The 72,089-nt window shown below is 43.4% G+C and overlaps 1 protein-coding gene and 1 long non-coding RNA gene across 2 annotated transcripts; both read right to left on the minus strand.

Moving 5' to 3' along the window:
* Window positions 1–33,919: 33,919 nt before the first annotated feature.
* On the minus strand, window positions 33,920–38,606 carry LOC123043778 (probable GTP-binding protein OBGC1, chloroplastic). Its single transcript, XM_044466355.1, has 7 exons — window positions 37,176–38,606; window positions 36,010–36,283; window positions 35,466–35,757; window positions 35,205–35,364; window positions 34,526–34,634; window positions 34,305–34,430; window positions 33,920–34,228 (listed from the first exon to the last, which is right to left on the minus strand). Exons 1-6 carry the CDS (start codon window positions 38,537–38,539, stop codon window positions 34,335–34,337), a joined length of 2,295 nt encoding a protein of 764 aa, XP_044322290.1. The 5' UTR covers window positions 38,540–38,606; the 3' UTR covers window positions 33,920–34,228; window positions 34,305–34,334.
* A 12,499-nt stretch (window positions 38,607–51,105) lies between these two features.
* LOC123040699 (uncharacterized) lies at window positions 51,106–53,749 on the minus strand. Its single transcript, XR_006418228.1, has 2 exons — window positions 53,500–53,749; window positions 51,106–51,831 (listed from the first exon to the last, which is right to left on the minus strand). It is a non-coding gene; the product is annotated as an uncharacterized lncRNA (long non-coding RNA).
* Between the last annotated feature and the right edge of the window lie 18,340 nt (window positions 53,750–72,089).

Raw genomic sequence — 72,089 nt, forward strand, 5'->3', positions numbered from 1 at the left:
ATGATGATACACTTAAGTGATATACATATTATTATTCATGTCAGTATTTTTTTTATGTTGTACTAATTTCGTTTACTCTTTGTCATGGCAGGCGTTGAAAGATGGTGGGCGCTGGTCGGGAGTGCTCCGAGGACCCTTCTTCGTCGGCACGTGGTGCGAGGTATTCTATTCCACACGCACCACTCCGCCGAGCGTTGTTGGACAGTATGGCAACACCGCCGGGCCCTTCTACGTCGACCGCGGTGCCGAGCAGGGGATGAGGTAAGAAGAAGAGAGGAGCTGGAGCACGTGGTCGCGGGAGAGGAGGTAGGGTGACTGCCAGGGCGCCTTCCTCGCCACCACCCCCAGCTGTTTCACCCGAGCACGTGACTGCTAGGGTGGACTCGTCTGAGGAGGAGGCTACATGGACTCCGGTCCACGAGCCTTCGGTCCACGGGCCTTCGGCCCACGAGCCTCGGGTTGACGGGCCTTCGAGCCACGAGAGTTCGGCCCACGAGACACCGGAGGAACACACGTCTAGATGGGGTACCTAGACGGATCAGCCTGAGGGGCCGAGTGGCCATGCTGATGATGGCGGGGAGCCGACTGATATTAAGGAGGAGGGGGGCACCATCTACCAGCGTGGTTGTACACGGCTCCCGGACGTGTCGACGACCCGCTAGCAGAGGTGGTTGATTTTCCCTGATGGGGAGAGGTAAGTGCATTTAATATTTTTGTACCCTTCTGCATTCACATTTCTTCATATATCTAATGCGTTGGCCTTGTCATGCTGCAGGGGTTGGGACCACCATCATAGTGTCCGCCGGCCCAACTCCGTCCTTGGAGTTCTTTGTCGGCAAAACTTCCCGGGGTTTGTCACGTTGCCTGGTGAGGGTCGGCTTCCAGAGCTTGGATTGAGTTGGGAGCACTACTTGGCTGCCTCGGCCCCGCCGGGTGAGATTATCGACGGTGTCTTGTGCAAGACAAGGGCAGACGTGGTGATTAGAAAGTTTTGGGTAATTTCTCCTTTACACAATTAAAAATCTTCAACTAGCTAGTTATTAATTGTACTAATCAATATTGTCTCATTTGATTGCAGACATTCTACAGGTGTGAGGAGGGATATGAGGAGGAGGCGGCAAATGTTATCGATAACGTCTGCAAGCGCCTACTACAGAACTTATGGCATGAGGCTCGGGTGCAGGCTGTTCGAGACTACTACGCCTCGCGTGGTATCAAGAAGACCAAGCCGGCGTGCCGCAAGAAGTTCTTGAGTAAGGAGGAGTACATGAAGGTAATTCTTAAGGCCTTGTACTTTACTTCCTTCATTTAGTAATTCATAGCCGTAGCGCTCAAGTTTCTATTTCCTAACTTAGGCCCCTCCGAGATAGTGTGCGGATCGGATGGATTGTTGGGAGGTGTTGGTCAATGGGTGGTGCTCAAAAGAATGGCTAGCCCTCCACAACGAGGCCAAGGACAAACATGCCCAAATGGAAGGTGTGCCACACCATCAAGGCAACTCCAACTTATATCAGTACGGGCGGAACTGGGTATGTGGTTTGCTTCATGTTCATGCAATTCGTTCATCATGCTAGCTTCAGCCCTTTAATTACTAATTTACTTTGTTTCTCTCTTTCAGACACGCTACAGTAAGGTGGATAAGGTGCCATAGGTGTACGGCCTGTATGCCATGGCCCACACTGGCTCTTACAAGAAAGTCAAGGCATTCTCTGCGTATGACCTCGATGATCCAAAAAACTTCACCAACATCTCCTCCCACGACAAGCTCGTGAAATATAGAGATGAGGGGAAGGCGAGGAAAGGGGAGGACTTTAACCCGAGCCAAGGTCCCATTGATACAGAGCTGCTGATGATATCTGGTGGCGGGAGGTCACATGGCTCCATAGCCATGGGAGATGGACTTATCCGTTGTCCTAGCACTCTCCCGGAGATCAAGACGCGTCAGTCGAGCTCCGCTCCTGAGATAAGGCCTCGTGAACGGCCAGTCTAACTCCCTTCAAGGTTAGTTATACGTACTCAACTATCTTTCTCCATTACATTGTGTGCACTTCCATCAATGATTACAAATGGTAACGAGGAGTGGTGTTGTAGGCTGCTATACAGAGTGAGAGAGATAGAACGAAGAAACTTCTGGCGGAGGCGGCGGAGAGGCAGCGGGAGCTGGAGGAGAGGACGACAAAGATGTTGGAGGAGGAGAGGGCACGGAATGACATGCAAGCAAGGGCCATGTACGAGCTCCTTGTGGTAAGTTTTTTATACACATTAGCCAAAACATTCATGTAGTGTTTATCTCATTATTAACTAGTATGACTGAGTCGTCAAAACCAAATGTGCAGTCTGTGTGCGAGAAGTCCGGTCAGACCGCTCCGCCGATGCCAGTGATTGCTCCTGGGACCACGGTGAGTTTAATTTGAATGGACATTACTTGCTAGTCTTAACATTTGAGTGTCATCATGCTAACGAGACATTGGAAATGATCTTTTGTGCAGCGTAACTCCAGACAAGCATCGCACGATCCTTCTCCAGCTACCGGCACGAGCCACCCTGCTACTACACCTCCATGATCACGGTAAGTGTCTCTAGTGTTTTGATTAACAAATGCATAAAGACCTCGACTTAACTTTATTTCCTCCAATGCTTACCATAATGACTTATAGTTAGCTTCTTTTCCTCCAAAATGACTTAATAAGCTTACTGACCTCCAAAACCATCCATTCTACCTATGTTAGCTGTAAAATGATCTGTACTTAGCTTACTTATGTAAGAAAATGGCATAATTAGCTTAGTTAGCTCATAAACGGTCCCATTTTACCTAAGTTAGTTCTAAAATGACTCATTTTACCTTACTTAGCTTATAAATGATCCATTTTACCCAAGTGAGCTCTAAAATGACATATTTTAACTAGATTAGCTCCTAAATGATCCATTTTACCTACGTTAGCTCTAAAATGACCCATTTTACCTAGGTTAGCTCCAAAATGACCCATCTTATCTAGGTTAGCTCTAAAATGATGCATTTTACCCAAGTTGGCTCTAAAGCGACCCATTTTACCTAGATTAGCTCATAAATGATCCATTTCACCTAAGTTAGCTCACAAACGATCCATTTTACGTAGGTTAGCTCCAAAATGACCCATCACACCTAGGTTAGCTCTAAATAATGCTTTCTACCTAAGTTAGCTCATAAACGATCCATTTCACCTAGGTTAGCTCCAAAATGACCCATCTTACCTAGGTTAGCTCCAAAATGACCCATCACACCTAGGTTAGCTCTAAAATGATTCTTTTTACCTAAGTTAGCTCATAAACGATCCATTTCACCTAGGTCAGCTCCAAAATGACCCATCTTACCTAGGTTAGCTCCAAAATGACCCATCACACCTAGGTTAGCTCTAAAATGATGATTTTTACTAAGTTAGCTCATAAACGATCCTTTTCAACTAAGTTAGCTCATAAACGTTCCATTTCACCGAAGTTAGCTAAAAAACGATCCATTTCACCTAAATTAGCTCATAAATGATCCATTTCACCTAAGTTAGCTCATAAATGACATATACTTCTTGTTCTACTCTTCTTCTTGTAGTCACATTTTTCTAACTTTCTTATTTGCCATTTTGCAGATTTCATTCACTTCACGGAAGCTAGCTTGCTATGATGGAGTGCTTGTTTTTTCTTTCATTCTCTTCAAGTATTCTTCTAGCTTGCTATCTTGATGAAACTTTGCATTGTAATATGTATGGATGGAACAATGTGTATGTGCTACTTGGCATGTACGAATGGATGGAACTATATATGTATGTACGATGAAACTTATGTGCTAGATATGTCATATGTTTGTTGTTAAATAGCCCTGTGAAATATATTTTTATGTCATATATATTTGCTATGAAAATTGTTGGATTTAAAAAACAGAAAAAAAGAGGCAATGTAGGATCTTTGCCGTCAGCCACTGATGGCAAAGCCACCTTTGCCGACAGCCGCGGACGGCAAAGAAGCCACGCGGCGGCCACCTGTGCTTCCTGGTAGGCTGACCCATTTGGTCAGTTTGCCTACAGCAGCGGACGGCAAAGGATTTGCCTACAACGGCGGACGGCAAAGGCTGCCGTTAGCCACCTAACGGACTAACAGCATATTTATTGTCGTCTACTTTCTTTGTCGTCCGCTGCTGATGGCAAAGGCCTCTTTGCCGTTAGCCTCAGAAAGCGGACGGCAAATTATCTCTTTGCCGATTCTTACTTTGCCGGAGCCTTTTGCCGTCTGCGGCAGACGGCAAAGACCTTTGCTGTCCGTCGTTCCTACCTTTGCCGTCTGCCATGGCTGACGGCAAAGTAGCTGATTCCTGTAGTGTAGGAGGAAGAAGTACGTCGATGGACGCTCGAGGGGCCCATGAGGGTGGGGGGCGCGCCACCTATAGGGGCCGTGCCGGGCACCCTCGTGGCCGCCTCGATTGTTTCTTGACTTGCACTCCAAGTCCGATGGATCACATTTGTTCCAAAAAGATCGCTCCCGAAGGTTTCATTCTGTTTGGACTCCGTTTAATATTCCTTTTCTTCGAAACACTGAAATAGGCAAAAAAAAATAGCAATTCGGGATGTGCCTCTGGTTAGTAGGTTAGTCCCAAAAATGATATAAAAGTATAAAGTAAAGCCCATAAACATCCAAAACGGGTAATATAATAGCATGGAACAATCAAAAATTATAGATACGTTGGAGACGTATCAAGCATCCCCAAGCTTAATTCCTACTCGTCCTCGAGTAGGTAAATGATAAAAACAAAAATTTTGATGTGGAATGCTACCTAGAATATTTCTCAATGTATTTCTCTTTATTGTGGCATGAATGTTCAGATCCAAATGATTCAAAATAAAAGTTGATATTGACATAAAAATAGTAATACTTCAAGCATATTGATAAAGCAATCATGTCTTCTCAAAATAACATGGCTAAAGAAATTTATCCCTACAAAATCATATAGTCTGGCTGTTGCTCTATCTTCATCACACAAAGTATTTAATCATGCACAATCCCAATGACAAGCCAAGCAATTGTTTCATACTTTAGTAATCTCAAACTTTTTCAATTTTCACGCAATACATGAGCATGAGCCATGGACATAGCACTATATGTGGAATAGAAGGGTGGTTGTGGAGAAGACAAAAAGGAGAAGATAGTCTCACATCAACTAGGCGTATCAACGGGATATGGAGATGCCCATTAATAGATATCAATGTGAGTGAGTAGGGATTGCCATGCAACGGATGCACTAGAGCTATAAATGTATGAAAGCTCAACGAATACCTAGGGCATTTTGAGGAAGCCCATCATTGGAATATACAAGCCAAATTCTATAATGAAAAATTCCCACTAGTATATGAAAGTGACAACATAGGAGACTCTCTATCATGAAGATCATGGTGCTACTTTGAAGCACAAGTGTGGAAAAAGGATAGTAGCATTGTCACTTCTCTCTTTTTCTCTCATTTTTTTCTTTCTCTTTTTTTTATTTTTTTATTTGGCCTTTTTTTCATTTGGCCTTTCTCTTTTTTTTATTTGAAGTCCGAAATCTCATCCCAACTTGTGGGGGAATCATAGTCTCCATCATCCTTTCCTCACTGGGACAATGCTCTAATAATGAAGATCATCACACTTTTATTTATTTACAACTCAAGATTACAACTCGATACTTAGAACAAGATATGACTCTATATAAATGCCTCCGGTGGTGTACTGGGATATGCAATGAATCAAGAGTGACATGTATGAAAAATTATGAGGTGGCTTTGCCACAAATACGATGTCAACTACATGATCATGCAAAGAGCAATATGACAATGATGATGTGTGTCATAATAAATGGAACGGTGGAAAGTTGCATGGCAATATATCTCAAAATGGCTATGGAAATGCCATAATAGGTAGGTATGGTGGCTGTTTTGAGGAAGGAATATGGTGGGTGTATGGTACCGGCGAAAGTTGCACAGCACAAGAGAGGCTAGCAATGGTGGAAGGATGAGAGTGCGTATAATCCATGGACTCAACATTAGTGATAAAGAACTCATATACTTATTGCAAAAATCTACCAAGCAATTGAAAACAAAGTACTACGCGCATGCTCCTAGGGGGATAGATTGGTAGGAAAGACCATCGCTCATCCCCGACCGCCACTCATATGGAAGACAATCAATAAATAAAATTATGCTCCAACTTCATCACAAAGCGGTTCACCATATGTACATGCTACGGGAATCACAAACTTCAACACAAGTATTCTTTAAATTCACAAGTATCCAACTAGCATGACTCTAATATCACCACCTCTATATCTCAAAACAATTAACAAGTATCAAATTGATCATAGCATCCAATTCACTTTCTATGATAGTTTTTATTATGCCCAACTTGGATGCCCATCATTCTAGGACCAATTTTATAACCACTAGATTACCGATGGCGCGTGTTGCCGCGCCCGTCTCTTTTTCAGTATAATGGTAGGAAATTTGATAAATATATGATGGCATGGGAATATTGATGTTAAATATGGAATAAGTTTCTTAGAATTTAAGGACAATGAACTTAATATTTTGGACTAGCAAAAGGGAGCATGAAGTGTAATCTGTGTACTGTAGTTGTAAGACCGATCTCTAAAATCTGATTCTGAAAACATCATATTGTACAGTAAAATGACAGCTCTAAAATATTATAAATCAGCCTTAAAATATCCCCCTTGGCATTGAAATCAAAAAAACACACATTAACTTGTTTGATCTTGGTTTTCCTTATTTAAAATTTATGGCTGCTCATTGTTCTTGCCCATCGTAAGCCACACTTGTTCTTGATTTTACCGCATTGACATCTCATTGGCAATTTATCAATCGATCATTTTGTAAACTTTGGCCCTCGCTCATTAACTGATTTGACCTATTTCAGAATTGATGATAAATACGTGTTTTAAAAGGATGGTAAATTGATGAAAGTAATGTTATTTTATTTATTTAATACCAGAAAATTATACTGAGCACCAAACCATTGCAAACCATTATATTGAGCAACTAAAACCCCTTTGTTTTAAAAGTTTATTAATAAAACTATCAACCAAAAAGCATCTAATTATGAAATGCATATTAGCAACAAGTGCTTATTATAAGAACTATAAGAGAAGTATATGCAAAGAAAGAAGGAAAAAAGCTCAATGCTTTCGAAATTTGACAAAATAGGTTGGTTTTTCCAATTGTGTAAGTTCATAAGAGAGAGAGATAGAGAGAAAGAGAGAGAACATAATCAAAGGGATCATCACATTACTTCACAGTAGCTAGGAAGGTCATTCTTAGCCATCTTGAGAAATCTTAAATTAACCTTCGCTATTTTAGGATAAAACCTTCAGTGCATAATCTCAATTAGATCAGTATGGGTCTGTTTTATTATCATGTACTTTGCATAATCTGTCCAACTAAAATATTGTATTTATGTGACCTTGTAAAATTAGCAGGGATATTATTGATAATGTTATTTCACAAAAATTAGGAGACATAATTAGGTTAATACAAGAAGTGAAAAAAAGGTGAGCCATCAAATGGTATTTTACTTTATAACTTGAACGCCACAAAGGAAACTTCTGACACAAGTTCCTAAACCACCTAAAAATGCTTGCCGTTGTACAACTGTCATAGAAATACTTCATATCTGCATTCATGTTTAACTTCAAAAGATTGGTGTAAAAGGAATATTATAAAATCATAATGCATAATGCATCATCGCAGCACAAGGAGGATGCTTGCAGCCCAACAACATTTATGTTATTTGCTTGGTCATATATGTTGTAAGTGAACTGTGCACAACTTCATAGTTGACTATAACCCACATGACCAAGCGAAAATGCAGGGTAATAATACACTTACCTCGAGCATTCAACATCAATGGGTATCATCACCTAGCTCTTTGTCCTAATTAGTAGTGAAGTTGAACACTGCAATGAACAGGTATATCATTGGTGCCGCCCACTCTTAAGTTCTGAATCCGTAAATATCTAGAAATTATAAGCTCAAGGATTTTCTGGCTAACAATACATTGATCTGATGGCACCTATTTTATTGTCAAAATTAGCAGTTCCCCCTAACGGAGCACCTTTTGCAAGGTATAATCAGATCCTCCATCTCTTAATTCAAATGCATGTCTCATATATTCCGAAATGCAACTGTCCAAATATTAAGAATCGAATAACTCTAGTGGCTCTTGAGCCAACACACTTTGTACCTGAAACATAAACTGTATGGTAAGTTGATATGAACATCCATTACAGCAATGGACTATGGAGGTTAACGGCATATACTGTAGTGAGTACATGATGTACTCCTCGGCTATTCGCACATAGAAAATAAAGACCATTGAGCACAATGGTTCCTCTTGTGCATTGCATCAAACACGTGAACCACGCTGTTAAGGAAATCAAAGTCTCTAGATAGCTCAAAGAAACAAGGGACACAAAAACTTAATTGGGAAGAGAGTTTGCTTGAGCAAGGCCAGCCGCCGCGCGCCATGGCTGCCGTTGACCCGCATGTCCGCGATCAGCGCATGGAGCACCAATGGAAGCTTCACGATCCAAATATTTATGTTATGGACCTTTTTCTTGCAGGGAAATATTACAGGACTTATTTCTGCACAACAAATAACTAAGCATATTGTGTATCATTTGAACATTGTTTAAATAAGTAGAGAGGGGATCGGACCGCACAAGTTGATTTTTGTAGGCTCCCCACTGCTGGCCACCACTGTCGATACAAGATGTCAAGATTGAGCATGACACATGACCTTCCCTTCCTCACTGGCTTCACCTTCAAGCTGCTAGGAGAAGCTCATCGCATCGCCTCCCATAACAACGAATGGTGAGATGGTGCAGGAGGCCGCCACCGTGCTGCTGGAGTGCATGCTAGGGCTTCGACTCCCTGGCCGTCAGGAAACATAGAAATTAGTCATGAAAAAGCAAGATGGAGAATTAGGCAACCAGTTGAGGTTGGCCTGCATCACGAAGCGGTACTTCCCTGCCCGGACGACTGACGATTGCCCTACCACCACCAACGAGACAACTAAGACCCTGGCGCAGGAACCTATCACGAGGACCCCGGTTGATCCGTCATCGCCGCACCATGGTCCGCTACAGCCGCCACAACCTCCTTCCGTCCCCCGTCCGCGATCTTACCTGCGAGGCGCGGCCAACTCCGGCCAGCCGTGAGCAACGACCTCCATTATCGCCCGCATACCGCGCCAACCGGTTGAATGGACCGGCCACCACATGCTGGATTATGTAGATCGACTCGCGACACGCACCCCGCATCCCGCATTGGATACCCTCGATCCATGGCTCCTGGATCCTCTCAATCGAGTGGTACTGGGTACCCTCACGCGCGATATGCATAGCCTGGATCCACTGGCGCCTCGCCTGGATCCGGCCGTTGGCCGCCCGAGCCGTTCGCATCGAAGCCGCAACGGCCGCATCGAGCGCCGCCATCCCCTTTTGTATATAGCGATTCTTTTCGGAGACGGAGCGGTACTCTCTGAGGTTTGTTCGTTGCGTTCGGCCTGAGCAGGGAAACGGGCCCGGTGCAGCCCAATTAACCAGAGGGGTCAGGAAAAGCTATGGGAGCAGCAGCCCTAGCTGACATTTAGCCCACTTCGCCATAAGGTACAGCTAAACGAAGATCCAACGGTGAAAATGTCCAGGTAACGAAATCCAACGGCTAGAAACGCCTAATTACTGAGAGGGCAGGGATTAGGTTCAGTTTTACTGTCCTTAATAGCAAATACCATGCTGTTATAAGAAACTCTCAAAATGATATAAGTGAAGCATGAGAGATTAACAATTTCTACAAAATTAAGCCGCCACCGTGCTCAAAAAAATATAAGTGAAGCACTAGAGCAAAAATTATCTAGCTCAAAAGATATAAGTGAAGCACATAGAGTATTCTAATAAATTTCAAATCAAGTATTTCTATCTCAATAGGTGTGTACAGAAAGGATGATCGTGGTAAACTAGCAAGCAAAAAACTAATATCATACACGACGCTCCAAGCAAAAAACATAACATGTGGCGAATAAAAATATAGCTCCAAGTAAAGTTACCGATAGACGAAGACGAAAGAGGGGATGCCTTCCGGGGCATCCCCAAGCTTAGGATTTTGGTTATCCTTGAATATCTTGGGGTGCCATGGGCATCCCCAAGCTTGGGCTTTTTCCAATCCTTATTCCATAATCCATCAAATCTTTACCCAAAACTTGAAAACTTCACAACACAAAACTCAGCATGAAATCTCATAAGCTCCGTTAGTGCAAGAAAGAAAAACCACCACATAAGGTACTGTAATGAACTCATTCTTTATTTATATTAGTGTTAAACCTAATGTATTCCAACTTCTCTATGGTTCATACCCCTACATAATAGCCATAGATGCATCAAAATAAGCAAACAACACACTAAAAACAGAATCTGTCAAAAACAGAACAGTCTGTAGCAATCTGTAACTTTCGAATACTTCTGGAATCTTAAAAATCCTACAAAAATAGGTTGTCCTAGGCAATTTGTCTATTGATCTACAGAAAAAAGAATCAATGCAAAAGCACGTTTCTGTGATTTATTGAATTTTTTTTCTCGTGGGCGCAAAGTTTCTGTTTTTCAGCAGAATCAAAGTAACTCTTACCATAGGTTATCCTATAGGATCTACTTGGCACAAACACTAATTAAAGCAAGAAAACACATCTAAACAAAAAGTAGATGCAAGATTTATTACTAAACAGGAGCAAAAACAAAAAAACAAAAACAAAATTGGGTTGCCTCCCAACTAGCGCTATTGTTTAACGCCCCAAGCTAGGCATAAAAGCGAGGATAGATCTAAGTAGTGCCATAATAATAAGATAGATCACGACAACTCATCTCATATTCTCTATGTTCAGAAGCAAGTTTTCTTTGAGGCAAGCAAAAGTAATCAAAAGGGATAAATTTAATGGGACACGAGTCCCCAAGATCGATCTCAGGAGGTATGGGTTCCTCCTTTGGCCCTTCATATTGCACAATTAATTCATCATTATAAGCATTCTTTTGGCCGAACTTCATGAGCCTATACTCAAGAGAGTATCCTAGCTCTTTGTTTCGAAGAGCAAAATCATTATTAAGTTCGGAAATTCTATCAACTAGGACATTGGTAGGAACCTTTTTTCTAAGGTTTTCGTTAAAAGCAACATAGTCCACAGATTGAAAACGCCTAATTTCCTCTTGATCAAAGAGGATCGCTTCTATGGGAGGACGACCGACGTCCACCCTATAGTGCACAAAGATTTCTTTGGCCTCTTTTATTATAAATCTAAACTCATGTGCCAAATAGATAGTAGCGTCGCGCTTAACAGAAGCATGCTCAATATTAGAAAATTCCAGGAAAATTCTTTGTATGCAAGGATGCATATGCATAAATTGTCTTTCAAGCTCAACTACAAGCATGGCGATAGCATCCGTAAGACTACTAGTTCTATGAAGAATAGAACCACCCAAAGAAGGTAAAGCACCGACACAAGTAAAGAAGTCTTGAATAACCCCTTTTCCAATAATATTACCACTACCGATTAGAAACTTTTTAGTATGCAAGATAGGGGGTTCTTCAATAGGAGCATCAAAATTTTCCATGTTATCATTATTGTCCATATCGACAATAATCTCCCCAATTTCAGACATAACGTCAAACAAAAGCGAGGAGGAGGAAGAAGGCAAGCGAAAAAGAGAGAGGAATTGGGAAAGAGAGGGCGAATAAAACGGCAAGGGTGAAGTGGGGGAGAGAAAAACAAGAGGCAAATGGCAAATAATGTAAATGCGTGGGAGATGAGTTTGTGATGGGTACTTGGTATGTCTTGACTTGAGCGAAGACCACCCCAAAAACGGCGCCAGAGATCCTTCTTGCTACGTCTTGAGCTTGCGTTGGTTTTCCTTGAAGAGGAAAGGGTGATGCAGCACAGTAGCGTAAGTATTTCCCTCAGTTTTTGAGAACCAAGGTATCAATCCAGTAGGAGGCTCCTCACAAGTCCCACGCACCTACACAAACAAAACAAGAACTCGCAACCAACGCAATAAAGGGGTTGTCAATCCCTTCAAGGCCACTTGCGAAAGTGAGATCTGATAGATATAATATGATAAGATAAATCTATTTTTGGTATTTTATGATATAGATTGGAAAAGTAAAGATGCAAAATAAAAGTAGACTGAAAGCTTATATAATAAGAGATAGACCCGGGGACCATAGGTTTCACTAGTGGCTTCTCTCAAGATAGCATAATTATTACGGTGGGTGAACAAATTACTGTCGAGCAATTGATAGAAAAACAAATAATTATGAGATTATCTAGGCATGATCATGTATATAGGTATCACGTCCGTGACAAGTTGACCGACTCCTGCCTGCATCTACTACTATTACTCCACACATCGACCGCTATCCAGCATGCATCTAGAGTATTAGTTCATGAAGAACAGAGTAACGCATTAAGAAAGATGACATGATGTAGAGGGATAAACTCATGCAATATGATATAAACCCCATCTTTTTATCCTTGATGGCAACAATACAATACGTCCCTTGCTGCCCCTGCTGTCACTGGGAAAGGACACCGCAAGATTGAACCCAAATCTAAGCACTTCTCCCATTGCAAGAAAGATCAATCTAGTAGGCCAAACCAAACCGATAATTCGAAGAGAGTTGCAAAGATAACTTAATCACACATGAAAGAATTCAGAGGAGATTCAAATATTTCTCATAGATAAACTTGATCATAAACCCACAATTCATCGGATATCGACAAACACACCGCAAAAAGAGTTACATCGAATAGATCTCCAAGAAGAGGAAGGAGAACTTTGTATTGAGAATCAAAAAGAGAGAAGAAGTCATCTAGCTAATAACTATGGACCCGAAGGTCTATGGTAAACTACTCACAACTCATCGGAGAGGCCTTGGAGTTGATGTAGAGGCCCTCCATGGTGGATTCCCCCTCCGGTGGAGCGCCAGCGATGGCTCCAAGATGGGATCTCGCGGATACAGAAGGTTACAATGGTGGAAATAGTTTTTCGTTGGCTCCCCTGATGGTTTCGGGGTACATGGGTATATATAGGAGGAAGAAGTACGTCGGTGGACGCTCGAGGGGCCCACAAGGGTGGGGGCGCACCCACCTGTAGGGGGCGCGCCGGGAACCCTCGTGGCCGCCTCGCTTGTTCCAAAAATATCGCTCTCGAAGGTTTTATTCCGTTTGGACTCCGTTTGATATTCCTTTATTCGAAACACTGAAATAGGCAAAAAAACATCAATTCGGGTTGGGCCTCCGGTTAGTAGGTTAGTCCCAAAAATGATATAAAAGTGTAAATTAAAGCTCATAAACATCCAAAACAGGTAATATAATAGCAAGGAACAATCAAAAATTATAGATACATTGGAGACGTATCACTCAACTTCACACCTTGTAACACAGGCAAGAACCCTTTCTTTGCTTGATCCATTTTGAAATTTTTCAAAATTTTATAAAGGTATGTGCTTTGTGAAAGTCCAATTAAGCGTCTTGATCTATCTCTATAGATCTTGATGCCCAATATGAAGCAGCTTCACCGAGGTCTTTCATTGAAAAACTCTTATTCAAGTATCCTTTTATGCTATCCAGAAATTCTATATCATTTCCAATCAGTAATATGTCATCCACATATAGTATTAGAAATGCTACAGAGCTCCCACTCACTTTCTTATAAATACAGGCTTCTCCAAAAGTCTGTATAAAACCATATGCTTTGATCACACTATCAAAACGTTTATTCCAACTCCGAGAGGCTTGCATCAGTCCATAAATGGATCGCTGGAGCTTGCACACTTTGTTAGCACCTTTTGGATCGACAAAACCTTCTGGTTGCATCATATACAACTCTTCTTCTAGAAATCCATTCAGGAATGCAGTTTTGACATCCATTTGACAAATTTCATAATCAAAAAATGTGGCAATTGCTAACATAATTCGGACAGACTTAAGCATCGCTACGGGTGAGAAAGTCTCATTGTAGTCAACCCCTTGAACTTGTCGAAAACCTTTTGCAACAAGTCGAGCTTTGTAGACAGTAACATTACTATCAGCGTCAGTCTTCTTCTTGAAGATCCATTTATTCTCGATGGCTTGCCGATCATCGGGCAAGTCAACCAAAGTCCACACTTTGTTCTCATACATGGATCACATCTTAGATTTCATGGCCTTGAGCCATTTTGCGGAATCTAGGCTCATCGTCGCTTCCTCATAGTTCGTAGGTTCATCATGGTCAAGTAACATGACCTCCAGAATAGGATTACCGTACCACTCTGGTGTGGATCTTACTCTGGTTGACCTACGAGGTTCGGTAGTAACTTGATCTGAAGTTTCTTGATCAAGATCATTAGCTTCCTCACTAATTGGCGTAGGTGTCACAGGAACCGGTTTCTGTGATGAACTACTTTCCAATAAGGGAGCAGGTACAGTTACCTCATCAAGTTCTACTTTCCTCCCACTCACTTCTTTTGAGAGAAACTCCTTCTCTAGAAAGGAACCATTCTTAGCAACGAATGTCTTGCCTTCGGATCTGTGATAGAAGGCGTACACAACAGTCTCCTTTGGGTATCCTATGAAGACACATTTCACTGATTTGGGTTCGAGCTTATCAGCTTGAAGCTTTTTCACATAAGCATCGCAGCCCCAAACTTTAAGAAACGACAACTTTGGTTTTTTGCCAAACCACGGTTCATAAGGCGTTGTCTCAACGGATTTAGATGGTGCCCCAATTAACATGAATGCAGCCGTCTCTAAAGCATAACCCCAAAATGATAGCGGTAAATCAGTAAGAGACATCATAGATTGCACTATATCTAATAAAGTACGATTATGATGTTCGGACACACCATTACGCTGTGGTGTTCCAGGTGGCGTGAGTTGCGAAACTATTCCGCATTGTTTCAAATGAAGACCAAACTCGTAACTCAAATATTCTCCTCCACGATCAGATCGTAGAAACTTTATTTTCTTGTTACGATGATTTTCCACTTCACTCTAAAATTCTTTGAACTTTTAAAATGTTTCAGACTTATGTTTGATTAAGTAGATATACCCATATTTGCTTAAATCGTCTATGAAGGTGAGAAAATAACGATATCCGCCGCGAGCCTCAATATTCATCTGACCACATACATCAATATGTATGATTTCCAACAAATCTGTTGCTCGCTCCATTGTTCCATAGAACGGCGTTTTAGTCATCTTGCCCATGAGGCATGGTTCGCAAGTACCAAGTGATTCATAATCAAGTGATTCCAAAGGTCCATCGGTATGGAGTTTCTTCATGCGCTTTACACCAATATGACCTAAACGACAGTGCCACAAATAAGTTGCACTATCAATATCAACTCTGCATCTTTTGGCTTCAACATTATGAATATGTGTATTACTACAATCAAGATTCATCCAAAATAGACCACTCTTCAAGGGTGCATGACCATAAAATATATTACTCATATAAATAGAACAACCATTATTCTCATATTTAAATGAATAACCGTCTCGCATCAAACAAGATCCAAATATAATGTTCATGCTTAACGCTGGCACCAAATAACAATTATTCAGGTCTAAAACTAATCCCGAAGGTAGATGTAGAGGTAGCGTGCCGACTGCGATCACATCAACTTTGGAACCATTTCCCACGCGCATCATCACCTCGTCCTTATCCAATCTTCTCTTAATCCGTAGTCCCTGTTTCGAGTTGCAAATATTAGCAACAGAACCAGTATCAAATACCCAGGTGCTACTGCGAGCTTTAGTAAGGTACACATCATAACATGTATATCACATATACCTTTGTTCACCTTGCCATCCTTTTTATCCGCCAAATACTTGGGACAGTTCCGCTTCCAGTGACCAATCCCTTTGCAGTAGAAGCACTCAGATTCAGGCTTAGGTCCAGACTTGGGTTTCTTCTCCTGAGCAGCAACTTGTTTTGACGTTCTTCTTGAAGTTCCCCTTCTTCTTCCCTTTATGTCTTTTCTTAAAACTGGTGGTCTTGTTGACCATCAACATTTGATGCTCCTTCTTGATTTCTACCTCCACAGCTTTTAGCATCGCAAAGAGCTCGGGAATTGTCTTTTCCATCCCTTGCATATTATAGTTCATCACGAAGCTCTTGTAGCTTGGTGGCAGTGATTGAAGAATTCTGTCAATGACACTATCATCAGGAAGATTAACTCCCAGTTGAATCAAGTGATTATTATACCCAGACATTTTGAGTATATGTTCACTGACAGAACTATTTTCCTCCATCTTGCAGCTATAGAACTTATTGGAGACTTCATATCTCTCAATCCGGGCATTTGCTTGAAATATTAACTTCAACTCCTGAAAGATCTCATATGCTCCATGACGTTCAAAATGTCGTTGAAGTCCCGGTTCTAAGCCGTAAAGCATGGCACACTGAACTATCGAGTAGTCATCAGCTTTGCTCTGCCAGACGTTCACAATGTCCGACGTTGCTCCTGCAGCGGGTCTTGCACCTAGCGGTGCTTCCAGGACGTAATTCTTCTGTGCAGCAATAAGGATAATCCTCAAGTTACGGACCCAGTCCGTGTAATTGCTACCATCATCTTTCAACTTAGCTTTCTCAAGGAACGCATTAAAATTCAATGGAACAACAGCACGGGCCATCTGTCTACAATAACATAGACAGGCAAAATACTATCAGGTACTAAGTTCATGATAAATTAAAGTTCAATTAATCAAATTACTTAAGAACTCCCACTTAGATAGACATCCCTCTAATCATCTAAGTGATCACGTGATCCAAATCAACTAACCCATGTCCGGTCATCACGTGAAATGGAGTAGTTTTCAATGGTGAACATCACTATGTTGACCATATCTACTATATGATTCATGCTCGACCTTTCGTTCTCAGTGTTCCGAGGCTATATTTGCATATGCTAGGCTCGTTAAGTTTATCCTGAGTATTTCTGCGTGTGCAAAATGGGCTTGCACCCATTGTATATGAACGTAGAGCTTATCACACCCGATCATCACGTGGTGTCTCGGCACAACGAACTTTGGCAACAGTGCATACTCAGGGTGAACACTTATACCTTGAAATTTAGTGAGAGATCATCTTATAATGCTACTGTCAATCAAAGCAAAATAAGATGCATAAAAGATAAACATCACATGCAATCAATATAAGTGATATGATATGGCCATCATCATCTTGTGCCTTTGATCTCCATCTCCAAAGCACCGTCATGATCACCATCGTCACTGGCGCGACACCTTGATCTCCATCGTAGCATCGTTGTCGTCTCGCCAACTATTGCTTCTACGACTATCGCTACCGCTTAGTGATAAAGTAAAGCAATTACATGGCGATTGTATTGCATACAATAAATCGACAACCATATGGCTCCTGCCAGCTGCCGATAACTCTGTTACAAAACATGATCATCTCATACAACAAAATTTAGCATCATGTCTTGATCATATCACATCACAACATGCCCTGCAAAAACAAGTTAGACGTCCTCTACTTTGTTGTTGCAAGCTTTACGTGGCTGCTACGGGCTGAGCAAGTGATATTTCGTCAAGTTAGTGTTGTTTTAACCTTCAACAAGGACCGGGCAGCCACACTCGATTCAACTAAAGTTGGAGAGACTGACACCCGCTAGCCACCTATGTGCGAAGCACGTCGGTAGAACCAGTCTCGCGTAAGCGTACGCGTAATGTCGGTCCGGGCCGCTTCATCCAACAATACCGGCGAATCAAAGTATGACATGTTGGTAAGCAGTATGACTATTATCGCCCATAACTCACTTGTATTCCACTCGTGCATATAACATCTACGCATAAACCTGGCTCGGATGCCACTGTTGGGGAACGTAGTAATTTCAAAAAAAAATCCTACGCACACGCAAGACCATGGTGATGCATAGCAATGAGAGGGGAGAGTGTCGTCCACGTACCCTCGTAGACCATAAGCGGAAGCGTTATGACAACGCGGTTGATGTAGTCGTACGTTTTCACGATCGACTAATCCTAGTACTGAACGTACGGCACCTCCGCGATCTACACACGTTCAGCTCGGTGACGTCCCACGAACTCGCGATCTAGTAGAGCTTCGAGGGAGAGTTCCGTCAGCACGACGGCGTGATGATGGTGTTGATGAAACTACCGACGCGGGGTTTCGCCTAAGCACCGCTACGATATGACCGAGGTGGATTATGGTGGAGGGGGCACCACAAACGGCTAAAAGATCAATGATCAACTTGTGTGTCCATGGAGTGCCCCCCTCCCCCGTATATAAAGGAGTGGAGGAGGGGGAGGGGCCAACCCTCCTAGGCGCACCCCAAGGGGAGTCCTACTCCCACCGGGAGTAGGACTCCAACCCTTCCAAGAGTAGGAGTAGGAGAGAGGGAAGGAGGAGAGAAGGGAAAGGAAAGGGGGTGCCCCCCCTCCTTGTCCAATTCGGACTAGAGGGGGAGGGACGCGCAGCTGCCCAAGCCGCCCCTCCTCTTCTCCACTAAGGCCCAATAAGCCCATTACACTCCCCGGGGGGTTCCGGTAACCCTCGGTACTGCTGTATATGTCCGAACTTGCCCAGAACCCTTCCGAAGTCCAAACATAGTCATCCAATATATCGATCTTTATGTCTCAATCATTTCGAGACTCCGTGTCATGTCTGTGATCATATCCGGGACTCCGAACTACCTTCGGTACATCAAAACACATAAACTCATAATACCGATCGTCACCGAACGTTAAGCGTGCGGACCCTAAGGGTTCGACAACTATGTAGACATGACCGAGACACGTCTCCGGTCAATAACCAATAGTGGAACCTGGATGCTCATATTGGCTCCTACATATTCTACGAAGATCTTTATCGGTCAAACTGCATAACAACATATGTTGTTCCCTTTGTCATGGGTATGCTACTTGCCCGAGATTTGATCGTCGGTATCTCAATACCTAGCTCAATATCGTTACCGGCAAGTCTCTTTACTCGTTCTGTAATGCTTCATCCCGCAACTAACTCATTAGTTACATTGCTTGCAAGGCTTATAGTGATGTGCATTACCGAGAGGGCCCAAAGATACCTCTCCGACAATCGGAGTGACAAATCCTAATCTTGATCTATGCCAACTCAACAAGTACCATCAGAGACACCTGTAGAGCACCTTTATAATCACCCAGTTACGTTGTGACGTTTGGTAGCACACAAAGTGTTCCTCCGATAATCAGGAGTTGCATAATCTCATAGTAATAGGAACATGTATAAGTTAGGAAGAAAACAATAGCAGTAAACTAAAACGATCAAGTGCTAAGCTAACGGAATGGGTCAAGTCAATCACATCATTCTCCCAATGATGTGATCCCGTTTATCAAATGACAACTCATGTCAATGGTTAGGAAACCTTAACCATCTTTGATCAATGAGCTAGTCAAGTAGAGGCATACAAGTGACACTATGTTTGTCTATGTATTCACACATATATTATGTTTCCGGTTAATACAATTCTAGCATGAATAATAAACGTTTATCATGAAATAAGGAAATAAATAATAACTTTATTATTGCCTCTAGGGCATATTTCCTTCACTATCTCCCTCTTGGAGCCAATCAACTCAAGATCTTTGAAGCCACATCATTTCTTCACGGTATAGCAGTTCGTCCATCCTTTCCATCTTCTGTTTGATCGTTTCCCTATCCGCATCAATACGATTTAGTTCCTCAAGTTCTGCTCTCAACTTCTCTAATTCACGTCGGACGTGGCCAAACTTCTGTTTACTCCACTCGTGCAAGTCAGTAATCACCTGCCCGAGCGACTTTGCCACCACTCCCAAATCACCCTCTGCTTTTACCTTCATCAAGGAGTTACTAATGATCTCTAGTAAAGCCCCTTCCCTTTCCCACATTATCTCATACCTTCTATCTGGACTTCTAGGCCATGGGTCTGGCTGTTGCAACCGTAGCAGCAGTGGACAGTGGTCCGATCTTGACGATGTAAGGTGTTCTAGCTTTGAATTCAGAAACCTCGCCATCCATTCATCATCTGCACAAGCCCGATCAAGCCTAACATGGACGTTTTGGTACCCCTGTTGATGGTTATCAAAGGTGTATGGGAAGCCTGTGAAACCGATATCCCGCAGCTCACACACTGCCAGAGCATCCCTAAAAGCTGTCATTTGCGACTCCGGCCTATTCCTCATCAAACAGTGTTCATACTGCCATAATGCCTCATTAAAATCCCCAATGACTATCCATGGCAATGAAGAGCTAGCCTTAAGAGTAGCTAGTTGAGTCCACATTAGGTGACGGTTCTCGACCCTTGGTTCCCCGTACACAAAGGTAGCACGCCAAGGCGGGTCATTCTGCTGTTCTCTAATACACACATCAATGTATCTGTTGCTCTTGCCTAAGATCTCTACATGAAGGATTTCATGCCAGTAGAGAGCTAGACCCCCACTTCTTCCATCACTTCCCACCCCTTCAAAGCCTTTTAGGCCCAATCTCCATCTCAGTTTCTCCATTTTCTCCTCCGTTTGCCTAGTTTCACAAAGGAAAACAAGGTTGGGGTTATGTGACTGGCACAGCGCCAGTAATTCCCGAACTATCCGGCGGTTCCCCACACCCCGGCAGTTCCAAGCAAAGGTACGCATTAGGCCTGGCGGTCCTCCTCGTAGGAGGCCGCCAATGTTGCCAAGTGCATAGTTTGTGTCTCATCCCCCTTGTGTCGCTTGCTTCCAGAAGATACATTCTCCTCATCCTCCTCCAGACTTTTCCCATCTAGTAGCATTTGGTTTTGTACATCCTCCCCCTTACCACTGGTTAGCAGTAATTGTTGTCCCGGGTCCGTAACATTGGTTGTAAACTCTAGCCTTCTCTTGCTACTGCCGGTCGAATTTGCTCCATTTGCGGCACCCTTAGCAGGGCTCGATGCAGTGCTTTTCAGATCCTCATCATTGCTATCCTCAGTTCTGGCCCCAAACTCCCCATGCCCAACGCTACCCATACCTCTGCCTCTACCACCATGACCCCCTCTACTTCCTTCAGCACCATAACTCTGCCATTGCTCCTCCCTTCTGAATTCTGCCGCTATCAGCAATGGGAGATAAATAATGGCGCCAACATCATGCACTTCCTTCAGCGAGGGGAGATAAATAATAGCGCGATGTTGTATTTAGCGACCGCCTTCCGCGTTCGCTTGTCCTCGTGATAGGCGGCTCGCTCCTTCCTTCTCTCCTCCCTTTCCGCCCTCCTCTCGGCGAAGAACTGTTTCTCGTTGATGATGTCTTGCGAGAAGCGTTGCCTCCACAGCGCCATGGCTTCCTCATCCATCTCGGCCAGGCTGAGACGGCGCTCCCGCCTCCGGTTTTTGCGATGATCCTCGTCAGTGATAAGCCACAGGAAAGGCGCCAACTCCTGTGCCCGCTCCCTCGTCGCCGCGTCGGTGAAGTTCATGTCCCAACGGGACCGCCGGAGGCACCACGCCGCAGCGTCGTACGCGCGGGCGCCATCCTGGGCGGTGTTGAAGGTTCCAAGGCCGAGGCGCACACCGCCGCCCGACCGAATCGAGGCGGAGTAGGTGCCGGACGGACGCACGCGGACACCACGGTAGCCCTAACCTCCCCGGCGGCGAGGCGGAATGGTGGCGCGGTGGTGTCGTGTCAGCGGCGAGGAGAGAAAGCAGTAGAGGGAGCGAGAGAGAGCGACAGAGGGCGCTGCAATTTTACAGGTGCGCCGGACGCGGTGCGCCAAATCTAGCGCACGAGCTGCCGCCTTTTCCCGCGCGTGCAATCGTTTCCCGCGCGCTAGTTTGCCTCCACCGCTGGAGCGCGCGAAAATGTCCCACGCGCGCTAAAAAACCAGTTTACCGTGCGTGCACGTCTTTTAACGCGGTTGTTGGAGATTCTCTTATAAGATTTTGTTCCTGCTGCAGCTGGTTCTTAATTTCTTTTCTCTATTTTGGTCTCCTTCGACTCACAAAATATACTACTGGCACTATTTAAATAACCTGTTACTCTAAGTGGTTGTTTGGATAGCAGAGATTAGTGTTAGGATTATAGAAAATGAGTTTTTAGCTGATTTTTAGGAAAAACCCATTTTAGAGCATGGTTAATAATATAGACAAGAGCTGGCTGTATGGAGTTGCATGTCACTTGTAGCCATTCTAATAGCCCACTCATACAATAGTTAGTTAGACGAGTACTCCCTTCATCCCAAAATAAGTGCCTTAACTTTGTACTAGCTCTAATACAAATTTATACTAAGCTCAAGACACTTATTTTAGGATGGAAGCAGTATGTTGTATCACTAATATATGACTCACCACTTTCTCTCACAAAGGTTGTTGGGAGTCACGCTACTTCCGGCTGTAAGCTTGTAGTAGCTCGCTTCTCTTCCTCTCATCTCCTCTCTCCTCCAACTAAGACATCTGACAGCGATGCTACACACACCGGGAGAGTTTTACAGGATTCACGGGATGGCTTAGTTGGGATCCCTTGATTGGCTAAAAATCAGGGTGAGGGGCCCACCCCCACCGAAAATCCGGGGGGGGGGGGGGGGGGGGAGATTAGTTAGAAGGATAGTCTGTGAAAGGCCCGTAATCACCCTGTGCGTCTAGGTTTGTGGCATCTCTTATAGTCCGCCTAAATCACTCTCTGTTTGCTCTTACATTACGTTTTGCAAATAACCAGTTTATAAAAAGTTACGTTTGGGTAGGAAAATAGGAAAACTGGTCAATGGACACCAAACTGACTTACCGTGTGCGCCTATCTCACGAATCACAATCGATGCACACCACGGAGGCATACAGATCAAAGGATGAAGAAGGAACAAATCAAGATATGTTTTTATCATTAGGGAAATTATTGATCTATTGGAGGGAATAAGTTCTTGCATTACTCATTCTCGTCGGAATCTTCTATATCTAGCTATCTAGCCCCTACTACTAAATTTCTCTACAGATGCGTGCTTCCACATCACCTCAATTATTTACAGCCTTCCGATCAAAATTTTGTGGGGTCAAGGAGTCATGCATGTGCTCATAAGTTATTTTTTGCATTAATGTAAATTATGCCACCTCATTGGTCATGCATGTCTTTTTTTTCCAACGCATGCATGCATTTTTGCATTAACCTATCAACTCAAACAACGCCACTTCATCAATCATGTCTTCTTTTTGTGGGGATATTTTTCTTTTATACATCATTTTGTCACACACACTTCTTTTATATTTTATCATTTTAAATATGTAAAACTCTTACATTTGTTTTTATTGGTTTTAAGCACTTACTTATATATTGGTTTTAACACGGTTCCCGCAGCAACGCGCGGGGCATCTTCTAATTGTAATAATGTTAATAGCATCTTGGCTAAATTTGGTAGGTTGCAAAGCCGGACTATGGTCTGGCTTGGCTTTAGCCCGGATGAGGTCTTGGAACCTGTGGAACGAGATTGTAACACCTGATTGTTGAGTAATGCAAGAATTTATTCACACACAAAAAAACAGAAAAACACCTTATGCATGTCCATCAAATCTTATGGTACAGTATTATTCATGCAGAGTAATACAAGTACACAGTATGATACATACTTGACGTACTATTTATGTATCCTGATTCCTGACTAAGTATGAATATTTAAGAAGGCCTACCCTCCGATTCACCGACGGCGCGGCCTCCTACCCGGATCTATATGCCGCTGTACCCGCGAAGCTTCCGCCGAGCAGCCCCGAGCCGAGCCCCAGCGTGAAGCGACCGTTCCAATTGAAATTCCTCCGCGCCGGCCGGCACGGCGGCATGACCTCCTGGCAATCGGGTTCCGAGGGGGGCAGCAGCGGCGCCACCACGGCGCCGAGGCGGTACGCAATGCTGAGCGTGCCGCGGTGCCTGCTGCTCTGCGCCTTCCGGACCGGGTACGACGCGCACCGCCACGGGGTGCCTCCTCCGGCAGCGCAGGCGCCCGCGAGCAGGTCGGCGACGGGGATGAACACCTCGCCGACGTCGCGGTCGTCGAAGCCGAACGAGCCGGCGAAGTAGCGCTCGGTACGGAGGAGCACGTGGAGGTAGGCGCGCCCTGCAGCGGCGGCCGTGGGCGAGACGGCGAACCAGACCGTGTGGTTCCACGCCGGGTCCGTCTCGCCGTCGCGGTCGGTGAGGGTCCGCTGCCGCGTGCGAGGGTCGCCGTAGACGGACGCCACGGCGTACACCTGCATGCCGCTGAACAGGTTCACGTCCGGCAGGTTGCTCGCCGACACGAGCGTCAACTCCAGGACCCTGTGCGCCATTGCCGACACTAACCCCAGCACGGCAGAACTGTCGGAGAAAGGGAAACTAGTACGTGGCTAGCAGCTGCGAGCTTTGCCGTGCGGGCTTATGGACGGTGGCCATGGCGCGCGGGGGTATGTATAGGACTCGGGCGATCAGCGACGAGTCGTCGGCTGCTCCAAGTCTCTGGCGCGAGGGCTACATGCATGCATGCCTGGATGTGCACGAATCTGATGCCAAGGGAAATTTCAATAGAATTGTGCTGCAACAGCTTTGTTACTGACATTGGACATACAAAATGGTGGTTGAAGAAGTGAATCTTTGAACCCTAAAGATCTTAACGTGCGTCTAGAACACCTCTGGTTGAACCAGTGAATTGTATAAGACCGTCAGGTTGCTTCTGATGGAAGATCGTGCTACTTATTTCCCACTGACGCGAGATATTTCCCCAAATTGGAACGTGCGTCAACTTTCCCACCAGATGGAATACAACTCCCAATCATAACTGTGGACCACCAGCTGCATGCCTATCTCTAACTGCCCAAGAAGATTTGACACAAAGAATTGCATGCATATGACTGAATGCTTTCTTCGAATCTGATCAGTTGGTATCCAGACACCGAAAGCAACATACGGAAACCAATTAGACCTTGTACAATGCAAGATGCTTAGGAGAGGTACTTGGAGAAATAAATCAAGCTTTTCTTAGGCACCTGTGATTATTTGTATATGGCAGACGCTTAATTAGGCATTTCTTCTGTAGAAATAAGCACCGGTGTTTCAGAAAAACCTGTTTTATTTTTCTAAGCACCTCCCTAAGCACTTAGCATTGTACAAGGCCCCAACAAGCCCCTCATTTTTTGCACTTGCCACTGTCCGGAAGCGTTTCTACTCCCTCGTAAGGGAGCCGCGTTGGACTTATATTGATTGAGGCGCAAGGCCAAGCTTGGAGTACAAGTTGAGAACCTACCGATCTCTAGGATTCGGTGGTTTAGATATACTACGGGATAACAGAGAGAGAGGGGGGGGGGGGTTAGTTGAGATTACAAAACGTATTACACATAAACTCTAACACCCTCCCTTAATCTCAACTATCCTAGGTTGATATTCCTCTTGAACTCTTCAAATGGCCGAGCAGGCAATGCGTTGGTGAACCCGTCTGCCACTTGATCTTTTGATGGAATGAATCTGATATCCAGCTTCTTCTCTGCAACTCTTTCTCTTACAAAGTGAAAGTCAATTTCAATGTGCTTAGTTCGACCATGAAAGACTGGATTAGCAGAGAGATAGGTGGCTCCCAAGTTATCACACCAAAGACATGAGACATGGTGTTCTTTAACACCTAACTCATTAGGCAATGATTCAACCCAGATAATCTCAGCAGTTGCATTTGCCAGTGACTTGTACTCAGCTTCAGTACTTGACCTTGACACTGTAGCTTGTTTTCTAGCACTCCAAGAGATAAGGTTAGAACAAAAGAATATAGCAAATCCTCCAGTTGATCTCCTATCATCACTACATCCTGCCCAATCAGCATCAGAGAAAGAACTCACAAGAGTAGAGCTAGAACGTCTGAATTGTAACCCAAGGCTCATAGTGTGTTTGATATACCTGACAATCCTTTTTACAGCTGTGCAATGCACAGAAGTCGGCACATGCAAATACTGACAAACCTTATTGACTTCAAATGATATGTCTGGTCTTGTAAGTGTCAGGTATTGCAAGGCTCCTACAGCACTCCTGTATCTTGTGCTTTCTTCTTCTTTGAGTGGCTCACCTTCAAAGGCTGAAAGTTTTTCCAAAGAATACAATGGAGTGGGTGAAGGCTTACAGTCCTTCATTCCCATACGAGCTAGGAGTTCAGTAGCATACTTTTCCTGGTTCAGGATTATACCATCTGGAATCTTCTTGACTTCAATGCCTACGAAGAAGTGCAAACCACCAAGATCCTTCAAAGCAAACTTTGATCCCAAATCATGCAAAAGAGCGTTAGTGGCATCTTGTGAAGAACTTGCAACTATAATATCATCAACATATATCAACACAAATATGACTGTGTTTGCCTTGTTATAAATAAAGAGCAACGCGTCAGCTTTGGATGCAGAAAAACCAAGACACCTTAGCTGAGAGCTTAACCTTGAGTACCATGCTCTTGGGGCCTGTTTTAAGCCATAAAGTGCCTTGTCAAGCTTGCACACATAATGGGGTATTTTCTTATCTGCATACCCAGGTGGTTGTTTCATATAAACCTCCTCTTCCAGAACACCATGCAAAAACGCGTTCTGAACGTCTAGCTGCCTCAAGCTCCATCCCCTAGACACAGCAATAGATAGCACAAGCCTAATAGTTGCGGCCTTGACAGGACTAAATGTATCCTCATAATCTAATCCATACCGTTGTTTGAAGCCTTTTGCAACTAACCGTGCCTTGTACCTGTCAATTGTGCCATCTGCCTTCTTTTTAATTCTGTACACCCACTTACAATCAATAATATTTTTACCTCTCTGTGCAGGTACAAGATGCCATGTCTTGTTCCTCATAAGTGTTGAGTATTCTTCATCCATTGCCTGCTTCCACCTCAAATCTCCAAGTGCATCTTCTACTTTTGTTGGTTCTCCTGCAACACACATCATACCATACTGTATTGTACCATCAGTTCGAACCTTTGGATTTTTTATACCTTTCTGTAGGCGAGTTGTAACACGCGACGTCATCACTGGTTGAAGTTGAGCTAGCTGTTGCACGGGAGAGGACGTGGGAGTCTCTGTCGCAGAAGATCCTGAGAATGTACCAGATTCGCTGCTTTGCACAGGAGATCTGATCCCCGACTCTGTAACCTGCTGTGTGGCTGCACTTGTACTGCTGGAGCCGGTTGCTGCAGAGTCGCTCGCCGCAGAAGATCCTGCATGCAGTTGCATGCGCACGCGCGGGCTCAATCCCGAGCCGACCCGCCGCTGTTGAGCGGTCGCTGTCGCCCACCCGTGCATGGGATGTGGTTCTGACGCGCCTAGCATTGTGGTAGCTTGCTGCTGGCCTGCAGTGCGCGCGCGATCCGGGGTGGATCCCCGCGCCGATCCCGAGGGATCCTGCCGCACTGGCGTCACAGGCTGTAGCGGATCTTCCTCGTATTCAGCGCCGGCTCCGTCTTCTTCTTCCACATGCAATATGCCTCCATTTTGTACCGGATTTTGATCATTTTCAACTCCGTTTTCTTCTGCATTTTCACCATGGACCTGCGCATGAATAGATGCAACACCAGAACTGGTTGAACAATCATAATGGTCAGTACAATTGTCGCCCCCTTGATCAAAGGACCGGAGAATAGGAGGAAGAAGAAGGATTTCTTGTTTTAGACGGGCTCCGGCGTTTGGATGAAGGGACTCAAATGGGAAGACAGATTTGTCAAAAACAACGTCTCGTGATATATAGACCCTGCCAGAGGTGACATCTAAACACTTGACTCCTTTGTGGAGAGGACTATACCCCAGAAAAACACATTTTTTGGAACGAAAAGCAAGCTTGCATGTATTGTATCATCGTAGGTTGGGCCAACAGGCGCAACCAAACACTTGAAGGGATTTATAATCTGGATTAGTGGCAAAGAGACGTGTGATGGGTGTTTCAAAATTAATGACTTTGCTAGGCAGCAAGTTGATGAGATATGTAGCAGTGAGGAATGCTTCATCCCAGAATTTGAGTGGCATAGACGCATTGGCAAGTAGGGCAAGACCTACTTCTACAACATGACGATGTTTTCTCTCTGCAGAACCATTCTGTTGGTGTGCATGTGGGCATGCAACGTGATGAGAAATACCAAGTTGCTGAAAAAAGGAATTCAACTTCATGTATTCACCCCCCCCCCCCAGTTGGTTTGCATAGCAATGATCTTAGTGTTCAGTTTTCTCTCAACGAGATTTTTAAAATTGGAGAAGACTTGAAACACTTCAGATCTTTTCTTAAGAAGATAGATCCAAGTAAACTTGCTAAAATCATCAATAAAGCTTACATAATATGAGTATCTACCAACTGAAGTGGGAGCTGGTCCCCATACATCTGAGAATACAAGTTGTAGGGGTGTAGTGGAGATGCTAGTAGACACATGATATGGTAGCTGATGACTTTTAGCTTGTTGACATGGATCACAAACTTACTCAATACTAACTTCATGGGAGTGAGGAAGTTTATTTTCACTAAGAACACATTTAACTATAATTGATGAAGGATGACCTAATCTACTATGCCACTTTGATGATGAAGGCTTGATAGCCGCAAAAGCTTGTTTATTCGATGACGATGATGAAGAAGATATGAGTGTGTAAAGTCCTCCCACACATCTGCCCCTAAGAAGTATTCTCCTCGTGGCCAAGTCCTTGACAAGAAAGAAATAAGGGTAAAATTCAATGAGGACATGGTTATCACGAGTAAATCGATGAACAGATAGAAGACTTTTTGAAGTTTCAGGCACATGAAGGATTTTGTTTAGATGTAAATTTTTATTAGGGGTTCTAACAATTGAATGACCAATATGATAAACTTGCATACCAGAACCACTCGCGGTGTGCACTTGGTCATGTCTGTGGTACTTGTCGCGGATAGTCAGCTTGTCCAGCTCTCCGGTGATGTGGTGTGTGGCGCCGGTGTCCGCATACCAGTTCGTGTCAACACCGTAGGAGTCAGTGACCATGTTGGACCCCTTATCCTCAGGCTCCTCTTCATTATATCTGTGCCAGCAGTCACGGGCGCCCCCTGGATGGTGCTTGTGACAGATCTGACACTCCGGATAATCACGAGCCTGCTGCTGCCGTTGCTGCTGTGGGCGGCCGCGGCCATCGCCGCCGCCGCCGTTGCCGCCAGATGGACTTGGGGAGGAGCGCCTGCCTCGGCCACGGCCTATGTTGAAGCCGCGACCGCGCCCCCTGTTGTAGCCACGCCCGCGTCCTCTGTACGCCATGTTTGCTGATGAGTTGAAGCCAGCATCGACGCCATCGCCTAGCATCTCCACCCGTTGATCGTACGCCGCGATCTGGGCGAAGAGGTCGTCAACTGAGATCGTCGACTTAACTGCGCTGATAGCCGCCACGACAGCGTCATAGTCTCTGTCAAGACCCGCCAGTACATAGTCGACCATCTCTGGATCAGAGACAGGGCGACCCGCCGCGGCGAGTTCATCCGCCAGGTTCTTCATCTTGGCGATGTAGGAGGTGCTCGACATGGATCCCTTCTTGGTGTTGGTGATGGCAATCCGCAGGTTTGTGATGCGAGATTGGGACTGCGAGGCAAAAATAGTAGTAATAGCAGTCCAAAGATCGAAAGTTGTCTCCTTACTCGTGACTTGGACGAGAATCTCCTTTGACAGAGAATTCAAGAGATGGCTCAGGACCTGCTGGTCCTTCGAGATCCATTGTGCATACAGAGGGTTCGACACCTCTATCATGGTCTTGTCCGCCTGCTGCTGCTGCACTGTCTTCGGTGGCGCAGCGTCGGATCCATCCAGGAGGCCGGTGACTTGCGCTCCTCGCAGTCCCGGCATGACCTGGGTCCTCCATAGGATGTAGTTGGTTCTGGTGAGTTTCTCGGCTGGTGGAGCACCAAGGTTGACGACGATGGTGGCCGAGGAGGACATGGTGGTGTGGTGATTGCGATCTGGCAATGATGGTGGCAATCGATTATGGTGGTGATCGAAGGAGAAGCTTTTCTGGCTAGATAGATGGGAAGAGGTTGGCTCTAATACCATGTCAGGAAGCGTTTCTACTCCCTCATAAGGGAGCCGCGTTGGACTTATATTGATTGAGGCGCAAGGCCAAGCTTGGAGTACAAGTTGAGAACCTACCGATCTCTAGGATTCAGTGGTTTAGATATACTACGGGATAAGAGAGAGAGAGAGAGAGAGAGAGAGAGAGGGGGGGGGGGGTTTAGTTGAGATTACAAAACGTATTACACATAAACTCTAACAGCCACCTTGCTTCCGTTGCAGATCATAGACCGAGTCCCATTTTCCCTTGAAGTGGGGTTGAGGGCCACCGCATGGGAGGAGGTGGTGGTGGAGAGCTAGTCGCTAGCGGCAGAAGAGGAGCCCACGCCGCCCGGAGAGCTGCGGAGGAGGGAAGCCACCTTGACGAGCAGGTGCGTGAGTCGTATCAGATCCAACAACTGAAATAACCCGAAGTGAATCAAACAGAAAAAAATAAATTCTGGCATTGGAATTATAAGTCATCTACGTGGCAAACCAAGTCAGCACAGAAACGTGGGACAACCTGTCAGATCTGGAGATTTTTTTTTTCAGAATACACCATGAATGTGTGTATCATCATTCATAGAAGAATGGCCAAGCGGTCAATACAACGCCAGACGGCAAATACAATGTCAAAAGGCAAGGAACACCACGCTAATCCCCACCTACAAGAATCAAGAATGAGAGAACTCGTCTTGCCCAATCTCCAGCCAAGACGGTAAGGAAGACGGGGCAAAGAGCAAAAAGGACGCGTCACTACCGTTGCAAGCCACATCCAAAACACAAGGACAACTACAGAACTGACTGGATCAATGTATCTCCCACCACATAGCGCCTAGAGGAGTCGGCAAGTGAGTGCAGGACCAAGCTGGGCCTGAAGATGAAGACGCGCAGGAGGTGCCAGCAATGACATACATTGCCCCATGGAGGCCCATGTCTTGAGAGGCAACCCACACCAAGAACGAAACACCCCAAACTCCAACTCTAAGGACTCCGCAAGCAGCAAAGGCAGCACCATGATGAAGGGAGCGGCGTCGTAACGCCCGCTGCCGCGAGAACCGAAACAAGGGTTTCCTACGGCACTCGAGGAGGGACATGATCAGGACCATGGTAGCACCCCCAAGGAGAATACGACATCCGCAGGCGTCGTCACGGCCAGCATCAGCAAGCCGAGTGGAGATTTCGCCCCGGCCCATGACCAGAATTCGAACCACCGGAGCCAAGACGATGGAGCAGGTCACTGGGTGAGTCCACCGCCCGCTACAGGAAGGAGAGACACACTCATCAACGAGTTTGCTTAAATTGAAAGGAGAGACACGCTCATCAACGAGTTTGCTGCCAAGAGTTTGCTTCATTTAAATAAAAATGTGAAAATTCTACTAAGCGGGGTATTTCTTGTCACAAACATGAAGCTTAGGTGCAAAAAATGGAAGCCATTCTAAAATGAAACCAAACCCCCCAGACGTATGTATACTTTCTCGTCCAAAAATTTCATTATTCAGAATGAGATTATTCTGTAGTTATGTGTGTGGTGTGAACTTTTCTGTCGAGATATTTGTGGCTCAGGTGGTTTGTTTTATATATAAAGCGGGGCAAAACCCCTTTTCAGTATTATTCCGTGAGACCTTTTACGGTGCATCAAGTCTATTTGCTACAACAGATTTTTGGTAGTATATTGATTAGTTAGGGGCATTATAGGCAGTTCAGTATTTATCTGTTTATATCAATCTCGTGGACAGGTTCACGCATGCAGGTCTGCTTCCCGCCATTGTCAAGCACTCATCTCATCCAAGTGCCCTCCCGTAACAAGCAGTAGCATTACTCCCCATGAATCTTCTCCGGAGGAACTAAACACGCTGCTCGATATGCTCGAAATCGACTTCGACTACGGCTCACGGGGAGTAATCCAAGGAGGCGAGCAAGCGGCCAAGCTTTTTCACAAAGACCGCCTCGTTAATACATGCCAACATAGCATCACAGTCAAAGATAGGCGGCCGGATGGGTTTCGGCGCCTCAGAATTAGGTGCCAAAGTACCTACCTCATCATCCTTGGCACCCGCAGACGTCACCTGGCCAACGGCCTCAAGTGAGAGAGAAATACCAGCATCCAATCGTCCATGGTCCACAAAGTCGAGCGGCTGAATGGGCTCCAATGACGATGGTGATGTCGCAGTCAGCAACACCAAGTATCTTGCAAGCGACCCCATCTCCTGAAGAAGCACCACCAAAATAGGCGAAGTAGGTTCCCCATAAATCTTCTGCAGCTCAGGCATAATCTGCAGCACCGGAGCCACGACCTCGACAACAGCTTCACTCCCAGAAGCAATCAGCACTCCAGGCAACGGCAACCGACATGATGTAGCACAAGGGGAGAGATCTCCATACATGCATGCTTCCACATCGGCAGAACCAACCTGGATCTCGGGCAGCAGGGACACATCAGGCACAACCCCAATCTGGGCGGAGGCCGCTCTCACCAAACTACAGGTGGTGTCGGATGTGTCTTTGTCCCTGATATGACAGGCATGGTAGCATGTGAGAGCCCACTCTCTCCCTTCTCTCATACATAAATCCATCCTTTTATTTCACCTTAGCTAAATTAAATCGTCCATATCATCTAAACTATAAGTTCGTTTTTGAAATAATTCATATATTTGGAGTCACGGCGTCAAGACCTTTAGAACTAGACCAATCTTGGATACATGTCAAACACATTTAAATTTTGATGTTTCACATTTCATATGTGAAACTAACCGATTTTACTAAAAATTTGTGATTTTTTTCAATAGAAATATGTGAAACCAATCTATTTCACAGAAACCTCTTTTTTACCCAAATATGAAACTGAAATGTCAACTTGTGAAACAGATCATTTGAAATTGTGCAACAGTATATGTCAAAAGAGTGAAATATGTTATTTTTATGAAACAAGTAGTGGAAAGTGAAATGTAGGTTCTAAATTGTGAAATAGTAAATACAGAAAGTGAAATTGTAAGGAGAGACACGCTCATCAACGAGTTTGCTGGCAAGAGTTTGCTTCATTTGAATAAAAATGTGAAAATTCTACTAAACAGGGTATTTCTTGTCACAAACATGAAGCTTAGGTGCAAAAAATGGAAGCCATTCTAAAATGAAACCAAACCCCCCAGACGTATGTATACTTTCTCGTCCAAAAATTTCATTATTCAGAATGAGATTATTCTGTAGTTGTGTGTGTGGTGTGGACTTTTCTGTCAAGATATTTATGGCTCGGGTGGTTTGTTTTATATATAAAACGGGGCGAAAGCCTTTTTCACTATTATTCTGTAGTCTGCTGCACGTCGATCAGGCATAGGCAAGTGTATTGAGATGGAGACTTTGAAATGCTCCGGACATGGCCAGGGCCGCGCTGCACCTCGCGTCGGACGAGGCCAGGTGCACAACCTTGTCATTGCACATGCTTACTGTGAAGTGTGAACTCCTTGGCCAACCAAGTCCTGGATGCTTTCATCGGTAGAAACTTGGTAGGGTGGAAGAAAGGCACCGCGGGAAGGAATCTATCTGGAAATTTGATCGACGGGGCAAAGGAAGGCACCTTGAGGATCTTGCATGATTCTGCATGAGGGTAAAAGAGAAGACTTCTCCCTCCTCTGGTAATAATTTGTGTCCCACATCCCTTGTAAACTGCTCAGTTAAGTGGATTACCAGGATCTTGGCAGCAAGACTTCAGCAGGAGATGATCGATCAGTTTTTTTTTTGCTTTTTTTTGGGGGGTTAAAACTAGACGCGTTGCCGTCAATTTCCTGTATGCCATGGATCTTAGTTATCAGAAGGATAGACACTACAGTCAGGACATATAAAACCTGACTTGCAAGGAAGTAATCAGAGTTTGTAAATTTCCATTACTGGAGGTGGGATTACCCAATGTTATACAAGTACAATGTATACTAACATGGAGCAACAGAACAAAAACTAGTTGCTACCCAGTCGAGAACTCTGCTCTGCACAGCTATCCAGCTACAACTGTTCGAAATCAATCCGATCGATGGTCATGTACCTGCCTGACCAATGGTTTCACGCGGCGCCTCTATCGTGCCCGGTGTCTGAGAGAACCCAGCTTCCCGTGCCGCAGAGATGGCAGAACCGTGCACCGGAAATTGCCTTTCCCCTTGCGCTTCATGTGTCCACCTGCGAGCGACAAAGTCATTGTAATGTTCAGTTTGTTACACATACTGTCATCGTGCACAGTTCCATCAGAACTTACCTCTGCCGATGTCGAGGATTATCGCCTCATCTAACTGAATTTAGGCCATCTGACGGCATCGTCGTCTCTCGAGATCATCGTCCTCGCCGTGACCCGCTTGGGCTCTTCGTTCCAAAACATTTCCATCTGTGGAGAAAGGACCTAGTTATATCTGATATATCCATTTGCGTTGACTCAAAGTTCAGTAACTGGTGAGAGAAAAAAAGGCTAGGCATACATACCTCACCGATAACTACCGTGTCGCCCTCCTTAACTCCAAGTTTGACAAGAGTTTTGTTGACACCGCATGCCTCCAAAACATGCTGAAACCTTTTCAGGGACTCTGTGTAGCTGCATCAGGAGAAAAGGTTAGTTACAAGTTTTCATCAATTGACAAAATTATTCAAAAGTTAAATGGAAGTCTATAAATATGAGATACAACTGTCCAACCGGTGAAGTCTAACAAATTTATTTGTATCGACAAACAGTTTTGAACAAGCTTGAAATAACAAAGGCGACAAAGATATGAGATATATGCTTGCGGAGATTATTCTTAAACTAGCCTTTCCAGTCACAAATAAATTGCAAAAAAAGGGTTAAAGATTTCAATTCACGAAAAGATATCCCAGGTTTACATCATCAAGAAAGAACCATTTTATTTGTATATTTCTGCTAACAACCTTTTGTTCAAATATAGTATTATGAAAACAGATACACACATCTCAGTGCGGAAATGTACAGATGAGATTATTAATCTATTCAAACTTCAGTGGGGAAATCCAAAACTGTGTTACAGTAACTGCATAATTTGTTATGCTAAAGAGAGATTAATGCGGATAACTAACAACCAATGTAGTCTGGAAAACAATAACTCTTGCAGATGAGCTTGCTAAGAATAACACTGAAAAATAAGGTACTTACTCCCAATTGGTCATCTGAACAAATCGTTCAATTCCGGCTCCAACAACAGTCCATGTATTTGCGCCCTTGTCATGAACAATCTCAAAATCATTCATGGCAGAACTCCTTTCCCTTTTTATTGCATCAGCCACATGATTCAGATTTTGAGTGTTATTCCATTCTGCACAAACATACAGTACCAAGAAAAGCATCTAAAATGGAAACCCAAGCTACTAGCTACTACTGTAATTTGACAAACAGCAAATATAAGGTGTAAAGCACCTTCGACTTCTTTCACCCTTTGCCTCTCTTTCTGTAGAATCTTGTAGGCAGCATAAACTACATCTTGTGTTCCTTGCCTGTTTAATGCACTAGTGCAGTAAGGCTCAAAACCTTGAGCCTGTAGCTTTTCCCTGAACGAATTCCATCTGTCAGATGCCTCTGGAAGATCCATCTTATTGTACACCACTATATAAGGTTTGTCAACCAAAGCTGGGCTAAATAACTCCAGTTCCAAACGGACAGCCTCATACTCATATTCTGGTTGTTCTCCTGAACCATCGACTACATGCACCTGATCACAAACACAGAAAAAGAAGTCAGCAAGCCATGCATAGATTTCCAATATCATAAAATTCTTAAATTAAAAAACCTTAAACATAAGAGATACTCCCTCCCATAATATAAGAGCGTTTTTGACACTACACTAGTGTCAAAAACGCTCTTATATTATGAGACGGAGGGAGTATTTTATTATCAATAACATAAATGATATGGACTCAAATATAGTTCAGTAAGGGAGAGGGCAGGGGAAAAAGAAACATACCAAGACTGAACATCTCTCACTATGTCTTAAAAACTCATGGCCCAAACCATACCCACGATGAGCACCTTCCAGCAAGCCAGGAAGGTCTGCAACTACCATCGTAGCATCAAAATCTAATGAGACTACTCCAAGATTTGGTAGCAATGTTGTGAAAGGGTAGTTGGCTATAGTTGGCTTGGCAGCACTAATAGCACTCAAAAGAGTGCTCTTTCCAGCATTTGGAGCTCCTACAATTCCCACATCAGCAACCAACTTTAGCTCCAAATCAAGCCACCTGCCAGCGATCCCAGACAGGGCATAATGTTAGCCAAAGCAGAGCTAGAAATAATCAAGCAATGTAACTAGGGGATTCTGATAAGGTAGAACAGCAACATCAAGTTGTGACAGTACGTGATCTCATGATTCAGGTTTTAATCATGATTAGAACTAATTCTTTCCTGGACAATTACTAAGGCTAAAGTTGTTCACTGCAGTGTGGAGTTTGATTTCACTTCGATGACTTTATAGCACGCTAATATCCTTACAGAATTTGCATGGTAGAAGAAGCTTCTCTTTTTCCATCATACATATATGCAAACACACAATCTTTCAACTGTGGTGACATCACATAGCAGTGCACCCACACAGTCTCTGTCCGATTACCGAATGTTCCAAATAATATCATACTTAAGCCTGCGGTACAACATGAATGGCAGTTGATGGACATCAGATTGTTTGTTCTTTTAAGTGCCCTGGCTAGAAGTTGTGGATACAGCTCTGCTCATTATTAGCAAAGGGCAGGCAAACGAAACTACGAGCAGTACTTATGATGCTGCCCCAGCTATTGTTCTTGTTATTTTTGGCCGATGGATATTGGCAATTGAACCTGCAGATAAGATGACTGCACCAGGCATTGAGGAATTCTGGACTGGACAGTTATAGACGGGCGATAATAATTGGCAATTGCCAATTGGTTAGGCTATCCCTGAAAGCAACCGAAACCGCATTTTGACCAACACTAGATTCATCATTAGTATGGTTTTCACTAACAACAATCTTTTTTTTTCCTAATCTAAGATCCCCAACTCAATGCCCGCGTGCTGATCATTTGTCAGAAATCGCATCGACAATTAAACAAACAATGAAGATGAAGCATAAATTATCTTTGAAGGGTAGAGATAACATACATTTCGGGGCCTTTCTCCCCCTTCTCTGCAATCCTGGGCACCTTGTTTGTGCCCGTCTTGAACGCCGCATTGCCGCGGCCGCCGCGGCCACCGGGGAGGAGCAGCGCTCGCTGCCCAGGCTTCATCAGCTCGAGGAGCTCTATGTCGCCGGCGGCCGACCGGACGACTGTTCCAGGCGGCACCTTCACCACGACGTCCTCGCCCTTGGCACCGGCCATCTGCGACCCCTGGCCGTGCGCGCCACGGCCGGCGCGGTAGTGCAGTGACTTGCGGAACGGCAGCAGCGAGTTCATGTCCCCGTCCACCTCGACGTACACGTTGCCCCCACGGCCGCCGTCGCCGCCCGACGGCCCGCCGTGCGGCACGTACTTCTCGCGCCGGAAGGCCACCACGCCGTTGCCGCCGTCGCCGGCCTTGGAGTATATCCTGGCCGTGTCGAAGCACCGCATCACGGCGGGCACCCCCTTCTCCTTCATCTCCTCTTCCGCTTCCTCCCCGTCGTCGTCGCCGTCGTTGGCGCTGCCCTCAAACACGCCGACCTCCTCCTCCTCCTCCTCTTCCTCGTCGTCGTCTGGGTGATACACCACGACCTCCGCGTCATCGTCGTCCTCCCCGTCATACTCCAGCTCATCGAGCTTCGCGCTTGCAATGGCGTCGCCCGCTGGAGACCACTCGTTTGCCGCCGTGACGAATTCTTCCTCCTCCTCGTCGTCGCTGTCGAGGCCGTAGTCCGGGTCGAACACGACGGCGCCATCGTCCTCGTCGAGCTCCTCGGGCGGAACAGCCCGAGCTTTCCTGCCCTTACTGCCCTCGAAGATGTCCAAGCGGGTGACGACGAACTCCTCCTCCTCTTCGTCGTCGTCCCCAGGGTGTTCGACCATTTGACGCGAGATGGCGCGACCATTATTAAGGCCCCTCCTGGCCGCGCGCGCATCGAATTGGCCGATGGCAGCCCGCTCGCCGCCGCCAGTAGTGTCTCGCAAATGCAGCCTACGGACGGCGGTAGCCCCACGGCGGGCGGGGTCCACCTCTTCTTCATCCTTGTCCTCCTCGACGCCCAACCGCTGGACAATCCCGCGCGGCAATGCGGGGGCTGCGCGCTCGGGGTTGCCCGGCGCGGTCGGGAACCGCTCGAGGGTGACCTCCGCGGACTCGGGGGCGGCGTCGCGGAGAGGGAGGCGGGTGAACGTGGTCGCGCTGCGGCCGATGACGTTCGCGGACGACAAGGCGGGGGGGAGAGGAGGGGACTTGACGGGCCTGGCGGAGCCGCGCTTGCCCCGGCCGCCCTTCGCGGTCCGGCGGGCGGCCTCGGCGGAGAAGAGGCGGAAGGGGAAGGCCGCGGCGGCGACGGCGGCCGGCGCCATTCTCTGCAGCCGCTCGAGGCGAGATTTTCCGTTCGTTTTTTTCTTGCTTCAGTGGAGCGGATAAGGAGTGAGTGAGGTTTTGTGTAAGTACGAGTGACTTGTTTGGCCTGCTTGGTGATATGTGATCTGGACCGTCGGTGCCGAGATCGTACGGCTGACCGCGGTGAAATAGTTGGCCTTGGAGTGGTCTACCCGTGTGTGGCCGTGCGAGGTGGCAGAGTCGTCGGGATTTCTCACAGCGCGGCGTTGACCATGCTCTCCCTACACAGTTCTTTTTTTTCTTCTCTACTAAAAGCATATAGGTAGTTCGATTTGAGAGAATTTATTTTATATGGGTAGTTCTTTTTTGCGCTAGATTTTATATGAGTAGTTCAACTCATATGATTGAATGTTTCCAGCAAAAAAGGTAAAAGTTCATGTGATCGAATCCCACATGAATTGTACCTAAGAATGCATCACATTTCATATGTTGTTTAGCATCCACTAAACCCCTTGGAAAGAATGTTTTGTTTTTTCTGTGATGATACAAACGAAACAAACAAAAATCATGTGGGATTCAAATGGTGTGACATTCTAATCATATATTTTTAGTATCATGTCAACCAAAAGAAGCCATGAGTTGTTTCAAACGCAATGCCAATGATGAATGAGCTTCTACAAATGATCGAAATAAGTAAAAACAAAATGTTAATGTATAATGTTGAGAATCTTGAGCGTGTAGATCTCCTGTAATCAACATGTACACTCATCGCTCGGCTCCCTGACAACGGGGTAAGGCAACACTCTTGATGTTCTGTAAATGCACATGACTAGTTGAAGCACGAATTCAGAAAGTGTCGTTCTAAAGTTTAATATTGATCCCACAAGGAATGCAGACGAACATTATTGTTGGCGTTTCATCACACTTAAGGTGTCATTGAACTTAGGTGATTACTATTGGACTACTTGCAATACTTTCAAAGTAGGATGGTCATAGAACAAATTATTGCACTAAAGTAATTAAATCTACGAGAAAAGTAAATGGTGTTTCCCTGTAATAAGATTGTTAGACGCCTGAGATTTTTTTTTAAATGAGGCAAAAGGCTTGCCATTTTCATTGATTAAGAAGAAGTGGGATTTGCCCGGTTAATTGACGAAAAACCCGACTAAAACCGATACAACCCAAACCATATAACATGGGCACCACCAACTAACCTGGCCACCGACATGAAACATGAGCCGCAAAGAAGAAAAGACATCCGCCGAGGAGTCGCAAGCGTCATCGTCATCACCGGTTATCACTGAACGAGCGACTCCGACTTCACCATAGAGCTCCATCAACGAAGCCGCCCCACAAACAGTTGCACAGAAGCAATGACGACACATGCCAACAGATGGCCACACGCGCAAACAACCGACAGCTCCGACTTTGACGACGAGCCTCACAAGGAAAATACGCATGAGGGTTCAGTTCATGGTAAGTACTGGAAATGCATTTGGCCAAATAGTAGGGTGATATTACTCTTTGTCTTGGGACGTTTGGTAAGAGGGCCACCCTTCGATAGCCGAACTCCCATGATCAAACTTGTTAAACATTATTGTCCCACCTACCGTTAGCACCGTCAATGGTCTACCTAGCGATTGAAATCAATAAATCGGACCAACACCTTAAGTGTCTTGGCTTTCCGTGATCCTTCTGTCATCTTCATGCCTCATACATACCAACACATATCACAAGAAGGTCACGAAAGTGCTAGACAATATGTGCTTAGCAACACATATATTGTTGTTCGAGGATAAACAACTGCACAACTAATCTTCGATGTAACCATGCAAATATCAAATGGGCATTAAGCACAAACACTTTATCCAACCCCCACATCTCCCACACCCGAGGTCGACTACTCGCACATGAGAAAAGATCTTCAATCAAAAAGATCAAATGAAAGGAAATAATTTTGATATCATCGTAAATCATCACAATAAGATGTTAGAATAAAGAATGAAATGAGCATTACAAATCCCTGTCTCTCTAGTATGGAATCCTCTCTATCATCGTGTAGTTCTCAAGCGATATGGATGTGAATCTCGTTAGGGGAGTGAGCCGATATGGATCTAAGTGAAGCAAACTCTCTCTGGATCTGCTCTCTCTTCTACTCTTTTTATTCCGTAGTGTTTTGTGTATCTCGAATGTGTGCATTCCCTTCAAGAGAGTTGTAGGGTTTTAAGTGATGATGCACGTGGCAACGTGGCATGAGGTAGCGTGAACACTGGTACATACAACTAGCATGGTTGTACAAATGCTGAACTAGGTGGGACATTAATTTATCTAGTACAGACGTAGACGCTCATACAAATGCATACATACTCATCTTTATGAACGCATGTGTGTACACCCTACGCACGTTCACTGTGACTGCTAGGGTTGGGAGATGCAAATTGGCAAGTACGAAAGGGCAGAAATTAATCTGATCACTAACATTTACTCCCTCCGTCCATGAATAAGTGTACTTCTAGTTTTTATTCTAAGTTAAAGTTTTAAAACTTTAACCAACTATATACAAAAAAGTAATAACATATATAATATTAAATTGATATATTATGAAAATACATTTCAAAACGAATCTAGTGATACTAATTTAGTGTCATAAATGCTGCTACTTTTTTCTATAAAGTTGGTCAAAATTTTAAAACTTTGACTTAAGATAAAAGCTAGAAGTACACTTATTCGCGGACGGAGGGAGTACTTTCAAAGACATGAAGCAGAGGGCCACTGCCTTTGGCATGGCCAAACCAGTAATCGGCGTGTCCGTTTTTGGGCATCTCCCTCGGAAAACACAGTTCACCTTCGCCGTACCTCTCCCTCAAAAATAAAAACATTCGCCGTACCTCTGCTTCTGTTGACGAAAAGTCAGCGTCCACGAAAAAAAGGAAGCGCAAAACACAGCAGAGACATTAAGGTCACCCTGTGCGTTCGGTTTATTCGGTTTACATGGTTCAGTTTATACGGTTTTTCGGTTTGTACGGTATTAATACTTCGGTAAATACGGTATGAAATTAAAATACGGTTCGGTTTCGGTATATACCAAATTATTTCGGTATGGTTTCGGTATATACCATAAAAACCAAAGTTGACGCGAATTTGAAAATGATGTAATAATAATTTGCAAATTTATGACTCAAAACACATATTATTTTACACAAATAGTATATGACTATATATATAAGTATATATGCATGCATTAATTCATCTGTTGATGGTTATCGACATGCTTAGCATTTTAAAAAGAGAAAAGTGACTATGTTACAAGAAAATTTTACATGCTTATTAGTGAATTTGACTCATGTACAAGAAAAATGACAACTTGTATGGTTGTTCATCTCAAGGAATATAAATTTATTTTTACTTCGGTTTATTCGGTTAACCGTTCGGTTTTTCGGTATATACCATAAAAACCAAAGTTTAAATCGGTATGAAAAGTTCATACCATACCGAAACCAGAAACCATAAAATCGGTTCGGTTCGGTTTATTTTCGGTATGGTTTTTCGGTTCGGTTTTGAAATGCACAGGGTGGCATTAAGGTCGGTCCCCAAACCCCAGCGGCCGCGAGACTCCGGCCGTCCATGATCACCGGAGAGCTGTCCATGGCCTCCCTCCGACCTTGCGCCCGTGTCGCTCTGGCGCCGCCCGTCTCCGTCGCCAGCAGCATTGGCAGCTCGTCGCGCCGCTGGACCCTGCCCGTCCCCTCGCTGCGCCGGCGCGGCAGCCCGACCCTCAAGCACGTGGTACGCGCCAGCAAGGGCGCCGCGGATCAGCCCGACCAGCCCGCAGAACCGGAGGGGGACGGCGACGGAGAGGAGGAAAACCCCAAGGTGAAAGAGTCCTGCTAAGTAATTGGCCGTAATTTCTCCTTTTATCTACCTAGTACTGTCAGGAACTCGCTAATTTTTTTAAATAATACATTTTTTATTAATTTTCATAAATATTACGCTGGGTAAAAAAATTTCAAAAATAATACACTGTCGGCCCGCTGCAGGCCGACTGGGCCTAGTCGGCCCACAGCAAGCCGATTGGATTCCAGTCGGCCTACAGCTGGCCGACTGGCCCCTGTCGGCCCTCTGTGGGCTGATTGGGTCCTGTCGGCCCACTGTGGGCCGACTGGAGCTAATTAGCCCGTGGGCTAATTGTTTTTGCAAAAAAATAGGCATAAAAAATATATGTTTAAAAAAATGTTAATCTTGTAATTAAAAAATGTTAAAGGTGTATAAAAAAATGTTTCTGATGTATACAAAAATGTACAATATATATGCAAAAATGTTGACATAAAAAGTATGTTTTAAAAAGTGTTAATCATGTATTTAAAAATTGTTAAATGTGTGTATAAAAAATGTTCCTTATTTATACAAAAAATATAGAATGTGTATGAAAAAAAGTTGACACCAAAAAATTATGTTGGTGAGTTGGTGACAAAAATTAAATCAAGGTTGTGAAAAAAATATGATTGGTTGCTCTTTTTGTATGGAACTGGAACATTTTCCAAACATATTTTTTTGGTGTCAACTTTTTTCATACACATTCTTTTTTTTATAGATAAGGAATATTTTTTATACACACATTTAACAATTTTTAATCATGTATTTGAAAAAATGTCAACTTTTCAAATATATTTTTCAAACATAATTTTTTGGTGTCAACTTTTTTTCATACACATTCTATATTTTTTGTATAAATAAGGAACATTTTTATACACACATTTAATAATTTTTAAATACATGCTTAACACTTTTCAAAACATATTTTTTATGTCAACATTTTTGCATATATATTGTACATTTTTTGTATACATCAGAAACATTTTTTTATACACGTTTAACATTTTTTAATTACATGATTAACATTTTTTAAACATATATTTTTTATGCCTAGTTTTTTTGCAAAAACAATTAGCCCACAGCGAGCTAATTAGCTCCAGTCGGCCCACAGTGGGCCGACAGGACGCAATCAGCCCACAGTAGGCCGACAGGGGCCAGTCGGCCAGCTGTAGGCTGACTGGAATCCAATCGGCCTGCTGTGGGCCGACTGGGCCCAGTCGGCCTGCAGCGGGCCGACGGTGTATTATTTTTAAAAAAATTTTATCCAGCGTAATATTTATGAAAATTAATTAAAAAAATGTATTATTTAAAAAAAATTAGCCAGGAACTCTGGATGTGACACACTCACATACATGAGGGGAATTTTCGGGAAATTTTACTAGTACATTGTTTGCTGCTGTAACCTAAGTGTATATTCAAGTTCCAATTGAAATCTCCTACTGCGCTTTTGCGAGTAACAGGAAATTTCAGCTGCTCGTAGACTAGATTTTTTTTGTTCTTGCTTTATCCTTGAGAACCACACCACTTCCTTTTTTTTTTTTTGCGGAATCTGGAGAACCACATCACATCACACAGGTCAAAATCTTGGTGCATGCCCTACCCGAGGATTGAATTTTGTGTTCATGGGTTGTGCCGTTGAATCGTTCTCCTCTTCTGGAACAACATGTTCCTGTGGGCTAACCTTCCCTTTTGCCCAAGTTGTGTGCTTCCCTTCGTTCAGGGCAGCGTGAGGTGATACCGGGATCGCTTGGTACTCCCTCCATCCGAAAATACTTGTCATCAAAATAAATAAAATGGGATGTATCTAGATGTATTTTAGTTCTAGATACATCTTTTTTATCCATTTTGATGAAAGTATTTTCGGACGGAGGGAGTATCTTGGTAGTTTGGGCAATCTTGAGAGAGGAAACAGCGACTGTCGGAACTTTTTTCCACCAATTTTTTCATCCAGCTTTAACCAGTAGATTAATGGGGAGTGTTCTTTAGTTATAATGCTGCTTTCGTGCTGCCCGACCTGGGTGGTCTGGTGCTGCCTGGGCCGCTTCCTCTGTTTTTTGGGTCGCTTGATCGTTGTTTGTAATCTAGTGGGACTTCTTCCCCTGTTCTTTTCTCCTTCTCTATAATAGACCAACTCAGTAGCTTAATCGTGTTAAATGGCCATCTAATCCTACATTAAAACATTTAAAAACTACTGCTACCCTACTTAATGGAGTTTCAGTGTGATATGAGTAGGCGCCAAGAGTTGCTGGGATTCAATCCCTGCCTATAGCATGTTAGAACCACTAGGATCTCTCACCAGGATCACGCACACTGACACACATGCGCACAGGAGTAGTATGAAGCTCTGTACGTTTGTCAATAGGGCAAGCTTACATTCTTTCTACTCTCCGTCCCAAGTCTTCGATTTGTCAAATCTAAGACAAGTAATTCGGGACGGAGGTAATACATATTTGGGTGCCTCTTATATAGGCTTTAGGGACGGTGCTACATGGACCGACCCGCTACATTAACCAACCTAGACAGATCACAGCCGAACTGTGCCATACTGTCTTTCATACAAGCAATGCATCAAACTCAAATTGACTTCTTGCTCTTCCATGCTTGCATCTCTTTGGTATATAACAAGATTAATTCTTAATATGGTAGAAAATAATGAAGTAACATAATTGTTTCCCTTCTCTTGTGTTTTTTCTTTTGGGCCTTTGTCACACAAAGTAGAGTGAATGTGCCTTGGTGCTACTAAAGATGAGTGCTTATTTTGTTGTTTGTGATGATCCTGAATTCCTGATGTCTAAAGTTATCATTGTTTTACTTCACAAAATTGTTTCTATGTACTGTTTCTTTCCTTTTTCTTTATAACATTTCTATGTTTGCTTCGGTGCAGATGGTGAACGCCGAAAAGATTTATGCAGAACTCGAGAAGTTCAAAGAGGAGTATGCATCAAAGAAGGGTCTTCCTTACAAAAAAAGAGATATGGTTAGTTTGCCCATATTTAAATTTTGTTTTAGGATGTAGCTGCTTTTGTTATTTATCTTCGGCAACTGAACAATGGTGGCTCAGTTCATATATCTGGCTACTATTTTATTGAACTTAATTCCCGTCTTGGTCACAAAGCTAACATACTGTACCATAATTTGAAGGGAAATGACATGTACATTGAATTTATGCACAGAGAGCAGGCATGTTGTTTTATCGTTTTATAAGTGATCAAATCTTGCAGCACAAACAATCATTCAATCCAACAATGGTGTTGTTAAATTTCATACTAGTCACGGCGTGTAGAGGGTATGCGCACATATGTAGTGGTGTGAGTGTTGTGTGCACATATATTGTGGGTGCGCCTCGGACTCTTAAAGTTCATAGTAGGAGCATCATAAGTTTTTATTTTAGCCTTGTTGGTTAAACAACTAAAGAATGATGGAAATTAATAAAACTGTCTATCAGCAATCTATCCATTGATCGTGCATATGAGATCAGTGGCGATTCCATGTGTAAGCTGTGGGGTCAGCTGACCCCACAGCTTTTCTGATTGCAAGCCTATTTCTATTAATATTGTGCAAAAAACTAGGACATTTTAAAGGGTTTAGTGCATTTGAACCCACAGCTTTTTGGTGCTGGCACCGCCGCTGATGAGATTGTGTCGGAACAAACTAATAGCACAACATGTGTTGTTGAGACACACGATTGCGGCAGCTTCATGCCGCCTTAAGGAAGTCTAATGACCCTCCTACTTCCCATTTCTTTACATTGCTTGAGAGTACAAGGGTTTCTGCACTTGTACATAAACATCACAATAGCTGGTAATGTACATGTCATGATTTGATCATCTTATCCTTGTAGCATTATTTGCTTCCAGTCTAAAGCTTTGGGTGAAGGGGGGTATCTATTCGAGAAGTCCCAACCATGTTCCTTTTCTGTAATTATGGACAGTGTCGACGTTGAATTTCTTCCGATATTATGATGGTGTTGTGTGTTGTGAAAGAGGGTTGAGATGGGGTAGGATCTTGAGGGGGTGTTGTCGGGGACAACAAAGACACAGTTTTTACCCAGGATCAGGCTCCCGAAGAGGGTAATGGCGTCCCACCACCAGTTTATATTGATATGAGGGTTTTAAAGAATACACGAATTATATTGCATCTACAAATTAGCTAGGTCTTGCAAGAATGGCTTTAGCCTTCGGCAGGGGTCGAGCCCTTATCTAGAGATATCTTCTTGGGAAACAAGTCTTCAATCTTTGCTCTTTGGTATGATGTGCTATGAGTCGACCTCCTACCAAACTAGGTAAGTTATCTCCTAGTTACAACAGGATCTAGGAGTCAGCATGTCCATCATTATCTCTTCTTCAAGTACTTACCAATAGTCAGCACTAGTTCCGATATATAACAAAGCTAGTATCCTGAATATTGATAGAAATGTATTTATATCCTTGTTAGTGACCTAGTCCACTTTATGAATAATTAACTCTTTCTGAAAGTTAGAAAAAAATGTTCATTTGAGATTTAATAGAAATGATTCATAATCTCAGTATAGAACTAATGTGTTCTTTTTCAACGGATCAGACTGATGAGATGTTCTACAACGAGAAGTGGAAAATATATAAGTATATTCGGGAGATGATTTCTTCCAATCCAAGCATTTTGGTTAGTTATCTTTATTGCATGTTTGTTATAATTTATGGAAATATTCTTTCTTGTGCATTCTGGTTAGTTTTCTTTCTTGCATGTTCGATCAAATTTATGGAGCTGTTCTTTCAGATTCTAGTTTATAGAAAATAACTTTGTATTATGGGCAGATAAGCCAGAAGCATTGCCATTTTGTTTCTTTCATTTGTGATACCGATACCCTATTTTTGTGGAATACAAGTAGTACGTGTGCAAGCAACATCTAACTATAGTGTAAAGATCTGCCAAAGGAATGAAAAAAAATATCAATAGGAATTCAATAAAATGATTTTACATTCCCAACTCAATATTAAGTATTGACTAAAAGTATATGAGTTGGGGAAAAAATTCCGCTGCTGTGTTTTTTTTAAACCGACCTAACTTCTGTAAAACTTTAGCATGAACACTTTGATTTAAAATTCCTGATGGATTTACGCAACAACGTATTTATAGATATGAAACACTTGACATCATTAGGAACACAATTGTCTTGCATGTGGATCATTGGATTAGCTTATCTGATCTTGGGCCTTAATGTTTCTTTTGAATGAACTACTTATGATTTCTAGTATATATAATGACATTTGTCCACTCCAGTCTTCCTCCCTTCTTATAAATAATATCAAGTATGTGTGTGGGTCACGAACTTGATTTTATATCACCTCAACTGAGGTTGGTGGGTCACGAACATTGATGAATCATTACATTATTGATCATCAATATTTAGTTTTTGGGTTTAAAAACGTATTATCATCATTTTGGTGTTGTCAACGAACAGTTCCAATTGTTTATTAAGATACATAGTGCTAATCTAACTTTTAAAATTGTGCTATTATACATTGAGTCGGGGGATAACTGGTACAGTACTTTGGAAGCTAAATACTACTCCCTGTGATCCAAAATAAGTGTTGCAGTTTTGAACTGAGGTTGGTTCAACCTTAGTGCAAAACTGCGACACTTAGTATGGATCGGAGGTTGTATTAAGGTTGGTGTGTCGGAACACAGATGAATCATAGCAAACCAGAATATTGTTATAAATGAGGTTGGTGTGTCGGAACACAGATGAATCATTACATTACTCATCGTTAGTATTTAGGTTTTGGGTTTAAAGATGTATTCGCAGCACTGTGGCGTTGTCAACCAATGGCTGCGATTATTTCGTAAGATACTTGGTGCTAATCTAAATACAAAATTGTGTTTTTATACATCTGCTCCTTTGGAAGCTTCCTTGATGTTTTAGAAAAGAAGCAAAGATGTCTTAGTGTGTGCTACAGTTAGGGATCTGGCTCTAGAGGTGTACGCAACTTTCACTGATTATTTGTTAATTGGGTGAAACTTGTAGCATGTGGAAACCGCTCTGTCACAGGAACTGTTAATCCAGGCTGGTGACGCTCTGGATTTGGCTAAAAATATCGTGGTAATTTCATATTTTTTGCAACTCTCTTATAACTACTTGGTGTGTACCTTTTTTTTCCTTTCATTGTGTCCTCACAGTTAACTATTTTTCGTGCATTCAGTATAGTGCATCTTACAGGCTCAAGCGGACAAGTGAAATTTCCGTGAATACGACGGAGCAGGTACTTAATGTTTTTTGTATCCATAAGGAAATGTTTTTATGTGTCTAGGAGTAAATTGCTTGTGGGGTCCTTGAACTTTCAATAATGTATTACAAAAGTGCATGCTTTAGCATTATATTTCGATTAAGGATGGGTCATTTCTGTACTCTGTTTTTCCCTCTGCTATATGCATTGAATTACTCACGATTTCACAAAACACAGATGGTTCGGATCTATGCTTCCACCTTCATGAAAACCGCCGAGGACGTCTACCATGGGAAGACCAACACGGCAACCCTCTGTTATTATCTCGACGCTCTCGGAGGTTTGGCTGCGATCAGCCACATCTTATTCGTCGACACTCTAGACGCCGTGAACGATGTACTGCTCGAAGAAGGTAAACTGAAGCACAGCCCCGACATCGACGCAGAGGCTGCTTACCGCAGGTTTGAGCAGAAACTGTCTCTTCCGGAGCGGAAGGTTTGGGCGAGGGGTTTACTGTTCAAACCATGTGAGGTACAGATATCTATATCTAGTTATGAAAGAAGTCATTCGGTCGCTCCAGGCCTTTTATTCCCCAAACGCATGCCGATCTGAAAGCCCGGGTTAATTCTGCGCTTCTTATTGCTGCTGCTGTTGTTGTTATCCCCTGCAGATTCTAGAGCAGATAGTCTGCCCTGCGACCAAGCACACGAGGCAGTTCATTGCACAGATGATTGGGCTGCGCAAGGATGCGCTAAACCAAGTCCCAGGTACGTTGGCAGCTTTTATTATTCTCCAGATATCGGGCCTGCACTGGAGAGTTTCTTCGTGATTTCGCAATGTCGTCGCTGATTTTCGTTCTCTCTTCCATTGTTGCAGATGAGCACAAAATTCGATCCGACCGGCTCTGAACGAGAACTGTGTTCGTACTATACATGCTAAGCTTAGATGCATGTATTGTTTCAGAAGGAATAGTGTGTTACCTCTATTCGGCGCCTCTGTTATGCCGGATTTCTCTTGAATTGTCGTAGTTTCATACAGTATATCCTTCTGTTGAGGAATTATGTGTTTCTACTTGAGTTTATTTTTCGGGTTTGTGTGATTAATCGAGTATGGCCGTTTATATTACTACGTAGTTAAGTACTTCCTCCTTCCCAATATGTTGGGCGTATTAGGATTTAGCATGAAAATTAGCGCATCGTTTATTACAGTTTGCTTGCAATGGAATCAGCAATCTCAAGAGAACAGGGGTGCATTGGGCTGGTCTTTTTTGCTTCCTCGCACGGCTGCTGTCCTGAGGTGGTTAATGTCCGAGGACACAACAGGGATTTCTTCATTTAGTTGTATGTGTGTATGTATAGCCCCTCCGAGAGTGGACACATGCTTTTATTTCATAAAAATTGATGTAGAAGTTTCAAAAAATCCAAAAGAAATATGGTGGGTTGGGGAGGCCCCTAGAGGAGGGAAAATATCAGGTGATACCATGTCTTAGGTGCTCCCATGATACGAGCTTCTGGTCCGTTGGATCTCAGATCCAACGGCTCCTGGGAGGTTCTGAAAGGCTGCCATACTTGTTCGTAATTTTTGGACTACAAGAGGACTTTTTTGCAAAATGTTAAAAGCCTTCCTGAAGCCGTTGGATCTCAGATCCAACGGCTCCTAGGAGCTCGTATCATGGGAGCATCTAAGGCTCGGTATCACCTGATACCTGCCCGCACACAAGTTCCTTTTCCTCCTGCGCCCCTCTCTGGTTCTCTCTAGTCCTCTAATAGAGAAGCCACGTGAGGTGCGGGGCCCCCAAGTTGCCAGAAACCAATAAAGGTCCTCGGAGGAGCATGCTTTGCCTGTGAGGAACTAACTTCGGCAGAAAGGACCTCGGATTGGAGTCCTCGGACCAAAGATCTGTTCGGAACTGAGATGTCAGGAACTCACCTACGAAGCCGATGACCGAAGAAGAAACCGCTACACTGGAGGAAGGATCGACGTCCTCAACATGAAAACTAGTTCAGGAGCTACTGATGGTTCATTGACCTGGCCTAATCGGGTACGGCGCTGGGAAAATTGGAGGGCTAGGGTTTGGTGCGACGACTCCGTCTTATATAGCTCAGAGTCGGACAAATCGGTTAGTGCAACGGTCAGTACATGATGAATGTAGAAGGTTAGCCCCTCCCTAGTTTGTATTATGATGATCAGAAATTTAAATCAGCCTTTGATTAGTGTCAAGGGAATTTCTCATCAGCATGTTGGGACAGTGCATGAATCTGGACAACTGAGGAACTTTTACATCATCAGCATGTCTGTATTTGTAAAATGAACATTAAACCCCCAAAGCCGTACTAGTTGTGATTTAGTTTGTGCAAATGTCCCCTGGATGACCATCTATTGCTTACTGCATCATCAGGTGTGCGGCAGCAGCAACAACGCTGGTGCCATCAAGGGGCGGTAGATACAGGATGCTTACTGTCAGCAGTATGCCTTGTGATGACAAACTGAACTGTGATATCACATCAACGTTAGCTAATTCACGGTTGAATTTCCATGAAAACTTTGTGTTCGTTGACATCCATATCCACTGGTTGGTGGTTGACCCATTTGCCAACCCACTCACATCCCTGCCGCTCCGCAAACCGACATCACATCAAGAGGGGATTTTAAAATTTCAACACAGACTCAACTCATATGTGAAATTGACATTAAGACGACATAGGCAAGCTAGATATCGAAATACTACAGCCCGTTTAATCCTTTACTCTCCACACTAGAAACCGGGTGAACTTATAATTATCAATCACCACCCATAGCCCTTCCCTGAAGTATATTCCTCATCCCAACCTGGTTCAATTCCAGCATTTCAACCTCGGTACAGCGGCTAACACCGGGCTTTTTGGACATGACCTCCAGCTCAGCCTCAGTTAACCAGGCGACGAAGCCGTGAAATACGGTATCGAAAGTGGTGACCATGCGTGGTTTACCCGAGTCAGTGAGGTTGCTAGGGAGGAAAGACTGGAACCAGCTTTTGCGCGCACCGTCGTCCATGATATCGGCTTCTGGAGGTGGCCTCTGGATGTACACGATGTACTCCTTGTATGATGAAGAAGATGCATGTGGCATGGAAGTTGCAGCAGACAAGGGGGATAGCAAGATCGTTGCGGCGGAGAAGAGGCATAGCAAGACTGCAGCCACTATAATGTAGAATGCCTTTGCCATTTCTTCAATGTGTCGGTCCGATGTTGCGGAACCTGTCATTGAACATTTTACATATAAAAAAGGTACAATGATCAAATACTCCACAATATAAGATGTTTTGGTTAGCTGCTCTAGCTAGCCAAGAGGTCTTATACTCTGGAACAGAGGAAGTAGATCGTTAATATAGAAGGGAATTCAGCAGGAATAATGACAAGGATAAAAACACCAAGTCAGAACTGAAAAAAAAACCCTAAGCAGAACAACTTAGTAAAAATCAATTCAAATTAACTGTACCTCAACCTAGGTATAAAAGTAAATAGAAACAGCTACAGAAATAAACAACTAAACGAGAATACATTATAGTTTAGCATATATAAAACTAAAAAGGAATACACTATTACACATGCAATAATTTGCTGGTTATGCAACACAGTTGACATTCGTTTGTTAAGACTGAACACTACTTACGTATAACATCTCATCTACCAAATGGCGGCAATTCAATAACCTAGAACACATTGTCAAATCCGCTGGTGCAAACCGTAATTGAAACACACACACAAACCAAAAAAAAGATCAGAAAACAAATCCACTTGTCCACTAGAGCAACAAATTCCAGATTCATCAGTAAACGAACGCAGACTAGTCAGATTATTCAAAATCATGATTAAGGAGACAAAATTAAGATTTACTGAGCATATACATGATACGAATTAGGACAAATACATAATTACAAAAACAAATCTCGGTGACAAATTATCAGATTGTTGCATGAGGTAATTAAACCACAAAAGGCCATATGCCATAAACAAAATTTTACAGAAATATGTTCTGGAGTACAAGTACAGATCATCACACAGTTGTGTAAAAATTTAAGCAGTTAGATTCAACTACTTTGGGCATGAACTGTGGGTACACCCATAGAGGACTTACATCAAAACAGTGTGGCATCAAAACGTCAGTGCATAAACAAACTGATAATAAGTACTCCCTCCATCCCATAATATAAGAACATTTTTGGCATTAGTATAATGTAAGAAACGTTCTTATATAGGAACGGAGGGAGTACCACTTAACAAAGGCTTTAACTGTTTAGCATACAATAGAGGAGTGACGGAGGTTAATCATAGTTGAAGAACCAAACGAGTAAAAAATGCATGTTTTCAGGAACATATTTTTTGATAAATAATATTGCATATTAAATTGTAAAAGCAGTAAATTGTCTACAACTGTTTTGTTGGCCATGTACTGGACAAAAGCATGGAAAGCACAGATCAGTAATCAGGAGGGGCGGGGGGATTGGGGATGATGCAATTGATCATCAATAATACAAGTGTACAACTCAAAGAGGCAGAACACCTGGACCCTTTGATAAAAATATACACAATTTTAGTAGTGATGCATGCTATTATCACAATATCAAGGACAGATCTGAGCAGCAGCATGAGCTGATTAATATCTGTAGCGTTTGATATGGTCAACAATTATTTATTCAATTGGGTGTCAACTCTCAACAACTTGAACTGTCTAACATGATCTGAGAATACCAACACTGCACATTCCTTAATCCTGACAGTACCTTCATAATTATACCTAGTGCTAGTGGCAACAAGAGATGTACTCCCAACAGAAAGGAGCATGGCACAATCATTAACTAACTAGATCCCGACGGAAGCATCAAGACTGCAGGAGAATGGGCAAAGGAAAGGGAATGAACTCACTCTAACTGTCGCGAGGGTTGGATCTGGAGGTCGCGGGGGTGCGCTGGCGCGGCGGCTCGTCGCGGGCAGCGGCGGGAGCGCGGCCGCCTGCAGCTCGTCGCGGGCGCTGGGGAGCGGCGAGCCGGCGAATCGTCGCTGGTGCCTGGTGGACGCGGGCGCCGGCAGCCAGCGAGCGGCAGTTTTCCCTCCTGCGTCGCCGCGTGCGTGCAGGAGGCGGCGCGTCCGGAGGTGCGTTGCAAATTTTCGGATTTCTTCCTCACCAGTCCTTCCCTGAACAGGTTTTTTCGTCTTTTGGTTCGTTTTTTCCTTTTCTTTTGTCTTTCGTCTTTCTTTTCTGTATTTTTCTTTTTATTTTTTCATTCTTATTTTCCTTTTTTTTCTTTCTTTTATTTTTTCTGAACATCTTTTCAAATTCATGAATATTTTCTTGAAATCGTGAATATTTTTTTAAACTCGTGAACATATTGGAAATCATGAACATTTTTTTAACTCATGAACATTTTTTGAATTCATGAACATTACTATTTGCAAATATTTTTATAAAACTATGAATATTTTTTTGAACAATGTTTTTAGAATCGACGAAGATTATTTTGGAAATTGGTGAAACAATTTTTGAAATTCACGAACATTTTTTGATTTAACAACATTTTCTGAAATGCATAATCTTTTTTGAATCAGTGAATATTTTATGAATCAATAAACTATTTTGTAATTCACGAACAGTTTTCAAATTTTTAGGACATGTTTCTAAATTCTTGGACATTTTTTGAACTAACAAACATTTTTATTCAATTTCCGGAACCATGGATACGTCCATATCGATCCATATGAGCACACAAATGATATTCGAGTCAACATTTGGTTATCATGTGATGTTCCCTTTGCTTCCCGATACTTCACAAAACTTGGTATGTGTCGGTATCCTCCTAAGTCATCACATGCTCACTATACTGAAATCCTTGTTCTTCTTTTCCGTTGTCATGTTCCGGCATCCCTGTGACGAAGTCACCCGTGTCTAGCCAGACGATGATGGATGCCTTCACATCGAGAGGACCCTGAAAATATCTCTCCATCATCAGAGGAGCAAACCTCACTCTCTAGCTATCTAGTTCCTTGTCAAACTTTTCGATGAACCTGTAAGTTGTCATTATGATCACCGTGTTAACTCCAAAGCCCTTCATATGGTAAGAAGTGACTATGATACTCTCGTGGTCTAAGGAGCAAAATCACACGTTAACACTCTGTATTATTTCAATTGATTACAGAAGATATTAACTCAATTCATAACAAACAAGTTTGGGTCAATTCATTATGATCGTTCTTCCGACGTCAAAATCGCAATGTTGTTTTAGGACTATCTTTACACTTAACGATATCATAAGAACCGGAAAATGTGATCACCAACAACACTTGAGCTAGTTGCGGGGGTCGCGGGGGTGCGCTGGCACGGTGACTCGTCGCGGCCAGCGGCGGGAGCGCGGCAGCCTGCAGCTCGTCGCGGGCGCTGGGGAGCGGCGAGCCGGCGAATCATCGCTGGTGGGCGTGAGCGGCGGTCCTCCCTCCTGCGTCGCCGCGTGCGTGCAGGAGGCGGCGCGTCCGGGAGTGCAAGGGGCGTGTCAGGGGGGGGGGCTTGGTGGCTGGGGGGTTAATAGGCTAGTTTAGTTGGGCCGGGCAAGTTTTGTTGAGCTATATACGTATTCGATCCTGTATTATAAACGCCGTGCCCTAAAAAAATCAGCGCCGTGCCCAAAAAAAAATCAGCGCCTATATTTTTCCTGTCAAAAAAAAAGTAAATCATCACCAATAATTTATACCTACTATTATTTAATTAATTATTAATATTGATATCTATTTCTACTTCTATATCTACTAGCTGAGTGCCCGTGCATTACCACGGAATAATAATAGAATGTAGCGATCAAACAACCGTTTTGGTCCAAAAACATGTGTCAAACATGATAACATTTAGTTTGCATTCATATATGGCAAGTGGTTCCCTCTCTCACACCTATCCTAATCAGACCTCCTTCCCCTTAACCTTTATTCTCATCGCTGTGTTTAATCACTCCTTTCAAATTCTTATTTTTCAACCGTGTATATTTTTGTCAACTCAAAAGTTCTTCTAATCTATTTTTCCGCAAACAATCAATTGAATGAATAGAGAGGAATAGTATCATTGTCGGTAAAGTTTGGCACTGAGTTGGCACAAATTTGATCAATAATTGTATCAATAAGTTGTGATTCAACTGCTGCCCGCCCTGAGTTCCTGTTTAAGCCAATAGATGAAATGAGTTACAACGCTAGATCTGCATGTCGATCTGCATACTTACTCAATGATTTCCACCTTCGGTGAGCACCATGATGATGCCCATCAGCCACTCCCAGATGCTTTCTATGTGTACTACAGGAAGCCTATTATGTGTACTGAGTTTGAATGGAGTTCTCTCAGCCTACCTCCAACTCAACCGAAGGCGGATCAGGATCTTACACCAAATCAACCCCAAAGAGGATTAGCAACCTTATCTTTCTTCTTTTGTTGAGTTCAGATATGGGGAGGATGGGATTCAAAATTCTATTTCATCATCAATGCCTCGCCTTGCTGATAGTAGCGCATTTAATAACCCACACGCTCCAGAAACACACACACACCCATGGCCCACGCAAGCACATGTAGAACTCTCATGGCATTCTGATTCTGACATCCAAAACACATTGCTCTACCCCATGTGCTCCTTGTCTTCTTCAGTATGCACTTCCTCATGCCTGAAAGTGACCTGCAGACAAAAGCAAAATGAAACAGAATTAATACTATAGGTACAAGAATGAAGAAGAAATGATATAGTATAACTATTTCACACAACATGACCCGCTAAAAAAGGTGAAACATGTGAAATGATGTAAGAGAAAAGACAACTATTCTAATTAATGGACAACAATTGTGTTCTTAGAATACAAAAGTTAATTATACAAGAAATACATCCTGGATTGAGCTAAATCATAGGGTCTCTATGAATATTTGATATTATTTTAACGGGAAGACTAAATAGACTTCAGTAACACAAACTGTCATTGCTACTTTAGAACGAGGTGACGTACTTTATTTCATAGCTTCGCACGCTTGGCATTACTACATCAGTTAATTAATAACTATATAAATCTATATGAACCTTAATTGGATTTTTTTTTCAATCTGAATCACGGGGTGCAGAAGGGTCGGGTGCTGGCCGTGTACAGAGTCCATCCGTAATTCAAATTGGCTATGTGGGGAAACAGTCCTTCGGTAGTACTAGCACATATGCACGTGCGTTACAAAGGGAGTGAAAATTAGCGTGTTCACCAATGTGGCATGATAGCATCCAGAATAGTCCTGGCCATCTCAGGCCCGGCCCTGTCGGCCCACCCAGGCCCGGCCCTAAAATCCAGGGCCTATGCCCGATGGGCTTGCTCGTGGGCCGGGCTTGGGCCCTAAGTTTTGAGCCCACCAGCAGGGCCTGGACGGGCTTGGGCTTGGCATATTGGCATTTTAAGGAAGAGGCCCGGCCCACGGCCCTAAGCCCTAAGGGCTTTTGAGGGCTTTTTACCAGATGGGCCGGGTTTGGGCTTGAAAAGTAGGCCCGATGGATGGGCCTGGGCCTCAGTTTTCTGCCCTGGGCTTTTTTAGGCCCGGTCCAAGCCCGGCCCGGCTCATGGCCAGATATAATCCAGAAGGTATCACACGGCAGGGAGACGCACATCAAGCTCTAAAACAAATGCATATCAGTCAGACATTAATCATGCAACAACCCTTAACACGGGTACTAAGGATCAACTAATTCTCCTTATAATCCTACCATCTACACTTAGTTACCTTTACACCTCTGCACATCTAACTTGTAGCACACTGATTGACCTCGTTACAACATGCGTCCGACTTGTAGCAGTGGCGGTCATCCTTGTTGTGTCCATGTGGTCGGCTTTGCTACGTTGTACGTATGACTTGTTGTCTTGGCATCATTTATGTAACTGGTTTTACAGCACGGCGGTCCAACTTCCTAATAAAAAAATAATAGCGGCGGCTGGTGTTACATTGGTGTGCTCCCGGATGTAGCAAGCAATTGGCCTTCCAACGTTGTGTTATGTTTTGAGCAACAACAGTGGGCCTAAAATTCTTGTGTGTGCCGTTTACAGCAATAATGCTCGAACGAAAGTTGCATGTAGATTAACAAAGTATTTTTTTCAAAAAAGTGAAACTTAATAGCGGCAAAAACACCGAGAAATAAAAAACATTACCTTGCACATTGAAAAGGTTAACATGTCGCCCAAAAAACAAAGCTGACAGCAGGTCGTTTGCTTCTTTTTCCATTTTGAGTAGTTCGCGAGCAAGATCCGATTGATTCCATGGAAAGAAGGCAGCAACATCTCTCTTGTTGCACACATCTTGGGGGTTGTTTTGTTAGTGCACATTAAGATTCAGCCATCACTCACTAGCTATATATACCACTCCAACCAGGTATCTTATATCTTTTGTTAGTTAGATCCAGCCATACCATACACTCCATGGGATATGCAAGCACATCCCGAGCCACAATCCAACCATACTTCCCACATTTCAATTTAGAGCCGACATTTAATTCTTTCGTCAGGTTCTATTCCAACAATTTCATTTAATTAGAGCCAACCCGAAAGATCGTGGATGTCGCCTAGAGGGGGGGCGGGGTGAATAGGCGTTTTAAAATAATTACGGTAGAGGCTTGAACAAATGCGGAATAAACCTAGCGGTTAATTTGTCAAGCACAAAACCTAAAACAACTAGGCTCACCTATGTGCACCAACAACTTATGCTAAGCAAGATAAGCAACTATGTGATAGCGAGATATATGACAAAGAACAATATGACTATCACAAAGTAAAGTGCATAAGTAAAGGGCTCGGGTAAGAGATAACCGAGGCACGCGAAGACGATGATGTATCCCGAAGTTCACACCCTTGCGGATGCTAATCTCCGTTTGGAGCGCTGTGGAGGCACAATGGTCCCCAAGAAGCCACTAGGGCCACCGTAATCTCCTCACGCCCTCGCACAATGCAAGATGCCGTGATTCCACTAAGGGACCCTTGAGGGCGGTCGTCGAACCCGTACAAATGGCAACCCTTGGGGGCGGTCACCGAACCCGTACACTTTGGCAACCCTTGGGGGCGGTCACCGGTACCCGTCAAATTGGTCGGGGCGATCTCCACAACCTAATTGGAGACCCCGACGCTTACCCGGAGCTTTACACCACAATGATTGAGCTCTGAACAACACCAACCGTCTAGGGCACCAAGGCACCCAAGAGGAACAAGCTCTAGGGTGTCCAAACACCCAAGAGTAACAAACTCAAGGGTACCAAGCACCCAAGTGTAATAAGCTTCTCAACTTGTAACTTCCACGTATCACACGGAGTGCCCAAGTCCTTCTCTCCCAAATACTACCAAAGCAACTAATGCTAGGGAGGAAAATGAGAGGAAGAACGAAAGAACAACACGAAGAACTCCAAGATCTAGATCCAATGGGTTCCCCTCACATAGAGGAGAAAGTGATTGGTGGAAATGTGGATCTAGATCTCCTCTCTCTTTTCCCTCAAAAACTAGCAAGAATCTATGGAGGGATTGAGAGTTAGCAAGCTCGAGGAGGGTCAACAATGGAGGAAGAACACGAGCTCAAAGGATAAGGTTCATTGGGTAAGAAGACCCCCTTTTATAGGAAGGGAAAAATCCAACCGTTATGTGCTCAGCCCGCACACGAGCGGTACTACCGCTCAGGCAGAAGAAGCAGGGAAAAGGAGCAACAAAACAAGAACCTTGGGGCGGTAGTACCGCTTAGAAGCGGTACTACCGCTCACCCCAGCGGTACTACCGCTGGAGGAGCAGAGCACGGGACCAAAGGAGGCAGGACAGAGCAGAGTACGGTAGCAGTAGTGCAGTAGCGGTACTACCGCCCGACTGGAGCGGTACTACTACTTACAGGCGGTACTACCGCCCATTCTGGGCGGCACTACCGCTTATAGGCGGAACTGTCGTGCCTTACTGCCGCACGACTACTGCTGAACCCGACACGAAAAGAGTAGACCCAAAAACGAGGCGGTAGTAGAGCGGCACTGGAGCGGTACTACCGCTTGACGCTACAAGCGGTACTACCGCTGGCTCCGCAGTATTATCGCAGGGAGAAAAATAGAACTGCCATACCTTCTTCATATGAGCTCCGAATTGAGCAAACTCAAGCTTGTTGGATACAAGACAATGAGTAGCATCAAAACAGAGAAGAACTCGAGAAGAGGCAGGGGAGGTATGCCTAACAAAAAGAGGAGAGAAACCTCCAACAGAGAAGAACCGACAGAATCTCTAACATCGAAAACATCATAGAAGATGCATGTGAACTCCGTTTTTGATGAACTCGAGCTTGTCATCAAGATGACCATAAGCCCCAAAACTCACAAAGAGAACCAAACAAGAACCAAGAAAGATGATGCAAGGATGCAATGGTTTGAGCTCTCTACGAATGATACGATCAATTTACTCATCGAGAGCTCCCCTTGATAGTACGACCATCGAACCTAAAACCCGGTCTCCCAACTACCATCATGAGACCGGTAAAATGAAAAACCTAGCAAGGGCAAACCTTTGCCTTGCACATGGTCAACTTGAGCTAGATGATGACGATCTTCTGCACATCTTCACTACGGGTGAGCCACTCTTCCGCACATCTTCACAAGTCCATTGTCACCATAATGGACGACAAGCTTCAAGCATTTGATCTCTTCGTGATGCTTCACTTGAACTTGCACACCACAACCTAACACCATAAAGAACTCTCACGAAGATCATGGGTTAGTACACAAAGCGTAATTGACAATGCTTACCATACCATGGGATCGCTTGATCCCTCTCGGTACATCTTCTACGCTTTGTATGTTGATCAACTTGATTCACTCTTTGACTTAGTCTTGATCAACCTCTCACATGACCAACCTTTAGGTAGTTCCTTTGGCACCTTAGTCATCACAAACTCTCCTTGAAACCAACAAATGGACTCCAAGAAAAGCCTATGGACAAATCCTTCAAATAAAACTCAAGACAACCATTAGTCCATAGAGATTGTCATCAATTACCAAAACCAAACATGGGGCACCGCATGTTCTTTCACAACCTTAATTCCTTCACTCCCGCACCATACCCTTCGTTGGGCTTGATGATTACTCGACAACTATCCGGCGTATATAAACTGCTGGACTTTTGTGGATCAAAGCGAGGTGTGGTAAATATTCAAGCGAACCCTCTCTATCTAAAAAAATGTTCGCGCTTTTTAAATTTTTAAAAAATGATTGTGTTTTCATATTTGTACATAAATTTAAAAATGATCAAGATTTTCAAGAAATGAGCGTGTTTTGCAAGTTTGTTCGGAATGTTTTTTTCTATTTTCACAACTTTTGAAAAATGCTTGGGATTTCACAAAATATTCCCATTTTCAGAGATTGTTCCCAAATCTAAAAAATGTTCATGTTTTCATTTTCAGGAGTTTCAAATAATGTTCCTGTTTCCAAAATTGTTTAAAAATGTGTTAAAAACGTGTTTTCAAATTTTGTTTGGATTTTCCAAAAATTGTTTGGAATAATTTTGTTCAAATTTTTCACAAGTTTTCAGAATTTCTATTGGAATTTAAAAAAACAAATGCTCCTGTATCCACAAATTGGTCATTTAAAAAATGTTCATGTTTCAATTTCTTTTCCGGAGTTTCAATTTTTTTTGTGTTTCCAATTTTGTTCGCAAGTTTTAAAAAATGTTTGCGTTTCCACATTTCGTTTTGGAATTTAAAAAATGTTTTGTTTGAAAAAATTGTTCGTGATTTTTAGAAAATGTTCATGTTTTTTTGAAAATGTTTCATTTTTTAAAAATATGTTTACAAATTTGTAAAGTGTTTGCACTTCACAAAACATTCTGGTATTTTTTTTCAAAAACAGTTGAAGAGGTTGGACCTTTATAGTCCGGATATTTGCGAAGGAGGTTGGACCTTTACGAATGTTGAGCAACATTCGCAAATAGAAAGTATCTCCCTGTGCGGGGTTGACATGTGCAATGCGGCCAATTTTCTTTTGGGGACCTCGACGATGATCCCAGTATTTGCCTTTTTGGTGCCATGTCCAATATTCTGGAAATTCTATGTAGGTGTATTGGCGAGCTGCAGGGTTTTGTACATTAGCGTCTAACCATGCAGTCAGTTTAGTGGCCACATTTTTGGGGTCTTCAATTACTTCTTCCAGATTATCATCTTCTGAATAAATTACATTATTCTTGAGCAGAAGATGAACAGGGAGCCTCTCTACTGAAGGGTCTGTATGGTGAACATCATATTGCTGCAATCGCCAGGCAGCATCATTTGGTGTGACACAACGACACTCTAAGTAATTATCAATTTCATTTACAGTTTCACTTGATGAAGATGATGTTGAAGACGTGGTGTGGAGGCCAACTCTAGCACAGTCAAATCCTTTTGTAACATACTTGAAAAGATATTTGTGCATTCCATCATGATTAACCTTATCTACATTTATGTGGGCTTGATACTTAAGCACCAGGTCAACATTGTGAGGAACAATGTATCTATTGTCAATGTCAACATTATTTTTTCTAGCAGTAATTCCATTGTTTGGTCGGGCATATTCTGTGAAACCATTCTCCCGTACAGTGGTTTGCTCACAGAACTCCTTTGGGTAAAATTTTGTGCACTTTCCTTCTGACATACATGGGGATGACTGCTTTAGGGCGCCGCAAGGTCCGTGCACCATAAAAGAAGATACAACCACATATCCTATTGGATCTTTGACAGGATCTGGCAACTGAGTAGAAATATACGAATCTATCTTCTGTGCATCTAAAGGGGCTTCTTTAGCCAACCATATAATAATATGCAAATGTGGGAGACCACGTTTCTGAAATTCAACTGTGTAGATAACTACAGGAATTTAAAATATGTTAAATAATTGACAGAATAGTATGTTGTGTGAAGGGAATATAAGTTTAAGGGAACTCTTATTACCTGCATTTATTGGTCCAAAGAATTCTTTCTTTTTTAATATCATCCATTAGGATATTAAGTTTCATTTTGAATGCCCGGTTGACAATATCTGGACGGTCAGATGGTTCTTGTCCAGGAATGGACTATAGAGCCTCTATAATCTCAGGCCAGGCAACATTTGATGTGAAGGTGACAAATAGATCTGGGCAGCCATATTTTCTATAGATAGCGATAGAGTCTTGGTAGTTCTGGTATAAGTAGCGAGGGCCTCCAGTAAATGAGGAAGGTAGTATTATCCTTTGGACAACAGCAGGACCGGTTGTAATTCCTCTTGACACAGAATATGCCAAAGAACTGAATGGTGATGATCTATACTTACGCTGAAAGCTAGGCTTTCGGAAGAATCCAATATGGAATGTTTCAACACAGCAACAGCCGTCCACAAAATAAGCTTGTGTTAATCTTTTGCATCGTAATGGAGTGTTGAAGTCATTTGGCCTATCATGTAACCTATATGCATAGTATTCTAACATTGTGACTTTCTAGCGTCCAGTAGTTGTGTGTGATGCTGAATGATACATAAGTTCATCATGATAGCCATCCTCGCCATATGGAAATAACAGCGGATACTGCATGGACATAAATTTACAATGTATTTTACCTATCCGTTGCAACTGTGATGAATGATTTTTAATATAATGTCTCGGCCTACAGGAGATGACCCTATATCACCAATGACCAATCCAACAACCCGGACGCTACTGGAGCACTATATATATCGCCATGGGCATCAGGTTTTCCATATATTCTGACTAATAAATGGCCAGAATCATTCCCATTTAATCTTTGACTTGCCATCCTAAACAGCTTGACAATGGGATTATGCATGTTCAACATTTGTATGAGGGACTGGACAATGCCTTCATTAGCTTGGAATGAATTGCGTGTAGATGAAGCAGTGCGTGAAGATGAAGCAACATTATTCGGCTTGATACCTCACGATATGTATCAACCATGTATAATTGAGCATATTCTGGCCTCTTGCCAGGTTCTGGTCTCAAAGAACCCACACGGTGGCAGACCTGGCAGCTCCCATTGAAGTCATTGCAAACATGGTATTGTACTGACGGATATGATGAAAGAAGTGGTTTGACAGTGTGTGATTATGTGAAGTCAGTAAATCCAATAGGGGTTGAGGAGGAGGATTATATGGTTGCAGGGAAACTTTTCCTCCTTTGCAACATAAATTATATGTTGGATTTGAAGTATTTCTTTCTCTGTGCAAACGCTCTTCATACCAAAACAGAGCAGCACAATGTCTGCAAGAAAACTGGGGGCCTCCAAGTGTTAAGGGTTCAAAGATACTTCCTGAAAGATAAACCGGAAAGAGAAGGATTTTTACAAACGTAAATGATTTCTAAACCCATAGACATTAATAGGGATACACGCAGAAGCTTATTGGTTATGGGCAAATATCATATTCTGTGTTTGTGATGTCGATGTGGACGATTATTCACTTGCAAGTTGGTCTGATAAATGTTGCTCTCGAGATGCTATTGCTTGATTGATGCCAAGAAGTAGATGATGGAATGAAAGTCAAGATATATTATGCAGAAGAAAACTTATTTGAAAGAACATCTATGCCTAACAAACCTCTACTCATGTTTCTAGCCATACGTGTGCGACGGTTATCGACAGCAACATATGGACTTGCTCGAGGAGAAGGGTCAGGTAATGACGTACGACGTGGCCGTCCACGTCCACGTCCACGTGAAACTTCTCGTGGATGACCAACCCCATGCCTAGTTGGATAACGCAAAGAACTTTCTGCATTATCCATGTTAGGAGGCCTAATAACCCCAAGGAAGTGAAATTGGATGAAGGGCCAATAATGTAAAATGTACCAACGGAATATGATGTACATGTTGAGAGACAGCTATCTAACACAGGGTGAACAAATGCAATGTGTATGTGTTCAATTGTTCCGTATAGAGAATTAGAGTGCACTGTTGTGTATGTGTTCAATTGTTCCATATAGAGAATTAGAGTGCACTGTTATATACTGAATTTAGCAAAATAATACTGACATTGATATTGAGCAAACAAAATTACAGAATTAGCAACCGAGGAGAATTTGGGAATATTACGTACTAGTAGGAGGCAAAAACCAAATGCGCCTGTGCTTGTAGTGTGGGAAACCCAATGAAGATGACTACTTGGGCATCCTTGAGCACGCAGTACCTGAGAAGGTGCAAATTTGTGATGCAATCAACAATCTATCATACATAGAGAACATGGAGGAAACGACAGGGAGTTGCTCACCGTAGGTGGTATGAGTGGTGTGGCAGAGACCCGATGGGAAGGAAATGAGGTAAGGCCAGGCAGACTTTAAAGAGCAATCCATCAGTTTCTTCTGGAGATGGTGGGGAGAGGAAGTGAAGCGGCTCAAACATTATTATTAGGAGAGGGAGCATCCAACATCAATTAGTCAGCTGTCTGTTTGCTATCCATTGTGACCAGTGAAGATACACAGGGTGGGCCGGTGGAAGCAATGGGCTGCATGGAGGATGTAGCAGTATGCTATGTAAGGTTGCTATGGCCCTTTTCATAAGAATATATATAGGACTATATGAAAATAGTAATATTATTCTGGCAAACAAAGTACGGTACCTTGTGACGAACAGAGTACAGTAGCTTCAAGTCAACAGATAGTGTGACGGTAGTCAGGAGCTCGATGTCGTTGCCAGCAAATCAATAACCAAGAGGGAAGTGCATACATTGCGTCATAGGGAGGAGGTGCTTGCCGGCGCGGACGCCAAGTTGGGATGGGCAGCAGGGAGTCCATGGTTCAGTAGGTCAACACCGATCCCCAATGATGAAACCACCGGTCGTTGCTCCGTTGGGAGGCACCGCAAGTGTGGAGGAGGTTGAAGGGGAGAGGAGGAAGGAGGTGGCGGCCGAAGGGGAGAGGAGGAAGGATGCAGCCGCCGCGGAAGGAGTGGTGTGCGGCGGCAGGAAGGGTGGGTGCCGGCTTGGAGTGGCACGTGGCGGAGAGGGAGGGAGCAGCGAGGGGATCGACCAACGGATCTGGGTGGGGAGGCGAGGCAGGGTGTGCCATGCACAGGGGGGAGACGGCCCACCGGAATCCCATGCTGGCGGCGCGGCGCGGTGGAGATAGGGGAAAGCGGTGGAGACAGGGGAAAGCGGGGGAGGGAGGCAGGGAAAAAAATGGAGGCGTTCTTGCAGGGGAAAAAGGGAAGTGGAGGCCGATGTGGCGGGCTGGGCTGGCGTAGGTTCTCTGGCTGGGCCTACAAAGTGTAACTGAAGCCAACGTGTGCACGAACTGAAGCCAACGTGTTTGTTTTTTGCTATGATGGTCCCACTTGTAAGCCTCTAATTAAACGCTGACGTGGCAGTGCTGCTGATGTGGATAGCCTGCATGTCAAGAGAAATATGTTAGTGGGGACGAACTATTTAGGTATTATAGATTCGTATCTGTGTTGGAGAATATTTTGCATTGCTTTATAATAAGAAAACCTCTCTAGGTCAACTGGTTGGAGTGTTGTGTTTGTAATATGACATCTTGGGTTCGATCCCCACAAGCGCATCTTTTTTTGTCGCTATAGTATGTATCTCAACCTATCATTATATTCATGGGCAAACATAAAAAATAACCCCAGCTTCCCATGACGGATGAAAATTAGGACAAAGAATATTTTGATCAAACCAATAATACCTATTCCCTTTAATAGTAGGTATAGATAGGTCGGAATCTTAGCGCATGTCTCGAAGGATCCAACTACAGAAATTTGCTCACCCAGAACTTTGTGTAATTTATGCAACAAATCGTTTGAAAATGTATGGATGAACCCAGGTATATATGCACCCACTTTGATTTTTTTTGAAATGCCAACAAAATCCAAAAATTAATTGATCTGGTACATCTTCACATCCTATGTGCACACAAAATGTTTGCTGAAAAATAACTTTTTTACATACGCCCCTTGACGAGATTGTGAGCACCGTCCCCGTTGATTATAATAACATTACTGGATCAATGAAACTCCCTTTCCTGCAAAAGCAATTATACTAAAAGACATTACACTATGATTATGTGGTCGACATTTCCAGCCGGCTCTTGTTTTCTTTCCATCTAATAAATTAAAATTTCCAAGAAGAACCCAACAATCTAAGTTCCTAACTACAGTAGCACCTGATATAGATGTTATTACCGTGTCATTGCAACATTTCTATGACTTTAGTATAAAGATAGCACCCCCCCTATATAAGCACTTTGATTCAGTATGCCCGGTACTTAAGTCGTTGAACCTGAAGGTCTTTAGAATTTTTTGCCAAGTACACATGATTCTTGATGTAGCACTTGATATAAGGGTTATTAGTGGTTCAATGCAACATTTGTTTTTAGTGTCAACCTTAGCAATTTCATCAACTACACATGATTCTTACCGTAGCAGATATAGATGGGCGTTGGTAGTAGCGTGTCATTGCAACATTAAGGACTTTAGTACGAAGCTAGCCCCCCCGAGCTAAGCACTTTGATTCAAAATTTGTGGTACTTAGGTCCTCGAACCAGAAGCTAGATCCCCTAGTTATGGATGTGAAGTTCTTCCGAATCGATTTATCGAGTGCGGAATGTGCATGAGCAAAGTTTTTATCATTAGAGATAAAAAGATGATAAGTCCTTCGTGCCTTATACCTTAAGTATGCCACACGCTTTAGCAAAGTTCTTACATTTGTTATGGATGACCGTAAAGTTCTTCCAGATTTATCTCTCAAGTGCGAACCATGCATGAACAAGGTTGTCATCATAAAAGATAGAAAGCTGATAAGTCCTTCGTGCCATATACCTTAAGTGTTCCACATGCTTTAGCAAAGTTCTTAAATGGTTATGTATTACGGTAAAGTTCTTATGGATCGATGTCCTAAGTGCGCAACGTGCATGAACAAGGTTTTCATCATAATTATAGGTCCTTTGCACCCTATACCTTAAGTGCGCCATGCGCTTTAGCAAGGGTCTTAAATTGTTATGGACGATGATAAAGTTCTTCTAGATTGATCTCTCAAGTGCGCAATGTGCATGAACCAAAATTTTGTCATAAGAGATTAAAAAAATTGATTAGAACTTCATGCCATGTACCTTAAGTCTGCCACACGCTTTAGCAAAGTTCTAAAATTGTTATGGATGACGGTAAAGTTCTTCTGGTTCGATCTCTCAAGTGCGGAACCTGCATAGACAAAGTTTTCATCATAAAAGATAAAAAGGTTATAAGTCCTTCGTGCCTTATACCTTAAGTGCGCTACACGCTTTAGCAAAGTTCTCACATTTGTTATGTACGACGATAAAGTTCTTCAGGATTGATCTCTCAAGTGCGAACCGTGCATGAACAAAATTTTCATCATAAGAGATAAAAATATGATTAGTCCTGCCCTATACCGTAAGTGTCCCACATGCTTTGGCGAAGTTCTTAAATGGTTATGTATAATGGTAAAGTTCTTTCGGATCAATCTCTCAAGTACGCAACATGCATGAACAAAGTTTTCATTATAATTATAAGTCCTTTGCGCCCTATACCTTAAGTGCGGCACACGCTTTAGCAAAGGTCTTAAGATGTTATGGACGAGGGTAAAGTTCTTCCCTATTGATCTCTCAAGTCCACAACGTGCATGAACAAAATTTTCATCATAAGAGATAAAATATTTGATAAGTCCTTCGTGCCCAGTGTGGAAAAAAGAGGGCATGAAATATTTGACATGTATATTGTTTAACTAAAACTGATAGCATGACATAATTTCACATATATGATGTCTATCTGAACTGGATAGCGTAGCATAACATAATTCAAAGATATGATGAATAACTAAACAGGATCGCATGACATAATTCACCTACATGTTATCTAAGTAATTAGGATCGCATCATTTAATTCACATATGTGATTTATATGCTAAACAGAGGGCATTCGATATGATGTCTGAACTAAGAACATGGTGTTGAATATTGTGTATATGATGTCTAAACTATGCAATGCAAGACATCATATGCATGATATGAGCAGTATAACCGTGCCAAGTTAGATAATACACCTCGGTAGGGGAATAGGACTGTGAAAGCACAAGTGCTCCTTGGGTGATTTTCGTAATTTATGTCAACATATTTCGTGTTGGACTAACACTTTTACCTAGTATGTTTCAAATAAGTTCAACAATGGAGTGGCGTGGACTAGAGGATGTGGAACCCCTTCAAGACGCTAAGGACAAAGGATTGGCTCAAGCTCAAAGCACAAGACTACATTTTCTATTTTAGTGATCCAAGATCACATTGAGTCTATTGGAAAAGCCAATACTAGCAAGAGGGGATGAGGTGTTGCTTAATAGCTTGCTTGCTCAAAGTGCTTAGTGATATGCTCCAAAGCCCTCAACTGCTTTCTCACATCCACATATGACCCAAACCAAAAGTCTAACTTGGCCCTACCGATTCTTCCTATCCGACGCCACCGAGTTCAGATGTCATAGCCACTGCCACAAACCCTAGGCAAATTGGTCTCACCGATAGGGATCTCGGTCTCACCGAGATGGGAATGTCCATTACCAAAATCGATCTCACCAAGTTTTCGTAATCGATCCTACCGAGATTACAATGCAAACTCTCTGTTCCTCTTCATAACATTTCGGTCCAACCGAGATGAGCGAATCGGTCCCACCGAGTTTGCCTGACCAACCCTCTCTGTGTCCATTACCAAAATCGGTCCCACCGAGTTTGTGTAATTGGTCTCACCGAGATTACGTTATGCCCTAACCCTAATCATATCGGTCCTACCGAGTTGCATGTGGGTCCCACCGAAAATCCTAACGGTCACCTTATTTGCTAAATAGGTTCGACCGAGTTTCACGATTCGGTCCCACCGAGATTGGTAAGTTGTGTGTAACGGTTAGATTTTGTGTGGAGGCTATATATACCCCTCCACCCACTCTTCATTCGTGGAGAGAGCCATCAGAACATGCCTACACTTCCAACATACATTTCTGAGAGAGAACCACCTACACTTGTGTTGAGACCAAGATATTCCATACCTACCATATGAATCTTGATCTCTAGCCTTCCCCAAGTTGCTTTCCACTCAAATCTTCTTTCCACCAAATCCAAATCCTGTGAGAGAGAGTTGAGTGTTGGGGAGACTATCATTTGAAGCACAATAGCAAGGAGCTCATCATCAACACACCATTTGTTGCTTCTTGGAGAGTGGTGTCTCCTAGATTGGCTAGGCGTCACTTGGGAGCCTCCGACAAGATTGTGGAGTTGAACCAAGAAGTTTGTAAGGGCAAGGAGATCGCCTACTTCGTGAAGATCTACCCTAGTGAGGCAAGTGCTTCGTGGGAGACGGCCATGGTGGGATAGACAAGGTTGCTTCTTCGTGGACCCTTCGTGGGTGGAGCCCTCCGTGGACTCGCGCAGCCGTTACCCTTTGTGGGTTGAAGTCTCCATCAACGTGGATATACGATAGCACCACCTATCGGAACCACGTCTCAAAAATCTCCGTGTCTCCAAATTGCGTTTGCACACTCCAATCCCATCCCTTTACATTCTTGCAAGTTGCATGCTTTCCGCTGCTCATACACTCTTTGCATGCTTGCTTGATATGTATTGTGATTGTTAAACTTGTGTCAAAACTCCACTTCAACTTAAAGAAATTAAAAACTGCACCTTTTCTCACTTAGTGTCTAATCACCCCCCTCTAGACACCTCTTCTCGATCCTTTCAATTGCTATCAGAGCTTTGGTCTCCATTGCTTTGGTTTAAACACCATTGGAGGAAGATGGATGAGTCTACTTTGGGGAGTCTTAGACATAGAGTGCCTATACTTGATGGAGAGTATTTTCATGAGTGGAAAAATGAGATGCTTGTGATTTTCAATGAATATCATTTGAACAAGTACATTGCTAGCCCTTGTGCACCTCATGTTGATCCTATGCATCCTACCCTTGATGAGTCAATTGACATGATTCACAATCTTAGAACTGTTAATCTTATCACTAGAAGCTTTCCTAGAAACTTGATTGGATGTTTGCCTACTCTTAAGTGTGCCTACACTATATGGAAATTTCTTGAGGAACGTTTTCCAAATTATTCCTTGAAAAATCTAGATGAAATTCTCCATAAGTCTATTGCCTTGAGTAAGATGAATTCCAATGATCCTATGTTTGGTGATTGTCTATTTGAGCTTACAAACCTTATGCGTGCCAAAGGAGATGTTGGAATTATTAGTGATATTATTTCCGAAGCTATTAAAATTCATAAAGAAGATCATTGTCAAACTCACTCTAACGAATCACCCTCTCTAGGATTTGATCCACCACATGACGATGTTGAACATGGATACTATGATGAGGATGATGATAGTGACTTTGATCTTGATGATGCAATGAGACACTTTGGTCTTATGGCAAATCTTCGGGGATATATGGCAGGAGGAAAGGAATGGGTTCTTGATAGTGGATGTACCGATCACATGACCGGAGATAAAGATATGTTTCGTGAGCTTGCTGAAAATGACGATCCTCGAAAGTATGTCACTTTCAGTGACAACTCAAAGGGTAAGGTGGTTGGCCTCGGTAAGGTGGCCATATCACATGATAGCTCCATACAAAATGTCATGCTCATTGAATCTCTTGCATACAATTTACTTTCAGTATCTAGACTTGTTGATTTCAGTTTCAATGTCCTATTTACTGAAGTAGATTGCCAAGTGTTTCGTAGAGATAATCATAAAATTGTCTTTACCGGTATACGTAGAGGTGATCTATACATTGTTGATTTCACTAAAAAGGCTCAACCTAGAACTTGCTTCATCGCTAAATCCTCTAAAGGTTGGTTATGGCATAGACGATTAGGTCATGTCGGTATGCGAAACCTTGACAAGCTTATTAAAGGAAATCACATCCTTGGCGTTAACGATGTCATATTTTATAAGGATAGACTTTGCAGCGCTTGTCAGGCAGGTAAACAGGTTGGAGGGAGGCATCCCGTGAAGAACATCATGACCACAAGGAGGCCACTCGAGCTACTTCACATGGATCTTTTTGGTCCCAACGCCTACAAAAGTCTCGGTGGAAATTCTTTTGGTCTAGTTATAGTTGATGATTTTTCAAGATTTACGTGGGTGTTCTTTCTAGATGATAAATCGCAGGTCCAAAAGATCTTCAAAAACTTCGCTAGGAAGGCCCAAAACCAATTTGAAGTGAAGATCAAGAAGGTTCGCAGCGACAACAGAACGGATTTCAAGAACACAAATGTGGACACCTTTCTTGACGAAGAAGGGATTTCACATGAGTTCTCGGCTACGTACACACCTCAACAAAATGGAGTTGTTGAGAGGAAGAACTGAATGCTCATCGAAATGGCGAGAACGATGCTTGATGAGTACAAGACGCCGAAGCACTTTTGGGCGGAAGCGGTTGAGACGGCTTGTCACGCAACAAATCGCTTGTATCTTCACAAGCTACTCGGCAAGATGACATATGAGCTCCTCACCGGTAACAA

The sequence above is a fragment of the Triticum aestivum genome, chromosome 2B (genome assembly GCF_018294505.1).
Source record: "Triticum aestivum cultivar Chinese Spring chromosome 2B, IWGSC CS RefSeq v2.1, whole genome shotgun sequence".
NCBI classification, from domain to species: domain Eukaryota; kingdom Viridiplantae; phylum Streptophyta; class Magnoliopsida; order Poales; family Poaceae; genus Triticum; species Triticum aestivum.

Bases quoted from the DNA above. Each gene is read 5' to 3' on its own strand.
- LOC123043778 (XM_044466355.1), bottom strand. From the start codon at position 38,539: ATGGCGCCGGCCGCCGTCGCCGCCGCGGCCTTCCCCTTCCGCCTCTTC. The intron at 35,365-35,465 runs GTGCTTTACACC...ATGTTTGTGCAG, and splicing joins AAGGGTGAAAGAAGTCGAAG to AATGGAATAACACTCAAAAT. The intron at 34,635-35,204 runs GTAAGTACCTTA...CTCCTGATGCAG, and splicing joins GTTCAGATGACCAATTGGGA to CTACACAGAGTCCCTGAAAA.